The sequence below is a fragment of the Petaurus breviceps genome, unplaced genomic scaffold, assembly GCF_028583685.1.
Source record: "Petaurus breviceps papuanus isolate PSGF00001 unplaced genomic scaffold, PetGlider_PUasm1.0 90683, whole genome shotgun sequence".
NCBI lineage: Eukaryota > Metazoa > Chordata > Mammalia > Diprotodontia > Petauridae > Petaurus > Petaurus breviceps.
In genome coordinates, this window is record NW_027187308.1 from 883,426 (window position 1) to 955,514 (window position 72,089).

Consider the following 72,089-nt stretch of genomic DNA (forward strand, 5'->3'; position numbering starts at 1 on the left):
TCAGCTGAGGATGAACATAACATTTTGTACCCTAAACAACAGCGATAGCAACAAAATAAGAAATACAAGTACAAAATGGTGGAGACTTTGCTAGATTGTTACTGTAATCATGACTTTCAGCTAGAAGGGACCTTTGTGGCTACTGAGCCCAAGCCCTTTGTTTGACAGATGAGGAAACTGAGGCTGAGAAATGTTGAATGACTTTCTTAGGTCAACACAGCTAGGAAGTGTTGGAAGCATGATTTGAACTCAGTGGTTCTTGACTCTTATGCTCAGAGGCCTGCCCATTGTACCACTTCATTACAATTAATAATTCATGTAAAGAACCCTGAGGGTTGTAGTGAACTACGGGCTCAAAATGCATCCATTGTATCATGGAGAAGACAGAAAAGATCATTTGATCTTTGGCCATGGTAATAGTCCGGACAAGGGAAGCAATCGTGCTATTTTACCCTGCTCTTGGCAGATGATGTGTGCAATGTCATATTTATTTCTGGGCACCATATTTTAGGAGGGGTATTGACAAACTAAAATGTTTCCAAAGGAGGGCAAGAAGTATTCCAGTTTGGGAACTGGAAGCCGTGCCATATAAGCATGAGTCAAAGGAACTGAATGTGTTTAGTCTGTTGATGATATGTAGGTGGGGTATAAAAGCTATTTTCAAGTATTTGATGGGTTGTAAGAGGAATCAGGTTTTTTAAACTTGTTCCCTGAGGGGTAGAACTAGGAATAATGGGTGGAAATTTGCAGAGACAACAATTTCAGCTACATAGAAGGAAATAAAAAAAAAAACCTTCCTAAAAATCTGAGCTGTCCAAATGTGGAATGGGTTGCCCCATGAAGAGTTAATTCTCCATTAGTGGAGATATCCCAGCAGAGGTTTGATGACCACTTGTCAGGTATGTTGTAGGGGGGATTATACTCAGGAATGAGTTGGACTGAATGTCCTCTGAGGCTCCTTCCAACATTGTGATTCTTTGATTTTATGGCTGTAATTTAACCTTTTCTTGATGGCTCAGAATCATCATAATGAATCTCAATTATTGTACTGTGTAGTAATAAGGCTATGCCCTAGAATTATTGAAATGAAGGATTTAGCTTGTCTTTTCACTGAATGCCAATCACTCCCTAGTACCCACCCACAGTACTGAGCTTCCAGGTGTTCTGAGGCTGAGTGATGGCCCAGAGACTTCAATCCACTTCAATTCCCCCCCCCCCAACATTGCAGACCTGTTATAGTTTTCTTTTTCATTCCTCTACCTGACTATCTTCTACACTGTCAGTTGTAAACACAATTAGAGCAACTGCTGCTAAATGTCCCTTCCTCTTTCACTGCTTCTGTGATACATCTCTGCTATATGCTGTTCTAATTCATCTTTTCTTAAGTATTTCTTTTTTTTTTTGCCTCTTCTCTGTTACTTCTATAGTGCTCCTGGTTTCTGTTCACACATACTGCATGTGTAGGTCATTAATTTCAGGTGTTCTACACGACCCTCTTACTATAAGTTTTAGAGAGGGTTTTGATGTGCCTCACTAGAAGGAGCTCCCTATATCAGTGAAATCACAGGGATAGCTCCTATTCCTAAATACAAGACAATTTGAAGAAGAAGAGAGCATTACCAAGGTGAGTGGAGCATGGATGTTTGTGAAGACTTCCCTTAGGAGGTGGTACCAGAACTGAGCCTTGAATGAATACAAAAATTCTGAAAGTTAGTGTTGATAAAGAAGTGCATTCTAGCATGGGGAAAGCCTATGAAAAAGCACAGAGTTGGGAGATAGAACAATGAGTTTGGAGAACACCTACCTATTGGTTCAATTGGCTCAAACAAAGCAAGACATTGTACTGGAGAAAAATTCCTTTTGGATTTGGAACTCAAAGGGAGTTCATCATCTAAATGTAATTTCATCATGTTCAAATGGGAAAACTGAGACTCGCAGAGGTTAAGTGATTTTCCCAAGGTCATACACCTAGTAAAAAGACAAAGCCCAAATTCAGGTTACCTGATTTCAAATCTAGTTTCTCTTCTCAGAGGTTCTTAAAACAAGGATGGAAAAGCAGACAAAATAGCTCTGTATTCACAACCATTTGAGAAGGTTACGGTAACAAAAGTCTGATGCTAGATTAGTAAATTGCTCCTTTATTACAATTAGGAATTTTATATGGTACAAGAACACTCCATTTGGTAAAAGGGAGGTGGAGAAGATTTGCCTTGTCTAAGATCATAAATAAATATCAGTACTCAGAAACTCTTACTTCTAAAGAGAGGCTTCCTCTAGGAAACCACAAGTCTCAGTATTTCTCTTTTGATTTCATACCTTTGAGATATTTTGAAAATTTTCTCTTAAAATCTGAGTACATGGTTCTGAATAGATTAGAATGGCCTGTTGTAGCAATAGACCTGGAAAGAATATGTGTATATATATTTTCTTTTCTTTTGCTTCTATTTGAGTGTAGGGACTCCCAGTGAAAATTCCGTTCTCCTGGAGTTACAGAAGAGTTTATCAGGTATTTTTAGAAGACTTTTGAAATCCTTAAAGTTATTTTGATTAGATGTCAATGGATGATCTGCTTTATGTTATTATTTAGTTTTGGGAGATAACTAGATTGGACAGTAATGGGCAACAAATGTCACCTTCAAAGGAAGAGACATTACAATACTAATTAAATACTCTAACATCAGGGTGGCTAGGTGACACAGTGAATATAGCACCACCCTGAAGTCAGGAGGACCTGAGTTCAAATCCAGTCTCAGACACTTAACACTTACTAACCATGTGACCTTGGGCAAGTCACTTAACCTCAATTGCCCTGCCCTCCAAAAACAAAACAAAATAAGATACTCTAACATTATTGAGAACTGATTCCCAATGAACTTTTCCCCAAAGGACTGGAGAAAATACATAGTTGTACTTTATGAGAATTGCAAAGAAGTTTACCATGGAGTTAATCATGTAGGATTTATATGACTAATTCAGGGTGAACCTTTCTTTTCCTTTCCTTGTCTTTCCTTTCCCTTTTATTCCTTCTTCACTTCCTTTCCTTCCTCTTTCTGTCCCTTCTCTTTCCCCATCCCTTCTTCTTTTCTCCTTTCCACTTCCCCTTCCACTGTATGCATTTCCTATCTCTTTTCCTGTTTTCTTTCCTTCCTTCCTTCCTTTCTCTTGATGGCCAAAAATATTAAGGTACATGTTAACAATACAGTGTGGTTATCTCACAACACATATTTGTAAATGAAGTGGAACTGCTGCCCTTTTCAGCTGGCATATACATTTGGACTTCGGGCCTGAATTACAATGTCAAGACCTTCATGGAGAACAAAGCTGCTGTCTCTTTGTACTTGACAGGATAAATTTCTAGGGAAAAGAACAGAGAAGCAGCTATTTGACTAAAGACAACTGTGACCTAATGGAAATATTAAAACTCAATTCTTTATTGCATTTCAACAGGTCTTTGGTAAATATCTGGAATCTTCTATGGTTCATATTGGCTACAAAGCCCTAACTTTCTAAGTCCTTGAAACAGAGCAGAAGAATATAGCTTTAAGATGTTCTCTACACCCCCTCTCATTCCCCCTCTCCTTCTTGGCTGTAGGAGTGATAAAATGAATAGATAAAAACCTATAATCTTCACTTTCTCTAGCTCTTTTATGTCTTACCTCTGGGGCATGGGTTTGGAGAAGGGGAGAAAGAAAATAGGTGGCAGTGTATTAGTGAAAGGAGGGTGAGAAAAATGGAAGTTCCTGAAATGTTTAAGGAAGATGAAAATCAGCTACTTTTGGGAACTGCCTGATCGAATTTAGCTAGGGCATTAGTTATCCAAATCACCTCTTGCTTTTATCTCACAGACAATATACTGTCGAATTGTTAAATGATGTGCACTTTTTTTTTCTCTGAGAGCAGGATTGGACACTTAATCAGGTCAATAATTATTCACGCATTAGCACAGTCTTCTTCTTAAAGTGTAACGGTGACTCATTGAGTATATAGTCATTATTACTGATTAGCAGGAAATTATTTTTGCGCATCAGTGGTTCATGTGAAAACAGCTAAATTTATTATGCTGAGATATTTAACAGTTGGACCATGTGAGAACTCTCTCTGGCATTACTACTGTGGTTAGATCTTCCCATATGCTAGCTGATCACTATTTAAAAACTAGACTGCTGAGATACTTTTGTAGTTGGATTGTGTTCACTATATGGCCAACTTTTTGATGCTTAATCATTATCATAACACCAGGGAAATTCGTAGCCTATTCATTATATTTTATAGCATCAAAAATTAAGGTCTTTTAGAGGCAAACTTATCTAAGTGAGTGTGTGAGCACTGATTGGTCTTTTCTTTGGAATATTGAATCAGTAATATTTTGATCATACAGATAAATCTTAGATTTCACATTGAGATTACATTTTTTGAATTAAAAAAATAAAGTCTACTTTTTATTTTAAAATATCCTCTGTGGAAAAATATTCCAGAGGAGAAACTTGAAAATAAGTGGCTTAGTGCTTATGGATGGTATATAGAAAAAAAATGTTTTGACGATCATCCATTAATTTATGAATATATTGAGGGTGCTTTATATATATATATGCTGTACTGCTATTAATGCCATTAATTTCAGTGGGAATTCCCATGTCCCTATATTATTCTAGTTCTCATGGACTGTGTGATAAACAATGTAAATCCTGAGAAATTTACAATTGTAACAGAATCCCATAGTTTCTCCCAGTGTTGTGTGTACACAAATCCCATTAATAGTCTCTGAAAGAATAAATCTTGTCCTCTACTACAGATGTTATTATTTTAAAGCTGAAAACCAAAATAGGTTTATTCTTCATACTTCATTAACTGCTTTTAGAAAGTAGAATTTAGTTTAATTAAAAAAAATACTGGTAAGGGGTGCTTTCATCAATAGATTGACATACTCTAGTCTGCTGGGAATGGATCATAGATTTAGAGTAGGAAGGGACCTTGGAGACCATTAAGTTTAACCTCCTCAAATTCTTTAATCTAGGATCTTTGCCTGCATTGTTTTTATGTCATATATGTTGCATAATTATAGACTAATCAACTCTAGTATTGTGTTTCTTTATGTTTTCTTTTTCTTGTTCCATTAACATTGCCCCTTTCCCTGAATTCTTCATGACTACTTCTCCCTATTATAAAATCTAAAAGTAAATAGTTTCCAAACTTAAATCCTAATATTCTATTTTCTAACTCAACACAGGCTGTGAATTAGATCCATGATCCCGAGTTTTCTATTTCTTCTGCTATTATAACCAAGTTCCTAAATACCTTTGTTTCACTGTTAACTCTGGCACATTGGCAATTTAATTTCCTTTTAAATAAGATGATTTTCCTGGGAGGTGATAAACTGGAGGAATATTTTTGTGAAGCTGTTATGCCTTATGAGGTATACACAATACCTAATTCTAAGCTGACAATAAATTATAAATATTTCAAAGCATTTAATATAATAAAAAAATGGGAAAACATGAATGTGAAAAAAATATGGGAAATACTGTTCCACACATTGAAGGATGAGAAGCAAAGAAAAAAAAAGATGAATGAATGAAGATAATCTAGTCTAATGATCTTATTTTATAGAAGAGGAAACCAAAGCTAAAAGAGCTAAAGTGATTTGACCCAGATCACACAGCAGTCATTATTTAAATCTAAGGCTTCTGATTCAGAATACAATATTCTTCCTAATAAAAACAAGAAAGTGGATCTGGATCCTATGTGATTATAAAGGAATTTTCCCCATCTGTCTTTGTATAGGCTTACAAAAGCTGTTTTCTCTTTAAAGATAATTTTATAGAAAATTGCTTCCAATAGATATAAACATTAAAAAATAAAATCTTATGAAGGTGTCATATCATATCGTGAATTTCATATAGCGATCTGGATTTATCTCAAAAGAACTTACCTTCTTAGGGTTGATATTTTTATGAGATCTAAGATCAGATTGTACTGTTGTTGTTGTTATTTTTTCTTGAGATGGTGTCCATAGGATTTATTTATTTTTGGTGTGTTGCCAAACTCAGTGCAATTTTAAGCTTTAATAGCTTAAGGCTACACTAAAATATCTTTTGAAACATTTTGAATATGTCCAATCTAATGCAAAGAATTATCAAAGGGCACCCTGATAAGAGAACAGGGGATCTCTTTCTCCTACATGTTTTTAAAATCACTTTCTAGGTATCCTTTTGCATAAAATAGATTTTGATGAAGCCTGCCTACGGACAAGAGCTTGGTCTGAATGACACTCTTTCTAGATTGGTATGTTTCTGGTTAGTAGAGTTTCATTGTCTAACTGCTTTTGGAGTAGCACCCAGAGAAATGCAATCTGTTCTGATATATGTGTGTGTCATAATGCACATATGTACTTATACATTATATAAACACATACATACACATATATAGTATATACATTATATGTGTGTGATATATTTGCTGTGTGTATATATACATATACACATGTGTGTCTGTTATGTATTTACATAAATATATGGGTGTGTGTACATTAAATGTGTGGTTTTATAGATACAGAGTTTCCAGGAAAGGAAACTCCTTCTACCAATGAAGGTTAGCCCCTTCTCTGCAGCTTACTATTTTAGAGAGTTGCATAGATCCCTGGGAAGTTAAGTAATTTGATCAGAATTACACAGCAGCCTTACATCAGAGGTGACACTTCATGCCAGCTCTCCCTGGCACCTGACCAGCTCTTGACCTAGCATGCAAGGAGTACCTCTGTATTTTTAATATATAAATTATTTAAACAAATTGGAAAGAGGAAATCTATCTATCTATCTATCTATCTATCTATCTATCTATCTATCTATCTATCTATCTAATCTAATCTATGAATTCTCCAGTTCTCTTTCTCACCTCACTCCTCTATCACCAAACATGGAAAAAATCAGAAGTTTTCTCATGGAGAAATGGCTTTTTAAAAGTATTTTGTTTTTGCTATTCATGCTGGGTTATCAACAGGCTTCTGTTAAACCATCAGGTTAGAGAATCTCTCTTTTCTCAGATAAGATGGGTTAATTCAGCTTTAAAGCTGTCATTTATGAATTTCCAAATTTAGAAACTGTTACTGTGGCTTTTTTTTCTGACCTTTTATGTTGAGACTGGCAGTTTATTCTTTCTCCTCCATACATTTTTGAAAGTGAGATCTAATTTTTCTAGACTTTTAAAGAATAGGGGTTAAGTAAGCACATCTGGACTAGAATTTGTTTGTTTTCAATGTCTTATTTTCCTGTCAAAATTCCTTACTCTACTATACAAAGTTTTGCTCCCATTTCACCTATTGATCTTTGGTCACTAGATTGTTTACTTTGCATTCTTGCTCCTTGAGATGACTTTTTTTTTGTTTTTTTTGTTTTTTTGGAAGGGGGAAGGTAGGGAAGTTGGGGTTAAGTGATTTGCCCAAGGTCACATGAATAGTTTTGTGTTAAGCATCTGAGGTCGGATTTGAACTCGGGTACTTCTAACTCCAGAGCTGGTACTGTATTCACTAGCCGACCCAGATTTTTTTTTCTTGTATGCATATAAATTTTCATAGTAGGTACTCATCATTTATATCTTTCTCATTCAACTTTCATCAGGGCTTTATTTCTTTGTTCCTCTCCTATCCGCTCATTGCTCTTCCCTTCCTCCCTCACTTCCCTCCTCCCTTCTCCCATCCTCTCTGTAATGTAATGCCAAGGAAAGGCAACTTCCCAAGGTTCAGAATACCAGCATAGGTGCTCTCCATTTTATTCAGTGACCAACCAAGAACAGAGAAGATCAAAACATGACATCATTCAAAATACAGCATTTTCTAAGGGTGATTAAATAATCTCCAAGTACTACCCCACCCCAGGACCTTCCATTCATTCAATCAATTACAAAGTCTCTGTTCTAAATACTTCTCCACCCCTAGGCTATACCTTAATTTAGTCCACCACAAAGCCCCTCTTCTCAAATGGAGATTAGTTTCCAAACATAAGGTCAAAAGTTCCCCACCCCTGGATCACAATTGAATCTACCCCAGAGTTACATCAAGTTTAAACACAGCACTTAATACCCAAATGGAGGTCTTTTCTTCATCTTGACACGAGGCAAGTTCTCAGCAATCTTAGTTCCTGGGGAGACAAGGCTTAGCAAGGCCATAAGATACATTGCCAGTCCCTTCATGAATTCATCCTCTGTCTGTAGAACAGTCCTAGAACCCCTGAACACATTAGCAAAGCCCTCTCCCAGGATTTCTGTAAACATACAACAAGAAAATCCTTCTTCAGGGCTTCTGAACCAACAGAAAGGCTCCCAGACCCCTGCAACAACAGCACTGTCCTTCACCAGTGGACAGTATTCACTCTGTCTGCAGGACAGTCTCCAGACCCCTGCAACAACAGCACTGTCCCTCACCAGTGGACAGTATTCACTCTCTGTCTGCAGGACAGTCTCAGGGCTTCTTAGCGAACAGCCAGGTTCCAGGACTTCTTCAACAAAAGGACTGTCTTTCACCAGTGGACAAATCTGGCAAAACAACATCAAAACAGACAGACAAAGTACCAGCAAAACAGCCATGTCTCCTCAGTCCTTGGCAGCTCAGGGGGCAGGTCTCAAAAGTCCAGGGCAATTCAAAGCGGCCACCAGCAATTCTCTTAGTCTCTCTCTCTCCAGGAGGTGCTGCTTCCAAAAAGATCTTCTGCCTCTCTCTTGTCTCTCCAAATCTATGTCACCAGCTCCTCCCAGTTCAGGACTTTATTTTCACATCAAAAAGTCCATCCCACAGGTGGGATTAACAAGCTCTGGGTTTTAACACAATCAATTTGAAAACCAAGCCAATACAGGGGAATCTTTAATTGCCATTACTATCACACTCTCCTCCTCTCCTCCCTCTCCTCTTCTTTTTGTTCCTCACCTTGCTACACTTCCCCTCTTTTCCCCTCACCTGCCCTTCTCTGCTTTCCTTCTTTCTGTACCAAAAAACACTTGGGCTAAAGTTCTGCCTCACATAAACTACATGGCCATGGGCAAATCATTTAACTTCTTAGTGACCCCAGGTAACTAATTCATTAATAAATTAACTTATAGAGAACTCACTTAATGTACTAGGTACCTAAGAATTTCTTATCAGTAGATTTCCAAAACTAATAAAATCACAGGATTATCTTTTAAAAATAAAGGTCATTGTCTCTACCCTCAAAGAATTCATTATCTAGTACCAGATATTTTTAAAAAGCCTTTTGTGTAAGCTGAGAGCATAGCTGAAGTGTAAAATTGAGAATTTTGATTAAGTTAAAATTTTCTTGCATAAATAAAACCAATGGAGCCAAGAATAGAAGGAATGCAGACAATTGGGGGGGAAACCTTTTATAGTCTCTCAGATAGGATATGATTGTGCTGGAATATTGCTGTGGTGTAGGAAAATGATGAGGTGGTTGATTTTGAAAAATATGCAAAGATTTGAACCTATGAAGGAAGATGCTATCACTTTCAGAGAAAGAGATCACAAGTGGAAATATATATGTATAGTACGGTCTTATATATATATGTGTGTGTGTGTATGAGTATATATGTGTATGGTTATAGATATTTATGTGTATATATACATATATGTATTTGTATGTATGTGTATATGTATATATCTGTTTAATTGTAGCCTTCTTTGAGGTGTAGTGGGAGGAAGGAGGGAGGAAAAGTAAAAAGTACACAGCAATGAACAAAAGAAAACCTACAAGAAAGCAAAAAAAAAAGAAGGGTAGCTTGGAAAACAATGTGTAATAGTTATCATATAGGTTTTTTGAAATGAAAAGTTAATTGTTTTATACTGAATCCTCTCATACTCTTCTGTGTCCATAGCAATTTTTTTCATGTGTTGTATTTAAGTTTTAAATTAATTAAAAAATTAAGAAAAAAAGCCTTTTGTGATGGATTAAAAGATCTTGAGCCAAAGGATCCAATTTCAAATCCTCACTCAGTCACTTATAATGAAGGTAATCTTCGGTGATTAATTTTACTTCTCTGATCCTTAGTTGTTAGGCAGCTGGGTAGTGGAGTGGATATAGTCCTGAAACTGTCGTCAGGAAGCCCTGAATTTGAATTTGGCCTTACAAATTTAGTAGTTGTGTCACCCTTGGCCAGTTACTTAACTTCTCTCTGCCTCAGTTTCTTCACCTATAAAATGGGGAAAATAATAGCACCCACCTAATGGGGCCAGTCAGAAGTAATTTCCAGGAATCTTAGAAACCATCCATATTCCTTATTTTATGGGTGTTTAGGGAGATTAAGTGATTTACCTGAAGTCATACATGTAGTAAAACTCTGAGGTCATTGGATTTGTAGCCAATTCTCTTTTCAGTCTAGCATGTTGCCTCCGGAATCATAGCATCTTAGGTCTTGTTAAAAGATTGTGGCTCTGTAGATTCAGAATTTAAAGAATTGTCAGAAGGCATCAAATCCCTCTCCTTCCCTAGCATTTTGCAAATGAGCAAACAGAAGTGCAGAGAAAGTGACTGGCTAGGTTCACACAAAATTAAGATCTCAGGTGAGATTTGAACACACATCTACCTAACTCTAAGTCTAGTTTTCTGTTTGCTAAGGTATGCACAGCACACCTTATCCTGTTTTATGCTGTGTTATGTGTTTTACTGATGAGAAAACTGAGATTTAGATATGTAAAATGACTTTCCTAAGATTATAGAGCTAGTTGAAGGCCTAGACCCCCTATTTCTTGAGCCTTAATCTAATATTCTCTACTTATTACCCACCTTGCCTCTCTCTCACCCTTACATTTTTCTTTCTTATCTAAAAAGATCTAACCCAGGGGTGGGGAACCTGTGGCCTTGAGGCCACATATGGCCTTCTAGGTCCTTAGGTGTGACTTTTAGACTGAAACCAAGTTTTACAGGACGAATCCTTTTATTAGGGGGATTTGTTCTGTGATGTTTGGATTCAGTTAGAGGGATGCACTTGAGGACCTAGAGGGCCACATGTGGCCTTGAGGCTACAGGTTCCCCACCCCTGAAATAAATGTCAATAAAGCAAATACTTTTTACTGTTGAATGATAGATAGAAATTTATTAAAGCTTAATATGTGTCAGGCACTGTGTTATGTACTTGGAATTAAAATATAAATTTAAAAAACACAATTCCTTCCTGTAAGGAACTTACATTCAAATAGGGGACAACAATACATAAAAGGGAGCTAGAAAACTGGAAGGAGTAAAGAGGGTAGCAGGGAATGGAGGTGAGAGTATATACACAGTAGAACTGAAAAAGAGGGTCATGGACAAAACTTTAAATCTTTATTGTACACAGCTTTTCTTTGAAGTATGTAATACATTAAATATGCTACTTTCAAAATAATCCTGCTAGGGAGCAGCTGGGGGCACAGTGAGTAAAGCACCAGCCCCAGAGTCAGGAGTTTGGTTCCAGCCTCAAACACTTAACACCCACACACACACAAAAACTAGCCATGTAACCTTGGGCAAGTTAAACCCAATTGCCCTCCAAAAGGCAATAATAATAATAATCCTGCTAGGTTATGATTTTTTTCTGGCCTTTCTGCCCTTTTCTATAAATTTCAAAAACACATTTCAATGACTTTCTTCCTTCTTCCTTCCATTAATCCATCTTCCCTTTGTTCCTTCCTTCTCTTTTGCCTCCCTACTCAAATGAGACAAAAGAAAAACATAATCTTTGAAAAATATACCTAACCAAATAAAATAAATCATCATATTGTCTCTTCCAAAAATATGCGCTTCATTCTGCAGATTGATTCCACTAAACTCCATCAGGTGGGTTGCATGTTTCATCTTTAGTCTCCTGTGCCTAGAATGCTCTCCCTCCTCACCTCTGCCTCCTGGCTTCCCTGGCTTCTTTCAAGTCTCAGTTAAAATCTCACTTTCTACAGGAAGTCCTTCCCAATCTTTAGTCTAGCACTTTCCCTCTACGGATTACCTCCAGTTTACCTTTGTGTAGTTTGTTATACACAATTATTTGCATGTTGTCTCCTCCATTAGATTGTGAACTATTTGAGGGCAGGAATTCTTTTACATTTTTTTGTATCCCCAGGGCTTAAGACTCTACCTGACACATACTAATTGCTTAACAAATGTTTATTGATTGATTGAATGACTCTGGAACTTTGGATGATTATTACATTGATCAGAATTCTTAAATCTTTCAGAGGTTTCACAGATTTTTTTTAAATGTTTTTATTGCATAGATTATTTTCTTGCTTCTGTTCACAGTCAGTTTATATATTTCTGAGTTTCTCTGAAAGCATCTCTTTTGCCATTTCTTACAATGCAATAATATTTTATTACAGTCATATACCTTAATTTGTTCAGACATTCCATAATTGATGGGCACTCTCTTAATTTCCAATCCTTAGCTATAACAAAGAGAGCTGCTATAAATATTTTTGTACATATGGGTCCCTTTACTCTTACTTTGATCTCTTTAGAGTATGGGTGTGTAATGTTCAAGGGGTATGCACAGTTTAGTGATTTGGGGGAATAATTCAAAATCATTATCAGAATGGCCTAATTCCAATATTTCATGTATGACTATTTTTCTGCAGCCCTTCCAACAGTAGTCATTTTTTTGGTCATCTTTGCCAGTCTGATGAGTATAAGGTATTAACTCAGAGTTGTAAGTTGCATTTCTCTAGTCAAATCATTTAATAAGTATTATGAGCAGCTACTATGTGCAGAGACTATGTTAGGCATGGATAAAAGAAAGATAAAAAGACAGTCTCTGCTCTCAATGACATTACAGTCCAATGAGGGAGACAAAATCCAAACAAAAATATAGAAACAAAATATTTATAGGATGAATTGGGGATAATCAACAGCAGAAAGGCACCAGTATTAAAGAGGATTGGACAAGGATTCTTGTAGAATGTGGGATATTCACTGACATTTGAAGGAAACCAGAGAAGCCAAGAAGAAGATAAAGGTCAGAGAGAATTCCAGGCATAGATAAAGCTCAATAAAACTCTCAGGGATAGGAGAATCAATGCTATGTGGACATTGGCAAGGAGGACAGTGTCACTAGGTGGAAGAATACATGGCAGAAAGATGTACAAAGACTAGAAAAGTAGGAAAAGGGTGTGTTGTAAACAGCTTTGAATGCCCAGCAGAAGATCTTAAATTTGATCCTAGAGGTGATAGTCATCCACTGGAGTTTATTGAATAGGAGAAGGCAGTGATATTGTCAGACCTTCTCTTTAGGAACATGTTGGTTTTTCTTGGCTGTGTGGAAGGTGAATTGGAGTAGGGAGTCTTGTGGAAGAGCAGTCAGCAGATTGTTACAGTAGTTTAGGCATGAGGTGATAGAGATCTGTATTTGGGGTGGTTGCAGTGTCACAGAAGAGAAGGAGGCATGGATGAGAAATATTATGAAGCCAAACTTCAGAGGCCTTGGGGATGTACCAGATGTGGGTATGAAATAATGAGGAGTCAAGTAAGACACCTAGGTTTCAAAACGAAGTAGGAGAATGGCCTTACTCTAGGTAATAATGGGATGAAGGGAGGATTTTTGGAGAAAATGAGTTCTGTTTGGGACATGCTGAGTTTAAGATGTCGGCTTGACATTCGGTTCAAAATGTCTAATAGGTACTTGGGGATATGAAACTAGAAGACAGGAGAGAAATTAATGTTGGATAAGTAGATTTGAGAATCATCAGCATAGAGGTGATAATTGAATCCTTGGGAAATGAAGGGATCAAAAAGTGAAATAGTATAGAGCAAGACGAGATGAGATAGGACAGAGCTTTTGGTAAAAAACAAATTTTGGAGGTGAGACCTAGATGAAGAGCCAACAAAGGAGACTAAGAAGGAATTGTCAAGATAGTTAGGGGGAGAACCAGGATATTGATTATTTATTTAGAGCATGTTTTCATATGGTCATAGGTAGTTTGGATTTTTTCCTTTGAACATTTTTATTGGGTAATGGCTCTTGTTATTATGTATATGAACCAGTTTCTATTATATCTTGGAAATGAAACCTTTATTAGAGAAAATATTTGCAAAGATGTTCCTCCTGATTGCCTATGTCTCTTTTGAATTTAGATCCATTGATTTTGTTTGTGTGAAGACTTAAATTTTATATAATCAAACAATTCATTTTATATTTTATTATCCTATCTATTCCTTATTTTGTCATAAATTATTCCCCTCAAACTTCTCATTTTACAGATGAGAAAACATAAGCCAAAGGAGACATTGTAGGTTGTAGACCTTGCCCAAAATCAGGCAAGTATTTAATAGGCAAGCTAGGAATAGAATCAGTTATCTCCTGATTCTCAGCTCAGTGTATCTTTCACTATAGCATCCTACTTCTACCCCTAAAAAAAGATTTCTTTATAAGCCTCTACTCCCTGACTCTTACTTCTTCACTACTGATGAGTGCTCCTATCTGGGGCACTGATTTCTTAAGAAACCGTGAAAACCTTGCCAGGAGCAATTGAAGTATCATTGATTCTTAAAGAAATGTTGAGTAAAATAAAATAAAAACAACAGCCCTCCAACTGAACATTTTTATACATAAAATCTGCTTTGAATAAAAGGCTAATTGTGAGACTTTAGCTGTTAGATATGCAATTATGAAGGCTTCTACCTTCATTGCCTTAGCTCTAAAGAAGATAAGTGGATTTTACACGCTGATGCTAAACATATTTGCTAATTTCATTTTATTTAATTCACCTATCTCTGCCCATCATGATATAATATTATGACTGGAAGGTCAGGCATGCAGCTTGAGGAATAGTTCTATGCCCTCAATTGCCCTTGTTTTCTCATCTATGAAATATAGGTGTGTGTGTATATATATAATATATATATATGAAAGTGTGTGTGTGTAGATATATGTACATGTGTGTATAAAGGAGAGAGGGAAGAGAGTATTTTCCGTATATTTATGTTTAAATCCAGCCACACTTCTAGATAATTTTTTTACTTGTTTGTCCCTCATTTCCCTCTTCACCCTCAAAGCACACAGTTACATAATTCTGAGATAGCTCCAGGTAGAAGCCATGGCTGAAATCCCAGTAAATCAGCAGTTTTAACAATGTGAGTAGCAATTCATGCTGTAGCAGTAACACACTTATGGTAGTAACAGGGGCTCTTGGTGTTCTATTTAAGGGGAATTGGGATGGTATTGAACTAAAGGAAAAAACTGATAGAAGTTATTCTTACCTTCAGGTTTTTCTTTTTTTTAAGTAGGATGAACTTAATTCAATTCAATGAATTTTTTTAAACTACGTACAATGTGTTAAACATTGTGTTAGGCACTAGGAATACAAAATAGTCCTTGACCTCAATGTACAATCTTACATTCTACTGAGGAGAAATTATACATATAAAGAAATTGATACAGATATATATCCACAGTAAATTTAAAAATATTTTGAGGGAATGGAGAGGGAGGCCACTCTATATTGAGGAGATAAAGAAAGATGTTGTGTAAAAGTGATAACTAAGTTCTACTTAAGAGGAAATTGGGGGTTTTGTGAGGTGAAACTAAGACAGGAGAACCTTCTAATACTGAAGGGATAGTATGTGGAAAGGTAATGGGACGGGAGGGGAAATAACCTGTATATGTAACAGCAGAAGGGCTGATGTGTCTGGAACATAGATTACATGTGGGAGAATACTGTGCAGAAAATTTTGGAGCCAAATTATGCAGGGCTTAAATTGTTAAAGAAACTAGTTTGTATCTTATTATAATGGGAGTAATACAGAGCCATCGAGGCTTCCTGAGTAGGGGATTGGCATGATCAAACCTATGCTTTAGCTCTGCCAAATTGGGAAACCATATGGAGGACATGTTGCAGAGGGAGACAAATTAGGAAGCTACTACAACAATCCACATGAAAAGTGATTAAGGTGTGGAGTAGAGTAGAGGTGTTGTGTGTGAAGAGAAGAAAACGTGAGAGATAACTAAAAGGTAGAATTCACAGGCTTTTGTGACTAGATATGAAGGGTAAGGCTTAGAGCGAAGGTTCAGGATGAAGATGTCAATTAATAATAGCTAGAATTTATGCATTCCTTTTAAGTTTGCTGAGGATTTTTACAAATATTATTTCATTTTATCCTTATAACAACTCCGGGGAGTGAGTGCTATTGTTATTTCCATTTTACAGATGACAGAACTGAGGCATACAGAGTTTGTGACTTGCTGAGGGTCAAATAACTAGCAAGAATGTGAGACTAGATGTGAACTCAGCTCCTCCTGTGTCCAATTGCCACACTTTGTTCACTGAGCTACCTAACTTCCTAAAGTTACCTTTTGTCCATTTTCATCTTCTCTAATGGCACTGTGATCTGTGAATGGCTCTGTTCTAACATTCTTAAATGATTTGAGAAAAAATTACATATTATCAAATTAAAGGTAGGAAGCATGGGGGGTTTAATTCTGATAAAAATTGCAGTCTGTCTTCCCTAAACCACTTTCTCTATTCCCCTACCATCAGTGTCCATGCCCTTGGTTAAAATTCATATAATCTGTTTCCTTGTGAGTTGTCTGTCCTGTTATAAAGTTGAAAAGCATATGTGGTGTTGGGAAAACATCTTCAACCTTGATATACTTGCTTATTAGAGATGACAGATTGAAGATGCAAAAAAGATATTGACAAACTAAAATATTGTACATAACCTAATAAGATGAAATTAAATAGAGATTAATTTGAATGCACAGAATCACAAAATTCCAGAACTGGAAGGAACTATATCAAAGGCCATTTAGTTCATTCCACACCTAAGAAAGAAAATCTCCCCAAAATGTATTTGACAAGTGGTCATTTTTTGCTTGAAGAACTGCAATCCAGGGGAATTCTTCTCTTCATAACCCTCTCCATTTCTGGATACTTCTAATTATTAAGAAATCTTTTCTTAGATTAAGCTTAATCTCTCTGCAATTTCTGCCCTTTACTCCTAGTTCTCACATCTGGTCATAAACAGAACAAGTCTAAACCCTCATTCATATATATACTATACATAGTATAGTAGCTTCTTTAAGAGAGACATCATGACATTCTTGAGTGTTCTTTTTTTGAGGTTACCCTTTCTTAGTCCTCACAATCAGTCTCCATGAGGCATGAATTTGAAACTTTTATCATTCTGGATCATGAAGACTTATATATAAACTGAAAAAAAATCAACTTTGTAAAGAGGAGATATGGTTAAATAGAAATTTGTCTGAAAAAGACCTAGAGATTTTGGTGGACTGAAAGTTCAATACAAATCAATTATATGATAAGGCAGCAACCCCACCCCCACCTCCTATCCCCCAGTGCTAATGGGATCTTACACTGTATTGAAAGAAAGATAGATAGTGTCCAGAACAAGGTATTTAGTAGATGTGTTGTACTCTGCCTTGGTCAAAACACAGGTGGAGTAGGAATGAAGAAAGGAAAACTGTAGGCATTTAAGAGCCTACTATATGCAAAGAAAGTACTGTGCTAAATGCTTTTACAAATATTATCTCATTTGATTCTCACAAAAATCCTGTGGAATAGGTACTATTGTTATCTACATATTATAGCTGAGGAAGCTGAAGTAGACAGAGATTAAGTGATTTGCCCAGAGCAACAGAGCTAGTAAGTATCTGAGACTGGATTTGAACTCAGGTCTTCCTGACTTTAGACAACGTAACTGCTGGGTACTTTAACTGTGCCAGTGCTCTCATATTTTAGGAAGCTAATGATAAGTGGAAAAATGTTCAAAGCAGAATAATTAGGATGGTAGTCAACCTTCAGATTATGCTAGTACCTTTTGAAGAAACTGGGGATGTTCTGCTTAGTGAAGAGAAAATTCAGTGAGGGCAGCTAGGTGGCACAGCAGATAGAATACTGGGCCTAGAGTCAGAAAGACTCTTCCTGAGTTCAAATCTGGCCTCAGACATTTACTAGCTGAATGATCCTCGACAAGTCACCTCAGTTCCTCATTTGCAAAATGAGCTGGAGAAGGAAATGGCAAACAACTTCAATCTCTTTGCTAAGAAAACCCCAAATGGGGTCATAAAGAGTTGGACATGACTAAAAAAATGACAAGAACAATAGCATATAGAGTTATTATACTTGGCCACCGAGAGAAGCACTAAGAATAATGGGGAGAGGTTACAGAATCAGAGTGAGGCTTAATAAAGTGAAAACTCTCCCAACAATTAGAGCCAGTCCCAAGTGGAATGGGGAAATGTGGCACTATTGAAGGTTGTGGGCCTCCCCTCATGAGAGGTCCTTGAGAAGGGGCTGGATTACTTCTTGTTGGATTGGTGGTAGAGACAGTTGTTGTTTAAGATGACATTAGACCTCATGATCTCTACCTGAGGTTATTTCTAACTCTGAGATTCTGGGATTCAGAAAGGTTGGAGAAGCAGGCAAGACTTGAAGTCTGATTAAAGAGGATGATCCTGGAGTATGGAACAGTTTTTGTTGGGTTGGAAATAGCAGCTTCCTCCAAAGAAATGAATTTTAATGGTTTTCTTCTATATGAAGGAACTTGAGTTGCTTAAGTCTGGCAAAATTTTTCATCTCTCTTCCCTAACTCATCTCTTCATACTGCTAACACCCCCCCCCTTATTTCTGCCCTTGGTTTGATTTTATCTCTTTTTTGTAGTGTATTTTGTCATATTTTAAAGTCTATTGGGGTATGTATAAGGAGTTGGGAAGACATCTCCAACCTTGATGTCCTATTTATTTGAGTACGGCCTATGATTTTGTTTCTTCCAACCTTCAGCTCTTTACTGGCAACAAGTTAGATTGGTAACTTTTATAAAACACTCACAATACATTCAGATTGTATGGGGATGTAAGGAGGATTAATACCTATAGTGTGAGGACTTTCTGAGACCTTTTTAGGGCTACTTATCCACCTTCAGTATCCACCTGCCACCCATTTCTTACCTGTGGCACCAAAAAGTGGTAGCACATGAAGTGGCCACACCCTGGCAAAAGCATTTAGGCAAATGGGTTAAACCAGGTTAAGGGTAAATGATGGGCTTCAGACCCATTTGTGAATTAGGGGAATGTCTACCTAAAGCATGTGAGGATTTCCCCATGTGGGATGAGGCAGATGAGAAAAATTTATTCCAGTGGCTATGAGGGCAGTTAAAGCAGATGCTGTGGAAAATCTTAAAGCTTGGTCAGACAATTGAAAATGCTGAGATCATCCACTACATACAAGACCATTGCTGGGGTGGCTAGGTGTTGTGGTGAATAGAGCATCAGCCCTGGAGTCAAGAGGACCTGAGTTCAAATGTGACCTCAGACACTTAACACAAAACTAGCTGTGTGACCTTGGGCAAGTCACTTAATCCCAATTGCCCTACCTTCCCTCCTCCAAAAAGCAAAAAAAAAAAAAAAGGCCATCATTGGTCACCTTGACTTTTGTCAAGATGCCTCACTTAAATCCAATTCACTCACAAGTCAGGACATTGCCCCATGATGTCGTTGGTCCTCTATGGAAACAAAGGATGAACAATGACAACGCAATACTTTCCTACGTAGCAATAATAGGGAAAGCCTCAGAGAGTGTTTTCATGGATAGAGCTCTCAGTGACCAGGTGACCCAGAGTCATCATTGCCTTAAAACTTTTGTCTTCATTGTGCTTCTGACCTTTAGTCTTTAGTTCATTGCCTAGTAAGCAGAGAAGTTCACAGAGACATGTATAACACAGGGAAATAAAGGCGAATGGAGGAAGGAGAAAGCCGCCCATCAACATTAGATACCCAATGACTAACTGTATTACCACAGATCTCTATTAGGCCTCTTCTGTCATTCTCTTGCCTCCCTCAAGGCTAGGCAACTTGGAAATTATAGTATAGAAGGGTGATCCTAGAGACTTCATTATTGTCCCTTGCTACATAAGTCAAGGTATGGGCATGTGTTCGGCTACATTAGGAAAAAATATCTCTTTTGTCATCCTAATAAATGTGGGTTTCTGATTTTCTACTAAATTACCCTCACTATCATAGAGATACAGAGATAATCAACTTAGCTTCATTTTAAAAGTTCAGTTTCTAACAGTGAACATAAAATTATCTATATTTTCATTTTTCTCCTTACAACATCATTATCTTTGTTTTGTATAATAGCAGGAAGGAATTTTGCTTGCTTAGAGAAAAAGGACAGTTATTTTAAATTGTGAAATAGTAATGTTGGTAGGGCCTAAGTGATCTTTTAGTCTAATAGGGGTGGGGAACCTGTGGCCTCAAGGCCTCATGTGATCTTCTATGTCCTCAAGTGTGGCCCTTTAACTGAATCCAAACTTCACAGAACAAATCCTTTTATTAAGAGGATTTATTCTGTGATGTATGGATTCATTCCAAGGACTTCACTTGAGACCTAGAGGGTCACCTTGAGAGGTGACCTTGAGACCATAGGCTAACCCCTTAAAGATGAGGTAGCTAAGGCCCATAGAAGGGAAGGCATTGGTATATAGTACTAGAGAACTATCTCTAGAGTCAGAGGGCATGGGTTCAAATCTCACTTTTAATGTTTCCTGAATGGTAATCTTGGACCTTATACTATTTGGACCTTGGGCTCCATATGTCTACCATTAGAAATTGGTCTAGATGGCATCTGAGCCCTCAAGCTTTATGATCTTATGACTCATTCAAGGTCATGCAATTAGATAGCGATGCTTTGTTTCAGTGATATCTTCTACACAGCATACGTATACTTAAATGATAAACACATAGTGCCTTCATAAGATGAAATGCCAACAGGACAGCCTTCTCTTACCTTCAAAATGTTAGATATTTGATTTTCTTCTCTGCACACTATTCATCATCTATCCTAAGAGTTAGAGCTATTTGTCCAACACTACAATGTGGTACTGTGGAAAATGGGATTAGATTTGGAACCAGAGATTGTGGTTCAAATCCTGGCTGTTAATTTCTGCCTTTATGACTTTGGGCACAGATTCTTCACTCATGAAATGAAGTAACTGCATTAGATGACCTAATGCCTCCATCTATATTTATTATTGTTAAATTTTCTGATTTTTCATTTTTGCCCTAGGTTGTACAATACTATTTCTCATAGGGAGGACTTAATAATATAAAAAGAATATTGTAAGTTCAATAGACTTTAAGTTCCTGGAAGGCAGATATTATTTTATTTTTCACCTTTTTCTTCTTCGCAAACCTCTGTCTATACTCATTACCTCTACTTCCTCTTCTTTCATTCATTTCTCAGCCATTTACAGTCATCCATATTATCCATCTTCTCCCTCCCAAATCACTCCTTTTCTGAACTTCCTTATTTCTCTTGAGGGCATCATCATCTTTCTAGTCTCCTAGGTTTACAACTCTGGCAATATCTTTTATTCCTCATTCCACATATCCAGTGTTGCTAAGTCTCACCCTCTCCTTGTCTTCCCCTCTCCATCTTTCACATTTGATCTGTTCTCAGTACTCAGTCACAACTTTAGTGAAGGCTCTCATCACCTTTTAACTAGACTATTGCAACAACTTCCTTATTATTCTCCCTTCCTTGAGTCATTCCTCATTCCAATCCAGACGGAATAGAGGTTCCAAGGTGATTTTTCCCAAGTACAAGTTTGACCATGTCACTTCTCTACTTAAATAATTGAAGTATCTCCCAGTTTCCTCTAATGTAAACTCTTCTCTTTGTCTTATAAAGCCCTTCACAACTAGGCCCCAATTTCAATTTTCCAACCTCATTATCAGTTACTCAACTTCTTGAACTCTTAAGTTTCTACCAAACTGACCTTCTTGCTATTCCTTACATGTAGCACTGCGTCTATAATCTATGAACCTTTGCAATGGCTACCCCTTTTGCTTGGAATCTATGCTCCACTAAAATCTTGCATAACATAATCCCCTTTAAGATTCAGTTTAAGTATTAATTTCTAAATGAAGTTCCTGTTCACTCCAAATGCTAGTGTTTTCTCTTCCTAAACTATCTCCCATTTACTTTCACATTTTTCCTGTGTGTGAGTGTGTGTGTGTGTGTGTGTGTGTGTATGTATACAGAGAGGATCATTGCTTTAGAATTGAAAGGGACCTCATTTTACACAAAGGGAAACTGAAATCTAAAGAGATTAAGTGATTTGTCTAAGGTCGCACCTGCGTGCTTCATAGAATCTGAACGAGGGTTCTTTTTGCTCCAAATCTATTGGTCTTTCTACTCTACCACTCAGCCTTTTGAGACATGTCTTCCCTGATAGAAGGGAAGTTCATTGAGAGCAAAGACTATTTGATTTTTGCCATTATATACTTAGTGCCTAGCACAGTTCTCTCAAATTAGAGAAATTTAATAAATGCTTATTGATTGATTGATTTTATGCTACTAGTGCTCATAGGCACTAAATAAATGCATATTGAATTGAATATTCATTATGAAGTTGTGATACGGCCCCAAAATAGTTTTAAAAAAGAAACAAATTAGTACTTTCCTCACCTTTTGCAAATTCTTACCTTTTGTTATCACGGTATTTTTTTTTCCTTTCCTTTCAGAAATTACAATAGGTGTTATTTTAAAAATTGAATTAAAATTAATTTTGGTTTGAGAGTTGGGTTTGTTTTTTTGAGATGTTAACAGAGCACCAAGAATATTTAGAATCAGTTTAGTGTGTTAAAATCTTAAGGTCACCATCACTGGTATGGCAAAACCAGTTGATTGACTTAAAATTTAACTTTTCAATCAATGACTTTCACATCTAAAATTCAGTATTGGGAACTGGTTAACAGGTATTAGTTGTGCTAGAGGAAATGTTGTTGATTGCATTTTAAAATACAGATACTTAACCTAGGGTGCAATCACCTTCAGTGCATCTTTTTGTTTGTTTGTTTGTTTATTCCTTCAGTGAAAGGATTTGGGATGACAGCACAGATGTTATATCTTTTAAATCAGTGTTAATGTTTAGCTGACATTACCCCCTCGTTCTTCTTTATTCTAATGGGGCAAAAATCATCCATAGTAAGATTTCAGCAATATCTTGAAACTGCTTTTATATTTCAATCAAATTGCATTTGAATTTTAAACAATTTAAATGGGATTGGAGGGTGTAATTATATTGTCACCCTAAGTTACAGCATTATTCAAATTCTTTTCTATCCCCCCAAACTTACCCCTAACTATTATGGATAAAGCATACATCAGAAAGTTTCAATAACTCTTAAATTGAATTTTGCACTTTTTATAGACTCCCTAACAGTTTTGACAGAAGATTATTTGGGTGATAAAATTTCTTTTTCTTATGTAACATTAATTAGCAGATATGCAAACTAAAAGAGATCAGTAATTAAATGTCTCTTTTTATCCCCTTTCTGATCATTTTGCAATAAAATTAAAAGTTAAGAAGAAAAGGGAAGCCCGCTGAGCTTTATCTTATGGTTCTAGCTTTATCTATTAGTTTTGAATCTTCAGTTTAGCCCAATTTGTAGGGTGCTATGAGAATTAATTACTTATCTAGCATCATCATCTTGTCTCAAGTATGTAGTAGCTATGTGACCTTACATTTCATCGGTTATTTAAATGCTATAGCATTCCAGAGACCTTTCTCATGACCCCGATTATTAGTGTCGCTTCTCCTCTATTAAAATATACATATATATATATATATACACATATATATATATATATATACACACACACACACATATATAATCTTCTGTATATGCCTTTAGACAAAGCTTTTCTGGGAATTAGGAAACTAGACTTCAAACTCTGTTTCTGACCCACACTCTGTGTGGCCAATGGAGAAGTCACTTAACTTCTCAGTGCCCCAGAAAACTCTCACATTTGTAAGTTACAGAACAGATGTAGACCAACATTGGCAGAGGAAGTTTCTTAACCAGGAGTAAAATTCATTAATGAAATCAGACTCAGTGAAACAAAAATCCTGCATTTACTTATATCTGAATAGGTTGTACAGTAAAAGGGCTGGAGTAATTTCATAATTTTCCCCTCAGCGTCCAGTACAATTCCTAGTACATGGCATGTGTTAAATAAATGTTGATTGATTATCTAATATTCCTACAGAGGACATATTGAGCCAGTAGGAAAACTAGAGTGTGGAGAAAATTATCTGCTTGGAGAAAGCAGTTGATCTGACTTCTTGCCTGTTACATGTATTAGTAGGGAGTGTGTGTTCTTCTTACACGATGACTGGCCTGGGGGGATCATGTAGGAAGTCAGAGAAACCTGCCTTACAGCATTGTTTCTTTTAATGAAGAATAGGGAGCACAGCTGAAACTTGTTCTACTGCCAGAGCGTGATGAATGACCATTGATGGCAACCATAACAATAACAGGCTGAAACCAAAGGCGGTTGTATGAATAATGTATGAGGTAATCGACCATTGCTCCTATAAAAGTAAATCAATACCATATTTTGATCTTAATGCACTGAGAAGTCTTCTTTAATTTTTTTCTTCAATTAACCCCCCCCCCCATTTTTTTTTAAACATTAGGTATACGGCAACTAAATCAGGTCTTAAAATTGTTAATATGTCAGGCTTACTGTAAATGCCCAATCAGGATAAGATAACTGTTAAGTGTAACATTGCTCAAAAATATTTAAGGTACCATAAAAGTTAAATTCTTTCCTAGACTGCAAATTCTGTCACGATGAAAATCTATTGCCAGTCTTGAGGTTAGCTTTCCAGGTTCTCTTTTGGAATTGGCTAGGGGTAATCAGGTGAAGTATTCTCGATGACTGCCTTATTGTTGCCTCATTTATTAATGGTGTTTGCTGACAGTAATTGGAATGATTCAACAGAGGTTAGTGAGTCATTTGAGGGCATTTACTATGGTATTTTTAAAGTAACACACATTTCAAAAAAGATCCATAACTGGTAGTTAGATGTGAAAAGTTAGGATATGAGATGGTGATCATTCCCAACTGTTTTTGACCTCTGACTTCACAGACAGATATATGACTTCTACAGGGAACACTAACTGGAATGTTAATATGACTGTTCCCATGATGAGAGATGTAAAGGTTTTCATGAAAACAGTAAACTTGTTTTATTGGAAAGTACTCTATAGAATAAAAATGTCAGTCACTCAATAACTATTGGAGTTCCTTGACTCCTGCTGAGTATTTGATGTGGAAGATTACCCAATTGTATAGATGTGGGAATTGATACCTCATTCAGAGTGGTGAGCAGATCATTCCTACCATAATTTCAGGCTACATTTTTGTACATAATTATTTTGAGACTGATGAAATAGAGGAGCCGTAAAGAGATATGGATGGAGGGGTCTATTTGAAAAACAAGGAAGGCTACATTTTAAAAATAGAACTTGAGGCTTTGCTAGGAAAACTTGGTCATAAATACAAAGTGAACATCCTTTGTAGACTTTTTTTTTCTCTATGTTTCCTTGTTCCTTTTTCTTTACCATATTTGTTCTTTGCTGGCTAAGCTGAATTTATTTATCTATTCATTTATTTGTTCATGCATTCATTCATTCATTCATTCATTTCATTCATTTATTTATTTATATTAGAAGATTTCATCTTGGGGAATGAATCATCCCTTTGTGGATATGAATCCTAATTTCTATGGGAAAAGGTCATTTTAAAAAAGGTATTCCATCTATGTCTAATTATATACTTCAGTTGGTCAAACAAAACAAAAAAATAAATTAAATTTCCACTTTCCACTGCTTCTAATCAAACTATACATAATAAAATCCTAGGGCTGGAAGGGACCTGAGAGATTATATACTGCAATGCTGCCATTTTCTATATAAGAATAGAGTTCCAGTAGCTTGCCCAAGGTCATAATGGCAGGGCAGAAGAATTTCTGTCTCCTCTCTCCTAATCCAGTGGGCCTAGTATTCCATCCATGGTGGGAGAAAATTAAAAAAGGGTGTGGCCAGGTGGCTCAGTGAGTAAGAGCACCGACTCCAGTGTCGGGATGACCTGGAGATCAAATCCAGGCTCAGATACTTAGCACCACACCCAGAAATAACCGGCCCTGTAACCTTGAGCAAGTTACTTAACCTCAATTGCTTTAAAAAAAGAGAGAGATGTTATTTGCTGCTACTGTTCATCTTTATATGTATATGTGTTTCTGATTCTTATCCAAGCAAAAACTTAGGAGCATTTTTTTTTTTTGTTGTTGTTAGGGAAGCAGCTTGGTACAGTGGAAGTTAAAGAAACAAATTGGTCCTGGAATTTGAAAACCTGAGTTTGAATTCTGACACTGCTACTTTCTCTATGATTGCAAACAAGTCACTTAAACAGCCTAGGCCTTTATTTTCCCAGAATGAGGACTTTGGATTTAGATGGTCCCTGAGGTTCCTTCTCTAAATCTATTGTATGAATATGCAAGACACTGTCATTCATTCACATTTTCTTTCTCTAGGTTCTAACTAATTCAGAATAGAGTCAATTTAAAAAATTGATAGTATTTCTAAAATTATCTTTTTTAAGTGTCAAAATTTACAAAGAACATAAGGTTGCAGATCCTTTACTTACTTAAATAGAAAAAAAATGAAGTCATGGAAACCCTCTGGAGTCCAGGAGCCAACACTATTACCCAATGATTACAGTAACAAAACTGGGACTTAGATGAGCTGGCATGTCCTATTCTTAACACCACTTGAAATTCCATAAATGATTTTGAGCAAGTTTCCTAGCCCCCTTATCATGTAAGTGGCATTATATGTGAAATGGTGATAATAGCTATCCCTGATCATTACCTTTTAACTCTATGGCCTTTACATATTATAATGTGATTCATCAAGCTATTCACTTCTTGACTGGCAAGTTTGTCTAATTCATGGCCAGCCTTTAACAATCCTGAATCCCCTCATAGCATTTTGCAGTAAAAGGAAACAAGAAAAAAATAAAATGATAAAATATACGAAAAGAACCAAAATTTGGCTTTTGCAGTTATTTTCCTGGCTGTCACTTCATTTTTAATAATTAGCCATGGAGACCTCTTTGACCGAGATTCCGGGTAGGTTTGATGCAGATTAAGGTACAAAAGTACCTATTTCAATGAAGTCATCCCAAGCCTGACAACTTTTTTTTTTTAGCTTTTTTAGACATTTTCTTTGACATTCTCTCAGGGACATGAAACTATGTGTCAAGCTGGCATGGTTTGCTTATCCTAAGTTGGATAAATCACAGTGTTTGAGAAGTGGTTGGAAAGGTTTGACAGCTTCCAGAAGATGGGCAAGCCTAAAGCTATTGCAGAGGTATAGGGAGGTTATGAAGTGAAAAAGAGGCTGTTATTGACATGATGGAAACAACAAACCAATTATTTGTTCTATGGTTAACTGAAAAATGGAAGTGGGGGTGGGAGTGAAAGGAATTTTGAAAAATCAAAAACAAGTTGGGAATTATGTGAGTTGCCACCTTTGCATGGGATTTGTGGTCAAGCACTACTTTATAAAGATGTAAGACTGGTTGGGCATTTGTGGGTTTTGAACTTTCCAGTAGGAAAAAACAAAGACAGGCAGTATGAAGTAATGGATAGTAGGATAAGCTTAGAGTCAGGAAGTTCTGGGTTCAAGGGCTACTTCTGACACAATGCTTGTGTGACTAGAGGCAAGTCATTTGATCTCTCAGGGCTTGAGCAAATTCTTTAATAGTATAAGTTACAGAGGAGTTGTGGATTCACATCAATGGTTATAATTTCTACACTGGGAGTTCCCCATATTAATGAAGTCACAAGTCCAGATGAACAAAACAATAATTATAATAAAATTGTACAGGGAGTGTAATAAGAATTCAAATTTCTACTCCTGAGTACACTTTAGTGTCGCTTTGGCAATGTGGAGGGTTTTGTCTTATTGCCAAATAACTCCTCTTTAGGGCACTTTTCAACTCAAGTGATGACTTCACAGTGTCATGAAAAAATTCTCAGTTGGAAGTACTTATCACTGTATTTTAGTCTTTATTGAAAAGTACCACTGAAGTCCCAAAATATAGTTGTCACCATTTTCTTTGCAAATGATTGGGTTTTGAACCTTTTTTTCCTATGAAGAATCTGTGGACTGTTTTGCATGCATTTTTTTTTGGCCTTCAGTTGTCAGAAATGTGAAAGTAGCACTGATGTTTTTGAAGAGTTCATATGATTTGTATGCTTTTTAAAAAATAAAGAGTTGTCACCATATCAAGTGCACATTCCATAGTCAATTTCATTGGGTTCAACTCCTCACAGTAAAAATCAAATGACACTTTGCTGTTCAGCTGCTCTGTGAGAGTAGAATCACTACTTTGGAAAATGTCAGAGACAACACTGCCAGCTGTATGTGGGAATTATGACTACTACATATTCAGACATGCAGTGATAAGGGTCTCAGGGTCTCAGCATCATGAGGACAAGAACTGTTTCAATTTTGTCTTTGTATCTATGGCAGAACCAACAAAACTAACAATTGCAATGTTTTCCATAATGTTAAGTCTCTATAATTCCATAATCCCACCTTCTTATGTGTAAAAGGATTTAGTTTTGCTTCTTAAAATTTTATATAGAAAATTCAATCCTTCCTTACTCTAGGGATGTGTGTAAATGAATAAATATTGCTTTTATAGAATATACATGCATATATGCATTTAGACAGACATTAAAGTCATGAGTTTCTCCTTATAAGATACTTTGTATACTGGAAGGACCACCCCGCCCTGAATTTATGATCTATTTTGAAATTTCACATGTAGAATACCAAGATGGGGGGGGGGGAAGAAAAAAAAAACCAAGGACATCTGTAAGGCCTTTGATCCTTCATTTGAAAGAATGGATCAAGGCTATTCTGGCACTTGTCATTTAAATGACACAAAACCTATAAGAGTTAATTGACCCTTGTATTTTGCTTCCACCCCTAAAGGCCAGCCAAGAAATTCTTCCACTCTTTAACCAATAATAATCCCAGAGATAATGTACCTGTCTGGACTTAGACAACTCCATAGCACCTGCTAGCATCATAGAGAAGACCTTCCATGTCTTGTTTTTCAACTAACCTTTACCAAGTCAGAGAAGATTCCAATCTCATATTCTCATCTCTCTTAAGCAATTGAATCACTTTACTCAGTGATTGAAAAGTATAGATTTAGGGATGGGAAAACTGTGACCTTAATCATCCACATAAAAAAAGGATTTTTTCTGTTAAGTTTGGATTCAGTCAAAGGGCCACACTTGAGGACCTAGAGGATTGATCACATTTAACTTTGAGGCCAAAGGTTCCCAACCACTGGTATAGATTCAGAAACTGACATAGCAAATTATACATTGCTCCTCAATAATCATCATCCTGAAACTTCTTTTTTTCCTATTAAAAAAGGGACATCTGGAAAGCCATCTTTGAAGTTGCTATAGGACTTCAGTCTGGGTAGCTGCCAAACCATCATCTCAATTTTGATACAGTTTTGGAAGCCCAGGATCCCATTCTGTATTGTGTGTGGGCTTCCCTTTTTGCCTCAGGTCCCATATAAGCATTTATCTGGAGAGGCATTTGCTACAAAATAAAGGGATGGAAGTGCAGAGGTAAAAAAGATCAAGTCACATTTTCAAAGTCTTAGAATTTCATTTACTTTACAATGAATGCTCTAATTTAGTGCCTACCATAGTACCTAGCATAATGCATGAAACATAAGTGATATTTAATAAATGCTTGTGGAATGAATTAATCAATGTATTCATATGTAAAAAAGGTAGAGTAGTGTTCTTAAACCTAGGTTATAGTGTTTTAAGAAAAACACCTTGAAATCTTTAAAACCCTATATGAATGTCTGTTGTTTTGGTATTGTGATAATGATGATAGAGAAAAAGAACTAGATAAATAAATAATAGAGTTACAGGTATATACAATTTGTATTAATCTCTTACTATTTTACAGTTACTATGCTAAGCACATTTGGAGGAAACAAGATAATCCCTGACCACAAGGAATTTATATTTTAATTGGGGAAGACCACACATAAAGGGGAGCTTGAAGGTGGGAGATGGATTACATGATTTGGACATGATCCTGAAGGGAGGTAGAGGCCTTGACCTAGGCAAGACAAGGTGAAATCTCACCTATCCCAACTCAGTGTAGTGTCAGAGGTGGAGCCCAAGTTTCCAGTGGAGGGAGGGATGTGGGAATGATATCAGGAGTGCAGGGAGCAAAGTGTTGAGATAGATGGTTTATCTGTCTATCTTGGTTACATCACATGGGATAAACAAGAGGCAGGGATCACAATTAATTGAACTACATCATTTGGCCCTAAACATTATTATCATTCAATTGAACTATGTCAAGCATGAGACATCTTTAAAGATAATGTGGGTCAGAAACCTAGTTCACTGAATTCTAATCAGGAAACCTATATCTAGAAAAAAAATACACTGAAGAAATGAAATAAAATGAAAAGATGGACTTTGTTTCCCACCAAGTTACTGCTGTGTAAGCTTTATCAAAGTATTGGTTCAGTTAAAACAAGGCCTGCTGTCATAGATTCTTTGTACCATGCTGTGGCAAACTTCAATTATCGTGATATTTAAATGTGAACATCATAGTTTTTTGGCATGTGAGTACTATCTTGGTGTATGTCACCATTGATGGGCCTGGACCCTAAATGGCTCATTATTTTTGCCTATGTGGCTGCCTTCCATAAGGTTTGAATTAGAAATCATATTTGCTAAAAGAGAGAGAGAGACCTTTTTAAAGAGCTTGGTAAAGGTGTTTCAAGTTTTAATAGTGTTTTGAATATATTTTCAATATTTTCAAATTGAAGGGAAGAGAAAAGGGACTGGGACACTTAGCAAATGTTTTGTGACAGCAGACTTTTAGTTATGTCCTTTTGTTGGCTGTTTAGCAGCCATAAGTGTCCAGATTTGTGCCCTGTGTGTTCTTTATAAAAAAAAGATTCCTTCACTATTTCTCTTATTTTTTTTCTGAACTATACCTAAGATGAGGCTCAGACAACATTCTCTTTTCCTGGGGGTCTCCCTAGACCAATGGACAAAGTTTTACAGTGTCTGGTGAGATGAAAAGCACATACCAGACTAAGATTAGGTTTTGTGGGAGGGGGACAGAGGCAAGCTTTTATGTCTGCCCCTCTTTCCAGCCTTCCCAATTCATGAAGTTTGGGGGTGCTTGCACAGACAGGAGACTTAGTACTCCACTGACCACATATTTTGTGGACATTAGTCACTATTGCAGGAGCTCATGGGTAATGGGTGGAAGTAAGAGTCTTCACAAGTCTTCTAGAAATATGAATGGTGAATTCACATGGTATCTGGAAATTTCAGTTCCAAGAACACCAGACTCAATACTTGCACTATTGAGAGGCAACAAAATATTCTACCAAAACACAGTTAACTGGTTCTCTCCAACTGGCTATTGGTCTGGAGATGTTACCAGGTACAATTATGGTATTGTCTTAAAGTGCAAAGAAAGGAAGTGACCAGAAATGGGAATTGATACATTAGTAATTGAGAATAATTCCCAAGAGATCAGTTGTGCTACCTGTTTGATAATAGTGGAGTGAGCACAAAAGAGAAAATGGGACACTTTGGTCAGTGTATATAACCAACGTGGTGGTGAAGAGAGGTAAATATACTTTAAATTCAAGGATATGAAATCCAAATTAGTAGTTAGGAGTGTAGACAAAGGCTCTGTGTGTATGTGTGTGTATGTATGTATATATGTATGACTGCATCAATGAGTACATGACCTTATCACATTGTTATTCTCTCAGTATAGATCCCAGTCCATCCATGATTTCTCAGCCAGTGCCATGTTTTCCCATAGATGCTACTCAAAGCATACACTCAAAATACGTACTCTATCTCTCTGTCTATCTATCAACTGTTTAGGCCTCTCAGTTAAATCCTAATTCAGAATAACAGTTTGAAGGCTCATGGATCTTTCTACCTTTCCCAGGAGACATATACATGCAGGAATATCTGTGGAAGTTTTCATCATCAATGGATTCCCCTAACATAGGAGGACCTCGGTTCTCTCACTGTACAGTATTTGAACCTAGTTACAGTTATATTATGATCACTCTTACTTTATGATCTCTTTTATCTTTGTACAGCAGCATACCCACAAATTTAAGAACTTAGGTGCTGTGGGTTTGAATCTACCTTAGTACTCTTGAATCTGAATTTGTGGGATAACCCAACAATTCTATTGCTGTGAGACATAATACACCCATAAGTCAAATCTCGACATTGCTTCTTGACCAGTAGTGTCACCTGGATCTGTTTCTTAATGAGTTTTTTAACTAATTGTAGGTATTCAAGATGATGCTTATCGGTTAGGGCCATAGTGAAATACTGAGTTCCTTTAAGATAATATTGCCTCGTATCAAAGACACTTTTTTGTGAAAATCACCTCCTTTTGCCATATCATATAGGTTCTTTTAAAAAGTGATGATTTTCACTTCAAATTCTAATAAATACCAAACAAAATTTTTTTTTTCATATGCAACATAGAAGTCTTAGTATAATTTAATTAATTTAATTTAGTTTCTGGGATAAAGCAATTTTGAGTAAAGTATGACAAACTGTAGTTAACTGTGAGAAAGTGTAGCTTGTAAAGATATGTTCAAACTGCCTGTTTCCACCAGGACTTCGAATAAACTAAGAGGAGGGCAATGTTGAATTAACTCTTGAAACAATTCCTCATTCATGACTAGAATTTCTCAGGAAATTTTCAGGTAATCAATGAAGCATTCTTACAGTAATTTATATAGTTGTGAATCTTGGAACACTACCAGCTCCAAAGAATTAGGTATGGGCAACTCAAAATACAGGGAAACTAGGTGATACAGCAGATAGAGTGCTGGACCCAGAGTAAGGTCTCCTCCTGAGTTCCAATCTGGCCTCTGACAGTTACTAGCTATGTGAGCTGGTCAATTCACTTACCCTGTTTGGCCTCAGTTTCCTCATCTGTAAAATGAGCTAGAAAAGGGAATGTCTTATCATACCAGTATTTTCCAAGAAAACTCTAAAAGGGGCCACTAAGATTTGGATATAACTGAAAAATTACTAAACAACAAAAAATCCAAAATGCAATGGAGAACATAAATAGTATATTTTTAGTAATGAACTGGATGCAAGAAGTACATGTAAGAGATATCATCTAGGAAAAGTATGATTAGAAAAGGAAGTGAGTCAGTCACTTAGCAAGAGGAAAGGATCATAGCTGGATAACCTAAATGGTGACCTGGTATATAAAAAATAGAAAAATACTTAAGAAATTTTCAGATATATTGAATGTATTCTCTGAATTCTGTCTATGGGAAAGCATGACACAGATTGATAAGTCATGGATCAGTTATGATCTGTATTGAGTAAAAAACTATGACATTAAAGTCATGTACCCATTTACATAGTAAAATATAACAAGTGAGCATCTAGAGATAAGATGTCCATGTCATAAAATAATGAATATGTAGGAAACTTCAGTAAAAGAGGGAGGTCCTTGTACTCATAATGATTGGCCTTGATATGAAATATTCTCCCTTCTGGGATTTGACCCTCAGTCCTTGGTGTCCAAACAAGCACTTTTGTAGTTTTGTTACTCATGTTTATATTGGCACAGTTTGTATCATAGAACATCATCTGGGGAGTATATAGGGTTATCATTCAGATATACAATTACCTTCTGTTTTGTCTGGTCTTGGAAAATTGCTTTCTTCAATTTCTGAAAGGTAGCAAACATTACAGAGCCCAAATGAATAGTCTGTTCATACCGGGTAAGTCTTGTAAATTATAGTTTTCTATTTATCCCTGGGATAAGTGCAAAATAGGCTACATGATCTCTAGTCCATCATATTAAAACTGAGAGGTGGCCCAACTGATCCAAAAGTTCTGAGATCAATAGGAGGTATTATGGATAATGATCCCATTACAGTCATAGTTCAGGGTTAGCCTTTCACTCTTCTTTTACCAAAAGCACCAGTCCACCTGTGGGTAATATGGATGAATAGATGAACTTTTTTTAGAGACTTGAAAATTCCTAAGGGTATAGGTGTTCAGATCAGTCAGTGAATATGAACGTGTTCCTGAGATTAATCTAAGATTTAAGACAAAAAACCCTAGTCGTTTGGTGTTTGTCATTGTTAGGTGGGCCACAGAAAAGTTGGAAATTAATATAGTAGATTTGTCTTGGTCATTGGGAATTATCTTAAAGTGGAATTACAGTTAAAAATTGGTCTGAGTCAAGAATCAGGTCACCTTTCTACCTAAATTAATTTATGTATTCAGGGCCATACCATTCAAACTATCAAAAAAAATTTTGATAGCTAGAAAAAAATTATCATCAGAATTAATTGGGAAGAACAAAAGGTCCAGAATATCAAGGGAATTAATGAAAAGAAATGCTGGGGAAGGTGGCCTAGCCAACCAGATCTTAATTTGAATTATAAAGCAGCAATCATCAAAACCATTTGGTGCTGGCTAAGAAATAGAGGGGTAGATCACTGGAATAACTTAGGTATACAAGACACAGTAGTCAATGATTATAGCAATCTACTATTAGATAAACCTAAAGACCCCTGGTTCTGGGATAAGAACTCACTGTTTGACAAAAAATGCTGGGAAAACTGGAAAAATAGTATGGCAGAAACTGGGCGTAGACCAACATTTGACACCATATACTAAAGTCCAAATGGGTACACAATCTAGGTATAAAGCTCAAAAGATAGGAGCAAGGAATGGTTTATCTGTCAGATTTATGGAGATTGGAGGAATTTATGACCAAACAAGAGATAGAGAACATTATGAAATGCAAAATGGATAATTTTGATTACATTAAATTGAAAAGTTTTTCCACAAACAAAGCCAATACAACCAAGATTAGGAGGGAAACAGAAAACTGGAAAGAATTTTTACCAGCAGTATCTCAGATAAAGGCCTCATTTCTAAAATATGTAGACAACTGAGTCAAATTTACAAGAATACAAGTCATTCCCCAATTGATAAATGGTCAAAGGATATGAACAGGCAGTTTTCAGAGGAAGAAATTAAAGCTATCTATAGTCATGTGAAAAAATGCTCTAAATAAGTATTGATTGGAGAGGTGCAAATCAACAACTCTTAGGTACCACATTATACCTATCATATTGACTAACATGACAAAACAGGAAAATTATAAATGTTGGAGAAGATGTGGGAATGTTGGAACACTAATACATTGTTGGTGGAATTATTGGCCTTATCCAACCATTCTGGAGAGCAATTTGGAACTGTGCCTAAAGGGCTTTAAAAATGTGCATGCCCTTTGACCCAGGAATACCTAGGGCTGTATCCCTAAGATATCATAAAAATGGGAATAGGGTTCATGTGTACAAAAATATTTATAGCAGCTTTTTTAATGGTGACCAAGAGCTGAAAATAAAGGGGATGCTCATCAATTGGGGAATGACTGAACAAGTTGTGGTATATGAATGTAATGGAATTCTATTGTGGTATAAGAAATGATGGCAGACTTCAGAGAAACCTGGAAAGACATATGAACTGATGCTGAGTGAGGGGAGCAGAACCAGGAGAATATTATACACAGTAACAGCCAAGATTTTTGAGAACTGATTTTGAAAGACTTAGCCCTTTTCAGCAATACAAAGACCTAAAACAATTCTAAAACAGCATATGATGGAAAATTCCAGCCACATCCAGAGAAAAAAACTATGGAGTTGGAATGCAAAACGAAGTAGACTATTTTCTTTTTTGTTTGTTTTGTTTTTCTTTCTCATTGTTTTTCACATTTGTTATAATTCTTCTATGCAACATGACTAATGTGAAAATGTGTTTAAAAGGTATGTATGTGTAGAGTCTGTATCAGATTGCAAGTGGTCTTGGAGAGGGAGAAGGAAGGGAAAGGGAAAATGTAAAATTTAGGGAAGTGAATATTAAAAACTAAAAATAAATAATTTAACTAAAAAAAGATCTATAGAAAAAAATACCCCAGAACTGTCAGAAAATTGGATATAGTAATATATAGTAATTGGATATAGTAATTTACTATAAAATTGGATATAGTAATATACCATAAAGAGAAAAGAGAAGTAAATCTGCAGCTCTCAAATGACCTGGATTTGAATCCTGAGTCTAGCATTTGCTACCTATGTGATTTTGGCAGACTGTACAATGCTAGATCAAAATGTTAATTATTATTAGATCTAGAGATGGGAGAAACCTCAAAGGCTGTCTTGTTCATGTGTCTAAGGTCATCGAAAAACTAAATATCAAAGGAAAGATTGAAAGAAAGGCTTTCAGGTTTAAAAAAAAGAGACAGAATCTAGTCCATTTATCTAATTTTCACGAGGAACTTTTTGGTGACTAAAGTTAACTCATCTGTTCTTAGTCAACTCAAGAAGCATTTATTAAGGACCTACTATGTGCCAGGCACTGGTCTAAGTGCTGGGGATATAAAGAAAAGAAAAATCGTCCTTTCTCTCAGGGAGCTCACAGTCTAATAGTGAAGACAGCATGAAAACAATTACTTACAAACAAGATACGGACAGGATAAACTGGAGAGAATCTCTAATGAAATGGACTCCAACTGCCACCCAAATCAATCTGTTTATCCCTATGCTAGTAACAACTGTTTTTTGAGACTTATCTCTCTATCTTGACCAGGCTTGAAGTACAGGGGGTACTCATGGACCTAAATCTATGGCTGATCAGCACTATAGCTTGATGCTGGACTTTGTGTAGAGATGTATCTATCTACCTAGTCCGCTGAAGCTCAAGAGATGCATAGTGACAGATATCACAGGTGTGAACTACCATGTGTTTTAACAGCTCTTAAGAGATACTATAGCTGGGAATGAAGCTTCATGGAAACCTGTTTCAGGGAGAGCTTCTATGATCACCGATTTCTTGTTCAGTCCTTTCTTTTCTTGGCAAAGATACTGAAGGGATTTGCCATTTCCTTCTCTAGTTAATTTTTTAAATAAAAAAAAAACTGAGGTAAACAGGCTTAAGTGACTTGCCAAGGGTCATACAGGTCTAAGGTCAGATTTAAACTCAGAAAGATGAGTCTTTCTGACTTCAAGCTTGGCACTCTATAACCCCATAGTCACCAATAGGAAATATCTAATTTGATAGCCTATAATTTTGGACTAGCATGAGTGGAAATTTGGAACTGGATTATAGGATCTTATATTTGGAGCCAGAATGAATTTTAAAGGCCACCAAATACAACTCATCTCTACCATTTTTCGGATGAGGAGATTAAGGCACAGAAACTAGTCCAGTGTCATACAGCTAGTAAATATCTGATTCAGCATTCACAAGCAGAACTTACTTACTCTACTTCCCAATCTATGGCAACTATACCACAGTACCTCTAAGGCAAGGGTTGTTTGTTTGTTTTACAGGTATTTCATACTAGAAAACCATTCAAAAGAGTTAATGGGGTATTAACATCAAATGTTTAGAGCTTGGAAATCAAGTCCAACCTTCTTTTTTTGCCCTGATATATGGTCAGTGTTGTAAAGGTGCCATGCACAGCTGATAAACATGTATGTTTCTTTCTGTTCCCATTCAATAATTTCCAGAAATCTACCATATCTTGGTTGTTGATTGTTCAGTCATTTTAGTCATGTCTGATTCTTTGTGACCCCATTTAAGGTTTTCTTGGCAAAGATACTGGAGTGGTTTGCCATTTCCTTCTCCAGCTCATTTTACACATGAGGCTTAAGGAACTACAGAGGGTCACACAGCTAGTAAGTTTCTGAGACTGGATTTGAATTCAGGTCTTCCTGACTCCAAGTCTGTCATTCTATCTAACTATACCACCAGCTGCCCCTAGCTACTATATATAACTTCTTCAAAATTCTAGTCAGGGTCTTAAATTAATTATTGTTTATTTTAAGTTAGATTTTTCGCACTCTGAAAAGGGTCCATTGAACTTCCCATTCTACTATTATAGTTTTACTGATGTCTCCCTGTAACTCATTTATACTTTCCTTTAAGTACTTAAATGCTGTTATTTAGCATTTACATGTTATCTACTGTTATAAATTCATTGACTCAAAGTCCTTTCAGCAAAATGTAGTTTGTCAATTTATCTCTTTTATCCAAGTCTATTTTTGCTGTTGCCTTTTCTGAAACCAGGATTGCTACCCTCTGCCTTTTTGAATTCAGCTAAAGCATAATAGATTTTTATCTATTCCCCTCATTTTAACTGTTTGAGTTTTTCCCTTTCAAGTTTATTTCTTGTAAACAAATATTTTTGCATTCTGCTTTCTAAACCATTCTTCCATTTTATTCTGGTTTTTTTTTTTTTTGGTGATTTCATCAAATTTTGTTTGCAGTGATGATAATTAATTGTGTATTTTTTCCATCCTATCTTGTGTACTTTTTCCTCTCCTTGCTCTTCTACTCTATTTTAAAAAGAAGAGGGTCAAGGAACAGGAATGTGCCCAGCACCAATGTTCAATACTGTGCTTGTTGCAAAGAGTTTGACCACTTCAAATTCCCTGTCTCTCTTATCTTCCCCTATAGAGATTCAAAACACATAGTCTTACCTTATCTTTCTTTTTTGTTTGGTTGTGAGCCTGACTGTCCTATGTCACCTAGGCTGGAAGCAGAGTGACTATTCACAGACTAGATTCCACTACTAACCAGCAAGTGAGCTTGGACTTATTTTGTTTCTGACCTGGCCTCATTTGCACCTCCTTAGGCATCCTCATAGCTACTCATTCCTAAAGGATCATTATACTTGTGTCACTCTTCTTTGATGAGTTGAGATAAAATAAAGGTTCAAGTGATACCTACTCTCAGATATACATTATTAATTTGTATAGAATTCTATTTATATCCTGCAATTATATGAGATAAGTGCCCTCTTTCTACCCTTATACAACTATTTCTCCTTCTTTTAACAAAATCAGAACAGATTTTCACTTCCAGGCACCAAGATGGCAGAGTAAGCAGTAAGTAGCTGTTGCCCTTTCATATTCACCTCCAAACAACTGTAAAATAGTGCCCTAGAACAAATCCTGGAACAGCAGAGCCAGCAGAAAAATAAGGTACAGTCTTTTAGCTTGGGATACATGGAACATCAGCAAGAAAGAGCTATCTCACTCAGAGCAGCAGCAAGCACCCTGGCATCCCCAGGGTGGCTGCCAACACAGGTTCTTAGATCTGCTTTTCTAAAGAAAGCAACTCAAAATGGGTTAACAAGCTTACTTTAATCAATCAAACCTATATCATTTACTTAGTTCAGGGGGAAAAGGTCAGCAACTTCAGAGTATACAGACAGAAGTTACAAAACAAAGAAACAGATCAAGCAGACAGGCTTCCAAACTGTCCAAACATTACATCCATACCAAATTACAGTTACCAGAGAAGGAAGCATCAACAACTGGGTTTTTCAAAGCTGCGGGTCACTCAACAGCTGCCCAGAGTCTCATCCTGTCAAATCACATAACACTTCTCAAAGTAAGCCCCAAAGCAAAACCTCCCATCAGGGCTTATATAGGCTTCTCCTGACTCAGAGAATGTATAACAACCCTCTTGACCCACTGCCCAATCACAAAGCACCAAGGTGTGGGCATACCTGAAAAACAAGCCTCCCTCCACAGGCTCCAAGTTCACTTAACCTAGGGGCAAGGAAGATCTTAAAATTTGCATTTCCATTACACTCAGATAAAAGAGAGCACATTCTAATAGGAAGTATCCCAGCAAGCCCCACCTCAGCAAACTAGTGGGAGATCCTGTGCCTCAGTGAGGTGGAGTAGGCAAATGCCAACACCAAGACCCCTCACATGCCTTAGCATAGCCAGGGAAATTGGCAGACTCCAACTCTGAGAACCACTATGTGCTTCAGCATAGCCAGGGCAAGCAGGCACTCTTCAGTGGCCAGACCTCCAAGTGCTTTAGTGTAGCCCCAAGGAAATGCAGAAAAACCCTCCTGGACAGCCACAGTGTGCAATGACTGACTTTGATAGACTTAGATCTTCTCAGCAGTGCAAGAACCTAAAACAATTACAAAGGACTCATGATGGAAAGTGCCATCTATATCTAGAGAAAGAACTATGGAGTCTGAATGCAGAACATTGCAGACTATTTCTTTTTGTTTGGTTATGCTTTTTTTTTTTCTCATGGTTCCTCCTATTCATTTTAGTTCTTCTATAGAGCATGACTAATGTGAAAGTATGTTTAATGGGAATATATGTGTAGAGCCTAAATTGGATTACATGCCATCTTGGGGAGGGAAGAGAGAAGGGAGTGGGAAAAATATTTAAAACTTATGGAAGTGAATGTTGAAAACTAAAAAGAAATAAATTAAAAAGAATAATAAAAACCCCACCAGGCCTCAGCACATTCCAGATACCACCACTAGGACCATAGCTCAACACCAAACTGCTAGACCCCCTCCAGCAGTGCCAGACACCCACCACCCCACTCCTCAACATAGCACCAGATACAAGGGTGCCCCTTGGGCCTCAGGACATTAGAGCCTCAGGACAAGTAGCCAGAAACAGCAGCCATTACCACAAGAAACCCAAGACAGAGCCCTTCTAACCTGGGAGCAGAGATCGATTTTATATTTATTTTTAAAAATTTTTTAGCTCTTCATTTTTCAAATGTTTTATTAAATTCTGATTTTCATCATTGATTTCCATAAGATTTTGAGTTACAAATTTTCTCCCTGTTTTTCCCCAACCCACTGCCCCAAAATAGCAGTCCCACAGGATATCCTTTCCTCCAATCTGCTCTCTCCCATATTTTCTCCCTTTTGACTTTTCCAGTGGATCTCTATGCCCCAGTACCTGTATATCTTATTTCCCAATCACATGTAAAATAGTATTAATAATAATAATATATATATATATATATATATATATATATATATATGTGTGTGTGTGTGTGTGTGTGTGTGTGTGTGTATTTAAACATTGATTTTAAAATTTTGAATTCCAGATTCATTCCCTTCCTCCCTTGTCACCCACACTTACTGGGAAGATAAGCAGTTCACTATAGGTTGTGCATGTGTGGCTAATGCAAAACAATAAAATAGTAGATATATTGTAAAAGACTGACTATATTTCCCACCCTCCTATCCCACCTCTCACTTATTCTATTCTCTGCTTTGATCCTGTCCCTTTTCAAAAGTGGGTGCTTCCAACTTCCCTCCCCCCCAGCCTCCTCTCCCTTCCATCATCCCCCCTCACATTCCCTTCCCCCCTACTCTCCTGTGTAGGGTGAGATACCCTATTTAGTGTGTATTTCATTCCCTCCTCAAGCCAAATTCAATGGGAATAAGGTTGACCCATTCCCTTTTGCCTTCCTATTCTTCCCCTCCATTGTAACCATTTTCTCTTGCCTGTTCTATATGAGATAGTTTACCCCATTCTGTCTCTCCCCATCTCCTCTCATTATATTCCTCTCTCACCTCTTAATTTCACCTTTAAAGTATCATCCCTTCCTGTTAAGTTGGTCCTGTGCCCTCTATCTATGTATACCTGTAAACATATATACACAGATTCACATATCTATTCATATGTCCACATACCCTCATATATATATATTTCCATTCCCTTCAACTACTGAGAAAGGTTCCATAAGTTACAATTATTGTTTTTTTTTTTGTGTAGGAATGTTAATAGTTCAACTTTGATAAGTTCCTTATGATTTCTTTTCCCTGTTTACCTTCTCATGCTTCTCTTGCTTCTTGTATCTGAATGTCAAATTTTCTATTCAACTCTGGTTTTTTCATCAAGAATGCTTGAAAGTCCTCTATTCCACTGAATGACCATATTTTCCCCTGAAACATGATACTCAGTTTTGCTGGGTAGATGACTCTTGGTTTTAATCCCAGCTCCTTTGACCTCCGGAATATCATATTCCAACCCCTTCTATCCCTCAGTGTAGAAGCTGCCAGATCCTGGCTTATCCTGATTGTCTTTCCACAATATTCAAATTATTTCTTCCTGGCTGCTTGTAATATTCTCTCCTTAATCTGGGAATTGTGGAACCTGGCTATAATATTCCTAAGAAGTTTCTTTTTGGGATCTTTTTCAGGAGGTGATCGGTGTATTCTTTCAACCTCTATTTTGCCCTCTGGTACTAAAACACCAGGGCAGTTTTCTTTGAGAACTTCCTGGAGGATGATTTCTAGTTTCTTTCTTTGATCATGGCTTTCAGGTAGTCCAATAATTTTTAAATTATCTCTCCTGGATCTATTTTCCAGGTCAGTGGTTTTCCCATGAGATATTTCACATTGCCTTCTATTCTTTCATTTGTTTGGATCTGTTTAACAGCATCTTGATTTCTCATAAAGTCATTAGCTTCCATGTGCTCCAATATAATTATGAAGCAATGATTCTCCTCATTGAGCTTTTAAGATTCTTTTTTCCATCTGGCAAATTTGGCTTTTTAAGGCATTCTTCTCCTCCTTGCCTTTTTGAGCCCCTTTTGCTATTTGAGTTAAGCTGTTTTTTTAAGGTGTTATTTTCCTCAGTCAGGCTGTTGACTCTCATTTCATAATTTTCTTGCATCGTTCTCATTTCTCTTCCCAATTTTTCCTCCACTTCTCTTATGTGCTTCTTAAGGTGCTCTATGCCCTGTAACCAGCTCTTATTTTCCTTTGAAGCTTTTGGTCCAGGAATTCTGACTTCACTGTCTTCTTCCTGTTCCATGCTTTGTTCCTTTTTGTCCCCAAAATAAGAGTCTGATGTTGGAATCTTCTGTCTGCTTTGTTTCCTTTGCCTGGTCATGTCACCCCTCAGTCATTTGACCCCTGGGCTTTTTGCCACAGTAGGACTCTGCCACCAGACAGGGGAACTTTCATCCCAAACACTGGGGTTTTCTCAGCTGCCAGAGGTATTAGATGGGTGCCCTCTCAGAGGTCTCCACATGCTCTGGCAAACTAGACACACACCCCGGGACCTCTACCATAGACTGCAATCCAGATCCAAGAAGGTTAAAGCAAAAGCATTACCCCTCAGACTGGTGCTTGGTCCCCCTACACTCTTCAGGCCAGGAGCTGAAGCTGCCACATGGTGCTGGCTGGCTGTGCTGGCGTCTCAGTGGCTTCTTGCCCCCGGGGGCAAAAGCCACTCACTCCTCTTACTTGGTCCCAAAGCCCAGACTGCACTGACCTCTCATTTTGTTCTTCACAATTATGTGTTGATAAATCTGGAAACGGCCACAGCTGCTGCTGATCTGGAGTCCCTCTGACTTGGGGCTGGTCAGGCTCCCTGAGTGCTGTGCTGGCTGATTCCTAGGGGCCTGCTGGGCTGCCCTCAGTGGGAGGTTAGCTTCTCTGTGTCATTTTGTGGGTTCTGCAACTCCAAAATTTGTTTAGAGTCCCCTTTTTGCATGGATTGGGGAAGGTCAAACCTGGAGCTGCAGGGAGGTCCTGCTTCTATTCCGCCATCTTGTAGAGATCGATTTTAAAATAAAGGAAAAAGGCCAAAAAGCAAAGATGAGCACAAAACCACAAAAAAGAGTCTGATCATAGAAAGTTATTATGGCAATGGGGAAGACCAAGATATACCCTCAGAAGAGGACATTAGTGTCAAAATGCCTATGGGTCAAACCCCAAAGAAAAATGGGAAGTGGTCTCAAATCCAGAAAGAACTTATTGAAGAACTCAAATAGGTGCTTAAAATTCATATAAAGGAGGTAGAAGAAAAATTGGGAAAATAAATGAGAATGATAAAAAAGAATTATGAAAAAATAGTCAACAGCTTGGAAAACTGCTTACAAAATAGAATTGGTCAAATAGAAAAGGAGATACAAAAATCCACTGAGGAAAACAACTCCTTAAGGAATACAACTGGCCAAATGGAAAGAAAGTATAAAGCTAATTGAGGAAAACAATACTTTAAAAGTTAGAAGAGGGAAAGTGGAAGCTACTGGTTCTGTAAGATACCAAGACTCATACAAATTGAAAAGAGTGAAAAAAATAGAAGAAAATGTAAAATATTTCATGGGAAAATCAATAAAGGGGAGTCAATATCAGGATCACTGAACCACCTAAAAGCCATAATCAAAAAGGAGGACCTGGATAGCATTTTTCAAGAAATTATCAAGGAGAACTGTCCTGATGTCTGGGAACAAGAGGGCAAAATAGGTATTGGAAGAATCCATTGATCACCTCAGGCAAGAGACCTCAAAATAAAAACTAGGAACATTATAACCAAATTTCTGAACTATCAGATTGAAGGAAGAGCACCACAAGTAGCCAGACAGAAGGAAATGCCTCAGATATCGGATAGTCACAATCAGGATTACACGGAGTTGGCAGCTGCACCATTAAAGGATCAGATGTCATGGAACACAATGTTCTGGAAGGCAAATGAAGTAGGACTACAACCAAGAATCACTTACCTGGCAAAATTAAGCATAATGCATCAAGGGAAAAAATGGTAATTCAACAAAATGAAAGTATTTCAAGCTTTCATAAGTAGATGACCAGAACTAAACCAAAAATATAACCTCTACTATAAACAGCTAAAAAGGAAAAAGAAAATCAAAGCATAAGAAAATCACTTCCAGATCCTTTATCTTATTTGTTTCCCTCTATGACTGCTGATTGCATTAAGGTTCTTAGGGGAAGTGCAAGTGTTATATCCCCTTTCCCACTAATGAGAATATAAGCACTTCATCTTTATAATATTCCTTCCAATTGCTTAGTTATAATCACCTTTTTATATTTATCATTACTCCCATATTTGTATTTCAAAGTTTCTATTCAATTCTCCATTTGTTTTTAAAATTGGGGTAATTTGAAGGTCCATTTTACCTTGTAAGTTTTTTCTGGGTCTTTTGCTTCTGGATTGGTATATTATACATTCTTTTTTCTTTTATACTGACAGCTGCTGAATCTTGTATGATTTGACATAAATCTGACTGTTCTCAGTATTTGAACTCTTTATTTCCAATTGTTCATTATTTTTCCTTTGACCTTGGAGCTCTGGATTTTGGCTATAGCATTGCTTGCCTTTAAAAAATATATTAGGAAATATCTCAAGAGGCAATTAGTGGATTTTTTTTTCCTATTTTTACTTTGTTGTCTGTTTCTGAAAATGCTGGGCAGTTTTCTTTTATGATTTCTTTATGATATCCAGGGTATTTTTTTTTTTGGTCATGACTTTCAGGGAATCCAGTTTTTCTTAAATAATCTCTCCTTAATTTCTTTTCTAGGATAGTTAGTTTCAATGTGATGCCTTATATTTTCTTCTATTCTTTTTCAGTCTTTTGACTTTGTTTAATATTTTTTTGCCATTTAATGGAACCATTAACTTTGACTTAGCACATTATAATTTTCAAGAAGTCTGTTATTTGGATTGAATTTTGTGCCTCTTCAGCTGAGCTATCCTATTTTCATATCTTTCCTCTTAAGTTCTCATTTCTTTTCTAATTTTTCCATCAAAAGAACTTATATAATTTAGAAAATAATTTTAATTCCTTTTAAAAAGTCTGTCAGGGATGGCTAGGTAGCACAGTGAATAGAGCATAGGTCCTGGAGTCAGGAGGACCTGAGTTCAAATCTGGCCACAGACACTTTACAATTACTAGCCATGTGACCTTGGGCAAGTCACTTAACCACAATTGCCCTACCCTTCCCCCCTCCAAAAAGCAAAAAATAAAAAAAAAGTCTTTTGTCATTACTTTTAGGGATTCTTACTGTTCTTGTGGCCAAGTTTTTTTTTTTTTTTTGAGTATTTGCTTGTATACATTTTGGAGTTATTCTCCTGTTTGGGGTTTTTGGTCTTGCCATCTCTGCCTTCATAAAATCTCTCTTTTGTTGCTGTTTGTTTATTTACTTATTCTTCTAATCTCACTTCCTGGCTTGTCTTATCTGGTTATGACCACCATATTCTTCTTATATTAGGTGTTGTCTTCTTTAAGGATCATAGGGGTGGCTTGAACAAGTTAGCTGTAAACAGATCCCATGTAGTCATATCAGAAGCACCATCTGATTACTATCCTTTTGAGCATTAGGGATTACAAAACCTAGTTTGGATCTAGTTCCTGACTTGCCCCTGGATGATACTCTACTAGATAGCAGTTGGCTCCAGCCCTATCAATAGGCTGGAAGACTCAGCTGGTTCAAAGTGACCACATTGCTGGCCTAACCCTATTCTAGGACCACACCTGAATTGTGTACTGCTAGACTAGCTTTGTCCAGGTACCAGGGCTGAGCCCATAATCTGCTCTGAGTGTTCCTTACTGTTGACTTAGTATTATTTGGAGCCTTTGAATCTGTGTCTGTGATCACAGACCACTCCTATTCTACAGATCCTGCCCTGATCACTTGATTATGGGTTGAATTTGTAATCTTAGATTGGAAATATGATGTACTGTGATTTTTCTTTGCATTTCTCAATCATTATTTATTCTGACATACCTCTTAATCTTTGCTGGAATAGTTGTGGATGCATTTGGTCTTAACTTGTTCCTCTTATTCCACCATTTTGTCTGGTCTCCCTGCCAACCTTCTCATTTTAGAACCAAGGAAACTGAAAAGGAAAGAAGTGAACTCTGGAGGGTCACACAGCTACTTAGTATAGGAGATAGCATTTGAACCCATATCTTTTTGACTCCAAACTCATAACTCTATCCACTATTACATTATCGATTCAGAATATAAGTCATGGAATAATCACGGAGTAAAGTCTAGGAATTCTTACATTGATAAATTAGGATGTAGGGTATAATACCACTGTTGTTTTTTTTTTTTTTTTACCAGTGGTTCAGTTTGCTTGCCAAATCTCCTGTGGGCTGAGGGCCATTTTTATCTTTAGCATATATGTCAGCAGTGGGCCTTGGTAAGAGAATATATTCTGTAGGGAAATAAGAACTGTTGGGCTCCCATTTAATTCCAGGCTGCAAAAACTGTAGTTGCCAGGCAGGAGAGAACTTTGGTGGATTCTTAATGATAGAGGATCATGACAAAATGCATTTTCAGAAAGATTAATTTATTTTCCCCTTCAAAACCTCTAAATGTTCAAAACACTTCATGTATGACTAGACCTGACCCATTTTGTAGAAAGGACTTTAAAAATATTTTTTATGGTTCTTGTATTTTAACTGTTTACATAACACCTCAAAAGCCTGCACAAAACAATTCTTTTTAAATGAGATAATTATGCAAATTTCAGTATGTTAAATTCCATAGTGTTCTTGGCTTGCCTACCTTAAATGAAATAGTAGGTGCTTTTAAAAATGTGAAAGCATATATACTAAAATTGGAAGGATGCATAGAAGATTAGCATGGTCCCCGAACAAGAATAAGATACAAATTTGTAAAGCATTTCATATTTTTTTCTTTCTCAATTAGTGGGTACCAGGGGAGGATGTAAGAGGGAAAGAATGAGTATATGAAAATGAAATTTAATTTAATTAAAAATGTTTTATTAGCATTTCTTTCTATATTCATAATAACTTAAGCTTGGTAAAAGCAAGAATGGGAGAGAGTTTTCAAAACCTTTAAAGGTACCATATAGTTTTGAGGTATTTCTAAAGGATATGCTATTTTCAAAATAAATCATTGAAAAACAAATCTGAAAGGGTAGTATGGTGCATTGGTTCTCAGACTTTTTGGTCTTAGGACTCTTTTTCATTTTTCAGTTTCATTCAACTCAATAAATATTAATAAATAATAATAATAATAATAAAATTATAAAGCTTCCAAGAACTCTAAGTACTGGGGATACAAATAAGAAACCCCTGCCCTGAAGGAGTTTAAAACATAATGCAGGAAGATAATACACAAAAGGAAACTGAAAAGCAGGAGTGGGGTGGGGAACAAGGTGTACCTGGAATTGGGGCATGATGGTTTATGGAGTCAAAACCAGTAGGAAACTTGATTGAAAGAGAGGTTATGGGGAAAGTCCATATAGTAACCTGCTGTAAAAGAGAATTTAAAAATTATTGAGGACCCACCCACAAAGTTTTTGTTTATATTGCATATATTTGTCAATATTTACCATGTTAGAAACTGATATGTTTTAGTATTATTATGTAAAGAATTTTGGCCTTGTGGACCCCCCGAAGTGTCCTGGGGGCCCTCCAGTATCTCTCAATGACTGCTATACTCCTCTAATGAAAAGAGCCCAGAATCTGGAGATAGGAACCTGGATTCCCATCCTCTGTATTATACTTAATAGGTATGTGACCTTGGGCAAGTCAGTAAGTCTTTCTGTAAGTCAGTTTCCTAATCAATATTTTAAGTACCTGGATATACTTCTAGTCATTAATCTGTTCCCATTTGATAAGAAAGATAAGAAACTTGTTGGTTCCAAGCTCATATTAGCTTTTGGGGTATTCTACCACTAGCCATTGGAAAAAAATTTTTTTAAATATTTTTTCGGGGAGTTAGTAATCATTCCCTCAGGATTATCTGTTTCTAGGTCACCATAGGAACACGTTATAGATGAAACATATGGATTATTGTGGATTTATGCAATCAAAGACAGGTTTTGAGTCCCTACCACTGGCAATCTTTTTGCCTGGTTTTGCTGAATTGGCAAAAGTACTTTAGCTATACATGAGATGTATTTTTGGAAAAGAAATGATAAGCATAACAAACAATACAGACCACTTGGTTATATCCTCATAGCATCTCCCAGACTGAGAAAATAGTTATCCTGCCTTTGTCTGCCTGGAAAGAAGGAAAATGTCATTCCATTAGTCTCCCTTCACTAGTCACTTGCCTGAGTCTTCCCCCATGAGGATATTGCTCAATGAGGCCAAATCCCTAGCGTCATTGATAACTGACAAACTTATTCCTTTGTTGATTAACAGATTCCTGCTTTATGATATCTTCATTGTTTTCAATGATTCTGAGCCCTGGCTGTCATTCAAATCAATTCTCCATTCCTCACTCTCTGTTCCCTTATTCCCATCCTCATCAACCCAATCCTTTGAGGTACCTCTTCCACTGCTCTCTTTGGAATACCTGTTCTGTGGACAGCAAACTTGTTTTCATCTTAAAACTTTTCATTCTTCTTTTACATTTTTGTTCTCACTGAAATCTGAGCTCTTCTTCATGATGGTTTTTCCCTGGCCATCTTTTCCAGTACTGGCTGCATATACATTCAAATGTACTGACTTTCTAGTTGAGGTAGAGAATTTGGAATATTCCTTCTTCCCTGTTGTCACTTTCAAGCTCTCTTTCTCCCTCTATTACTCAAAACCTCTCCTTTATTTTAAAGCCTCAATCAATCTAAATTTCATTGATAATGAATGAGTTCAGTTTGACTGACACATAAACTATATACAGGGAAGCAGGAAAGAGGAATCATGATTGCAGAAAAACTTGAATGCTAGATTATAGTGTTTGGATTTTATTTACAGTACTGAGCATCAGGAAACCTTTGAAGAGTTTTGAGCAAAAGGGTAACCAGAAGCTCAACAATAAAGGTAAAACAAGAATAAGTCCTTCCCCATTATTATTTGAACTAATTCTGGAAATGCTAGCTATAGCAGTTAGATAAAAGAAAAAAAAACAAAGATGCAAACATCAATAAGACAACTAGGCAGTGCAGTAGAGAGTGCCAGGCCTGGAGTCAGGAAAGCCTAAGTTCAAATCTAGCCTTATATACTTACTAATTGTGTGATGATAGGCAAGTTACTTAAACTATTTGCCTCAATATCCTTAGCTATAAAATGAAGATAATAATAGCACCTACCTTCCAGAGTTGCTGTAAGGATCAAAAGAAATATTTTTAAAGTTCTTAGTACATGCCTGGCACATAAAAGACTCTATATAAATGTTACTGCTACTACTACTACTACTACTGAAATAAAATCAAGTCTATTTGCAGATGACAAGAGAGTGTTTTAGAGAAAAACTTAGAGGGTGAAAAAAGACACTAATTGAGATTAATAGTTTCAGCAAAGGAGCAAGATACAAAGTAAATGCACAAAATCATTAACATTCCTATGAAGTACTAAAAAAAATAGGAAGACATGATAATAATATAAATTCCCATTAGTAGTGACTATAAAATGAATAAAATATATGTGAGTTAATCTACCATGACACATGAAAGATTTACATAAAAACAATAATGCGACCTTCTTTACAGAAATAAAGGAAGAGTTAAATAATTATGTGATTATTCATGGCTAATGATGACATTATGGTAATATGATATAATATAGATATTAATATGTATAATATGTGAATAAGGTGAGTTGAATATTAAATATAATATACACATGATATAATAAAATTATTACATTTACTTTAATTAATTTGTTAATTGAATTACCAATATCATTATCAAGGGAGAACTAAAAAAATATTGTAAACTAAAGGGATATCTTAAAGAACTAGACAAAATAATAATTCAGTTTTTTTGGAGAAACAAAAGTTCTAGTGTCTCAAGGAAATAATTAAAAAGTTAGATTAAAGGGGGGATAGCTTTATTCTAAAGCTCACTTTATAGTACAAGTAGTAAACATGAAAAATGGCTTAAAATAGAAAAGTAAATAAGTGGAACAGACTCAGTAAGCAAGAGCCAGAAGTGGTAAAAAGTATTCTCATAGTTGATAAACCATAAAACATGAATTGAGGGAGGATTTTCAATTTGATACAATGACTTTGAAAACTGGAAAGCATTTTGACTGAAATTAAGAGGTTTCTGTTGGTTTTTTACTTCTTCCATAGCCTGTGATTGTAAAGAAGGGTAGTTAGTAGATCACTGGACTTGCACTCAGAAAGACATGATTATGAATCTTGCTTCAGACCATGGGCAAATCACTTCAACTCTGTGATTCAGTTTCCCCATTGATAAAATGAGGAAGTTGGACTTATCTCTTCTACCTCTGTCTATGATCCTATAGATAAAAGATTTTTAAAATTATGACCAAAAAGGTTACATTGCTACCAAATAAATGGAGAAGAGTGAGAGGAAGAATCTTTAGAAACAATTAAGGATTTTTTTATTTTGCTTTTTTTTGGAGGGGGGGAGGCAGGGCAATTGGGGTTAAGTGACTTGCTCAAGGTCATATGGCTAGTAAGTATTAAGTGTCTGGGGCCGATTTGAACTCCTCTGGTGCTCTATTCACTATGCCACCTAGCTGCCCCAACAATTAAGAATTCTTAACAAAATCAGAGAAAGAAGAAATCATAAAAGACAAACAGATAATTTCATTTACATAAATTTTAACAGGTTTTCAAGGAACAGAATTAATGAAGATGGAATAAGAAGAGAAATTGTCACATCAAACTATTTGCATAAAATACTGGTGAAAGTCTGATATTAAAAATAAATATAGCATCAACATAAATATACTAGACCAAAAGCCATACCCAAATACAAAGTTGTCAAATGATATGAAGAATTTTCAGAAGAAGAATTAAAAATATAAATAACCATATGAGACATTTTTACTTCACAGCCATCCAATGACAACTATGGCAAAAAGGTGGGAAAGGTCAGAGTTGGAAGGCCTATGGGAAGACAAGAATATCAATGTACTGAATACAGAGCTCTGAATTAATACAGCTGATCTGAATATCAATTTATAATATGGGAACAAGTCACTAAGGTATTTATTTACTTTTGCCTAAGGATTCCATTGTGGTGTATATACGCAAAGGAGTTCAGTGACAGATACAAAAATCCAGTAGATACCTAAATATAAATAAAGGACTTTGTACAACAACTTTGCTATTCTCAACAGTACCAATATCCAAGATATAATTCCAAAGGACTCATGATGAAAAAAATACTATCTACCTCCAGAGAAAGAACTGATGACATCTGAATGAAGACTGAAGCATACTATTTTTCAGTGTCTTTAAAAAAATATTTTAGTATTAATTTCTGGAATAAAAGAAGCTTTTCCATAACATAGAATAATAAAAAGATGACTTTACATTAAACTGCAAATCATGTATGTACAGCTTGCTAATCCTAATGTAAATGTCCTTTTCTTCTTTTTTTTCCTTCCCTTCCCTCTTCCCAGCTCTGGCTACCATTAGAAAAAAATAGAAACAAATAGATGTGTGTGTGTGTGTGTGTGTGAAATTATTCTATACATACTTATATTTATCTGTTCTTTCTCTGGATGTAGATAGCATCTTTCTTCATATGTACTTTATAGTTAATTTGTTATATATATATATATATATATATATATATATATATATATATAATTAATAAAAAACATAATAGTTAAAATAACCAGTTCATTCAAAGCCATTATTAAAACAATATTGCTGTTACTGTATACAGTGTTCTCTTGGTTCTTCTCATTTTGCTTTACATTATTTCATACAACTCTTTCCATGTTTTTCTAAGGTCATTGAGCTCACCATTTCTTGTAACAGAGTAGTATTTGGTCAAAATCATATGCCACAACTTATTCAATCATTCCCCACTTGCTGGGCATCCCTGCTAATTATAGTTCTTTGCCACCCCAAAGATGACTGCTATCAACATTTTAGAACATACAGATTATTTTCCTTTTTCCCCTAATCATCTTTGGTAATTGACCTAGTAGTGATATTGCTGTATCAAACATAATTTAGTAACTCTTTGATCATAATTCCAGATTGCTTTCCAAAGTGGTTGGATCAGTTCACAATTCTACCAATAATGCATTAGCGTCCCAATTTTTCCATATCCCCTCCGACACTTGTTGTTTTCCCCTTCAATCATTTTAGCCTATCTGATAGGTGTCAAATGATGTCTCAAGGTTATTATCATTTGCATTTCTCTAATCAATAATGATTTAGAGCACCTTTTATATGACTAAAAATTGTTTTCATTTCTTCATTGGAAAGCTGCCAATTGAGGAATGACTCATATTCTTGATGATTTGACAAATTTCTTTATATATCTGAGCTATGAGACCTTTATCTGAGAAACTGTCTATAAAAATTTCCCTAAATGTTCTGCTTTCCTTCTGATCTTGACTACATTTGTTTTATTTGTATAAAACCTTTTTTTAATTTAATGTAATCAAAATTATCCATTTTACACCTAACTTTGCTCTCTGTCTCTTCTTTATTCATAAATTGTTTGCCTATCCATAAGTCTGATAAGAAATGTGTTCCATGTTCTCTAATTTTCTTTTAACCTCTCTCTTTATATCTAGGTCATGTATCCATTTTGACTTTATCTTGGTAAATTGTATTAGATATTGCTCTATGCCTAGTTTCTTCCATACTGCTTATGACTTTTCCCAACAATTTTTACCAAATAATGAATTCTCCTCAAAATCTTAACTCTTAACACTTTTCTTTTTTGTGTTTATTTTTCATGTCTGTGTTTTCTTTCACAATATGACTATGGAAATGTTTTGCATGGATGCATAGATAAAACTTATATCAAATTGCTGCTGTCTCAGGAAGGAGCTAGGGGAGAAGGGAGGGTGAGTGAATTTGGAACTCAAGATTTTTTAAAAGAATATTAAAGATTGTTTACAAGATGTCCCAAAAATCTTGGTGCAGTGTTCAGCTTTATTAGTTTAACACTACAAAAACTTAAGGATGCACTAAAACTTTTGGGACTCCCTATATGTGGGGCAGGACTCATGCCCAGGTTTCCTTGGCTCCCAAATAAGTATTCTTTTCTTCTCAACATACAGCCTATCCTGGTCAAATACAGGAGGAAAAAAAGAAAAGCCAAGGAACACTAAGTATTTTAGAAATGCCACTTGCCCATGCCCAGTATAGAATTTCAATTGTGCTTACAGACCTTGAATGCTTTTCATGGCACTGGAGTTTCATAAAAAAGGTCTTTCTTTTCTATAAACAATTTCATAGCTGCCGTTTTTACATTAAATACAGCTGCTGTGTTGCCAAGGAGCTAGATGACTGTGTGTATAAACTTGTGCCTTTTTTATTCTTCTCCATTTTATTTTTTTTTTGTAAAAATAATCTGAGAAAATTTATTATATTCATGGACTTTTCTGCACTTATCGTTCAAATGAAAACATGTCAAGAAATGCAGCAGTTAAAATTCTTCAAGTCAATTTAGCTTCCCCAGGTGTAGTGTTTTTTTTTTTAAGGATTGTACATTCATTGAAGGTGAATTGATTCTGCTGCATTAGTAATTTATATTAGGATTTATATTGGGACAGTCAGTGATGTTTCTATGAGGACTTTAACTTCTTTTTATTTACAGACTTCAATGTTTGATACAATAATATTTTAATAGATCTTTAGATTTAATGAAATATACAGCAACTTTCATCATTAGTTTGACAAAAGTAGACCTTAGAGTCTTTTGTTTTCTTTTTCTTTTTTTATAGTAAGGTTTGCCCTTTAACCAACATGTAATTGTTTTTAGTCCTTCGTGAATCATGGCAAAATTATTGACATACCCCTGCCAGGTTGCTATTGTAGATTTGGTACTTGAATGGGGAGTTCTGAATTGAAATTACTTTGGTTAGGAAGTTCACCCTCAATAGTGATGGAGAGGGGAACATGAGTGAAAGTCACAAAGAAGATGCCAGAATTGAGGTGATTGGGAGGGAGGGAGAAGTGTCCAGTAGAGAACGGGGGGAAAAAGATGCTATGTTCCAAGAGCATCATATCAGAATCGTTAATCAGTTTGCCAGACTGGGGTCAAGAAGTAATTCAATAAACTTAAAAGGTAGCCTGTGGCATGGCAACAGGGAGGGAAAAGCTTAGTTGCATTAAGGAGTCTGGGACACCATTCTTTTCAAGTCTACCTTTTCTACATTCTGCTGATAAGCCTTAACTATCATTGACAGATGTGTGATTTTCTTTTTAACTAGTTTGAACTCTAAAATTGAATTGAATTGATTAAAAAATAATACATGACTACATTATACCGAGTAGAGAAGCAATGTGATAAAATAGATGGGGTGTTGGACTTGTCAGGAAAATCTAGGTTCAAATCTCACCTCTGACACTCAATTGTTTTGTGACCTTGAACATGTCACTTAACCTCTGAGATTTATTTATTAGGCTATTGATAGATTATAACCTATATCAAAAGAGGTTTTGATACAGACAAATCCTTGATATATTTATTATATAGGATCATACATTTCAGACAGGAGCTTAGAGACCACTGAGTCCAACAACTTCATTTTACAGATTGCTAAAATATAGTCAAGAAATGTTCAATGGCTTGCCTAGGATCACACAGTAATTTTACAAAGTGGGATTTGTATATATCTTCCTCACATCAAGTCCACTGTTCTTTCCACTCTACCACGTAGGTGCTTACTAGTATGTAGAAGATCGTGTCATGTCCTGGGAGATATACAAAGAAAAATGTGATGTGGTTCCCGACTTCATGGATCTTCAAGGGACACAGATGTAAGGATCACAACAAACAAAACATGAGTACATAAGTGATATAGAGAATGTTGTATGATATTCACAAAGGGGAAGAGCATTTTTTGACTGGGCAAATCAGGAAAAGCTTCATGCAGAAGATGTTATTGAAGTGGATCCTGTAGGCTGACAAGTGAATAGATGCAGGAAAGAAGGGTATTTCCGTATATAACAAATGTCCTAAGGACTGACATAGAGTTGGAAAAATGGAAAATAAATAAATTCAATTTGACTGAAGGATAAACTATGTGGAGGAAGTTATTATCACCAGAGACTGGAAATGCACAGTGGAAGAATTAGAATTCTGGGCTAAAGGGTTTAAATTTTACATGTAATAGTAAGAAATACACAAACACTAATGATTTTTGAGAGAAAAAGAATGGCATGATCAGACATACACTCAAAAAACTGTATTATAAAGGAGCAATCATCAAAATTACTTGGTACTGGCTAAGAAATACAGTGGTAGATTAGTGGAATAAGTTAGGTACATAAGACATAGTAATAAATGACTATAGTAACTTACTGTTTGATAAACCCAAAGCTTCTGGGATAAGAACTCATCAATTAACAAAAACTGTTGAGACAACCGGAAAAGAGCATGGTAGAAACTAGGCATAAACCAACATCTTACACAATACACATGGGTACATAATTTAGACATAAAGGGCGAGACTATAAGCAAATTACAAGAGCAAGGAATAGTTTACCTGCAAGATCTATGGAGAATGGAAGAATTTATGACCAAACAAGAGAAAGAGAACATTATAAAATACAAAATGCATAATTTTGATTGCATTAAATTAAAATTTTTTTTGTACAAAGCCAGTACAACCAAGACTAGAAGGGAAACAAAAGCTGGAAAACATTTTTTTATAGCCAGTGTCTCTGATAAAGGCCTCATTTCTAAAATACAGAGAGAACTGAGTCAAATTTATAAGAATGCACGTCATTCCCCAATTGATAAATGGTCAAAGGATATGAACAGGCATGTTCTCTATAGTCATATAAAAAAAATGATCCAAATCATTATTGATTAAAGAAATGCAAATTAAAACAACTCTAAAGTACCACATCACTCCTATCAGATTGTCTTACATGACAAAACAGGAAAATGATAAATGTAGGAGAAGATGTGGGAATGTTGGAACACTAATACATTGTTAGTGGAATTGTTGGCCTGATCCAAACATTCTGGAGAGGAATTTGGAACTATACCCAAAGGGCTATAAAAGTGTACATACCCTTTGACCCAGAAATTCTGCACATTTAGAACTCAAAATATTATGCAAGTGAATGTTGAAAACTAAAAACAAATAAATAAAATTTAAAAAAGAAAGGTGAGTGTGGTCAACAGTGTTAAATACTAGAGAGAAGTCAAGAAAAAGGATAGCCAGATTATAACTTCTGAATTAAGTATGTTTTGTTACTACAAAGAGTTTTCCAAAAACTCCTTTTATTGTTTACATTCTATCCTTTCTCAAAAATTTCCATCTAGACTCACTCTAGATCACTAATTCTTGACTCCCATAAATCATTTGCATTTCTTCAATTTGAGGCATCATTTTTAAGTCGTTTGGAGGGAAATGTTAGGAGAGATTTACTGTAGTCTTTACTCTGCCTTGGTCCTCTCCCTCTCCCTCTGTCTCTCTCTTCCCCTTTCTCTCTGTCTGTCTAACTCTCTCTGTCTGTCTCTCTGGGTATATGACATCGAATGAGGAAAAAAAAGTACATCTTTATTTCAGTGTAATTGATTTCCTGTGAAATACTAGGTATTTTATTTTATGCGTTTAAACATTGTGGGATGGGATTCATAGACTTCACTAGACTATCAAAAGTTATCCTATTATATATATAACATTTATAATATAATTATATATACATAATATAATATATAATATAATTTTATATATATATATATATGTGTGCGCATATATATATATATATATATATATATATATATATATATATATATATATGATAGTTATCCTGTTACATGAAAAAGTTTATGAAATCCTGTTCTTGATCTCAAGATGGCAGACCCTGTCTTAACCTTCATAGAAACTTTTCTCACAAATAGCTAAATAACATATATATTTCACACTGATCAATCAATTAATCAATGAGCATTTATTAAATGCCTACTATGTGTGAGGAATTGTGGAGGCATGGGCAATATAAGGACAAAAAATATGAATCAATCTCTGCTCTTAAGGAGTTTCCATCTTTTTTTTTTTGAGGGCAGGCAGTATCTCCATATATAAGTAAAGGATTCTGTGAAGGGGAAGTGAGGACAAAGTACATTCTAGGAATAGGGAAAAGACACTGACACAGGAAATGGAGCGCTTTTTGAGGAGCAAAGGAAAGGCCAGTTTGATTGTATCCTAGCATACAGGAAGAGGAAGGATGAGAAATAAAATCAGAAATAAAGGTTGGGGTCAATGTATAAAGGGTTTAAAAAAAACTATACAGAATTTATATTATCTTAGGGGCGATAGGGAGACACTGGAGTTTATTGAGTAAATTAGTTTCATGGCCAGGTCAATGTTTAATTCAAATGCTTTGTCAGCTGTGTTGAGAGGGTAGATTGCAGTAGAGAGAAACTTCGGGCTGGAAGACCAATAAGGAATCAGTTCTTTTAGTCTTCTTAAGAAATGGTGGGGACCAAAATAAGGTAGAGGCTGTGTGAGTTAGCCTTAACTAAAGGGTTAATTAAAGTATAATCTCTATGCCTTTCACATTCCATGCAGCTTCCTATTCTGGCCATCTTCTTGCCATATTATATTCTATTTTACCCTCTAGAGTACTGAGTCTTCATACTTTATGTCTTGTGGGCTAGGGGCTGGTTTAATCCACTCAAATTTAGAAGTGATCTTTACTTACTCTTTTGTATTCTTTACTTATTAGAATATATATTCCTTGAGGGTAAAGACTCTCTTGCATCCCCAAAATATAGAGCTTGAGAGAAGGCCAGTGTATTTAATAAATGCTATTGATTTAATCATCCCCTTATGCCATCCTTGAAAAAAGATGTTTACAGACTTGTTGGTCAAGAGTTCTTGAATCCCAAATTCAGGTAGCAGTCAATAGGAGAGAGTAGCATGCTTCACAAGAAGAGTCCTAATTCTTGGTTCACCTTATAGTTGACTAAATAAATAAACAACGGATAACTAAAAGCCCTTCCTTTTCCAGTTAGCAGAGCTTGGACCTCGTGAGCTTCTTAGAGAATGTAGATTCAAGGTGAATATAAAATAACTATTAAACATTCTCATAAATTTGTCTTTAATTTGATAGGTGTTCAGTGAGAAGGAAGTGGACAGGCAAGAAAGTAAATGCATATAATGAACTATTTGAGATTTTTTTATACTTTATTTATATGTACCTGTGTAGCAGCAAGCACCCCAAGCGTGTCCTCAGGGTTTGCTGCCCATACAGGTTCTTGGATCTGCTTAGTTAAAGGAAAGCAACTCAAAATGGGTTAACACGCTTACTTTAATCAGTCAGACATATATCGTTTACCTTGTTCAGGGGAAAAAGGTCAGCACCCCAAACTTCAAAATATACAGACAGAATTATCAAGACATTAACAGATCAAGTAGACAGCTTTCCAAACTGTCCAACCATTACATCCATACCCAGTCAACATCTGGGTTTCCACATCTGGGTTTTTCAAAGCCAGGGGACTCTCAACAATGGCTTCCCAGAATTCAGATCAAATCACAGAACACTTCTCAAAGTGAGTCCCAAAACAAAGCTACACATCAGGGCTTATATAGCCTTCTCCTGGCTCAGAGAATGTAACAACCTTATTGACTCACTGGCCAATCAAGAAGTATCTACTGAAAAACAAGCCTCCCACCCCAGGCTTCAGGTGCACTTTAGCCTAGGGGCAGGGAAGATCTTCTAAATTTGCATTCCCATTACAACCTGTTATTTTCTTTGCTTGATGAACAGTTTCTGCCAGAGGAGATAACCAGAAATTCTATCTATCAAACCCATATTGCAAATTGAATACCTTTTCTTTGGGTGACCTTGTGACTCACATCTTGGGGAGACTGTAATCCTGTATAGAGCATGATGTACTGGTACACATTGGGAGAAGCATTTCCAGGGACTCTTTTTTAATGCACCACTATGAAGGATAACCTAGAGCTAAGCCACAAGGATGTTTTTCATGTGAGGATTTCCCAGAGTTACTCTGAGGTCAGAGCAGAGGCCTGGCCCCTCCCTTTTCTTTGGGGTGTGAATGTCCCCCTCCCTTTCCTTTAGGGTCTGACTGTCCAGCAGGAATCTAGTCAGTGTGAGGTTAAAGAGATTTTGTGTTGGGCTCCATTGGGTTACAGAGACAAACTTTGCTTAGTTTAGAAAGGCTAACTAACAAGGCAAGGTTGTAGAGATCACTAAAAGTAAACTGAGAGAACTTGGGAATCTGGGCAGGAAAAAGCATTTCAGGCATTTGGGGAAATCTGGGAGAAGGGTCAGAGGGAAGACTTGGCTTGGGTAGACAGACAGAAATATAAAGCACATTCAGCCTAAAAGGAAGTGATTCAGATCATGTTTCCAAATTGTTCCATTGATTCAATATGTGAAATTGTGCTGCTGAGTTTTGATGGGTGGGGTTTTTCTACATTCTGCCCATACATTCCTACAGGCTCTCAAATACCTTTGCTCCAAAAAGAGACAGGTTTCATAGATCCAAGAGAAAGCCTATGCAATTAAAAAACAAAGCAAAACAAACTTTTTGCTATGACATAAATCTTTTTTTTTTCAAATACCATATTCAAAATTAGACTTTAGGAGGTTGAATGTGTGATGCAGTTCTGGTGGCTTATGAAATTTAGAATTAACTGTGGATAGAATTTATTAAATGTTTGCACTAGGAAAATGTATGTCAATAGGAATAAGGTAAATATATGAATTAAATATACTTATTACAGTCTTATAATCTAAGAGTGACATGCAACTGGCAACTATCTTTAATACTTTTACCTGGTACAGATTTTGCACACTAAACATTCTCAAGCTTCTGAATGCAGAAGTAGTATGTGTCATCATGTGAAAATGTACCTCCCTTGTGCTTTTGATGCTACTACCTTTCCCTTGGGTTAATGTAATAAAAAAGCAAAGCAATATCTCCTGCTTTGTAGATAGCCTTAGAGAGTCAACAATATTGATCAACAAGTACATTTGAAAGAAAAACCTACTTAGGAGTAGCTAACTACAATGATACAACTTAAGTTTCTTGAGCTTTATATTTTCTTTTAAATCTCATTAAGTATGCTGGTTACAAAAGGCCTTCCAGGGAAATAAATACTATTCTTGCCATTTATCAGTTATAGCATGGTGAAGTGAATAGAATACTTTTCTTGTAGTCAGGAAGATCATATTTTAAATCTTCCCTCTGATATTTACTAGCTGTGAAACTCATTTACCACCATCTATTCTGCTTGGTTTCAGCTTCATAGTTATCTTCATCACACTCCTCCTAGGATAAACTCATCACCAAGAAACTCATCATCAAGGAAATTGCTTTAGCTTTACTGCTACTCACACCTCATCAGTACCTTCTGTTGTTTTTGCCTCTCGACTGGAAGATGGAGCAGGGAAAAAAAACCCAAAACTCTTCCCATGCCCTCCTATATCAACAATGCAATATTCACAATGCCTACAGTAACTATAAATATGCTGATATGATTATTAATCACAAAATATACCAGACTCTCTACATGGAGGACAAAGCTAGAACATTTATTCAGATATCAGAAAATTGGGTCCCAAAACCAGAAAGTCAAAGCCATGACAGTACTTGTGAAGTTGGCACACATAGTTAATGTAGTAAACACCCACATTTTCAAGCCTTCAAAACAGAACAGGCTACCTCAGGCAAAGATACTCCTCTCCTCACTCACCGCAACTGCTCAGTGTCCATGCAGCTTGCTCCCAGCAACTCTGGCCCCCTGCAGTTACCATACCTGGAAGTCCTCTGCAGGAGTCCTTAGCAGAAAATTCTGGCTGGCTCAAAAAAAGGAGTTTGCGCCACCGCTGCTGCTGCTGCTGCCACCACAGTCACCAGAGGAACTCTAGCTTGGTTCCTGCTTCCTTTTGCCCCACCCTTTCCTGCTATGTCAGCCAGTTCAAGTGGCATGGAAGATCTTCAAATCCCATAACCATCACACTTCCCTCTATAGAAAGCCCCAATCCCAGTCCTCAACTGTCCTGCTTGATTTTGACTCCACCATCATTTTCATCATGCTCACATGCCTCACCGATTTTAGCTTCTTTTGTACATTGTCTTCTCCCTTAGACTATAAGCTCCTTGAGAGCAGAGACTGTTTTTCTTGTATCCTCATCACTTAGTACAATGCCTAGCACATAGTAGGTACTTGATAAATGTTTACTGTTTAGTATCATACAGAGGCAAGTTATTGAACCTCTGTATATCCCAGGAATGTCCATAAGACTGAACTACTAAGTCATAGTCTCTAGTGGCAGGCAGGCAACAAGTATTTGTTAAGTGCTTACTATGTGCCAGAAACCACACTAAGCACTGAAAATATCAACTCAAATAAAAAGGAAATTCAGTCCTTGCCTTCAAGGAGCTTAGTTTCTAATGAGGAAGACAGGACCAAAAGGGTTGCTGAAAAGGGATGGGGGAGTTACTTTGGGAAGATAAGGTGACAAAGTCAAAGAAGTTGAAAGCATACACATGGCCAGCCTGGGTCCACCCCAAAATTGAGACCCTGAAAGGAACTTGGTGATAGGAGAAGGGGGCCAGCATGGCAAAGGGATAATCTTCCAGAATGAGAAGGCTTGTTTTCAGCCATTGAGGTTTTTTTTTTTAATATCAGGTAATTGTATATTCATCTTAACTGGACACTTAAACTATCAGTTAAATGAGCAAGCATTTATTAAGCACCTAAAATGTGTCAGAAGCTATAATAGGCCTTGGAACCACAAAAATATCAAACAGCCCCTCCCCTCAAGGATTTTACTTTTTACTGGGGGGTGAACATGCACACAATAAAAGTATATGCCAAATATATATCAAGTGAAGGCAAGGTAATTTTGGGAAAGGAAAAAATAGCAACAATAATAAACAACCTAACAGTTATATAGCTCTTTAAGTTTTGCAAAGTACCCTACTTTGACCTTCTCTCTTGACCTCCATAATAATCCTGTGAGTTAGTCACTATAGTTATCCCCATTTCACAGATGAGAAAATTGAGGCCAGAAGGTCAAGAAAGTCAAGGGCACACAATTAGTGAGCATCTGAGGCAGAATTTGAGCTTAGGGCTTCTTGACCCTCAATTCCAGTGCTCTCTCCATTATTGCAACTAGAAGTAGAAAGGCATATGGGGAGAATGAGGAATGTTCTCATATGGGAAGGTGGTGCTTGGGTTGATCTCTGAAGGAAGTTAGGAATTCCTGGAGGTGAAAAGATAATATGTCTTAGACATGGGGCAACCCTTTAAAACCCACAGAGATGGGGGGAGGAAGGGAAGAGAACCAGCATTTATTAAGTATCTACTATGGGCTGAGCCCTGCTAAGTACTTTACAAATATTAACTTATTTGATTTCTCATTTGACAAGACAGTCAATTTGCCTGAATCAAAAGGTATATGTGGAGGAGTAATGTGTAATAAGGTAGCTGGGAGCCAGAAATTCAAGGTTAGTGAAAGGTCTTAGAGAGTCTAAGAACATCATCCAATGCTCTCAGTGGATAGAACTCACATAAGAAGTTTTTACTGGCAGTGCTCTCATCGAAAATACAATTCACATGCTGGTGACAGGGTTCATTTCTTACACTGTCTGCTAGTGAGATAAAAGGTATTTCATTGTGTCAGTCAGTGAGTCTGCAAAGACTTGCTTTCAACCATTAATGTATTGCTTCAGAAGGAGAGCCTTTATTCACACTCCTATTTTTAGTAATTATTGTTTAATTTGAAGGTTAAAGAAGCCACATAGTCTAGTCATCATTCCCCAATAGAGGGTGAAAATACATTCCTATGAAAATTTTGCATATGTGAAATTCTTAAGTAATCCAATATGTTAATAATGAATAGAAGTTAGAAATAAAAATTCAAATTCTACAAACAACCCAAACTACTCCTAAGAGGTGGCATGGTATGGTGTAAAGAGTACTTGCTTTGGAGTTGGAGGATTTGAGTTCAAAGGTTCTGCAATTTATCTGTGTGACCTTGGGAGAAATCACTTCACTTTGAATCTCAGTTTCTTACTTAGTAAAATGAGACAGTTGGACTAGTCTCCTAAAGTCCATTATGCATTCAAACTATGATCTTATGTACAAAGCACTGAACCACACAAACATTAGTCTCAAAGAGTTTATAATATAAAGGGGATGAAATAATTAGTAATAATATTGTTTTGTTAATTACATTGTTCGATTATGTTAGTATTTATTATTGTCTTTCAAATTCCATAAAGTTATTGTCCGTGTTGGATAGGGGCATGGTGATGGTAGGGTGGGAATGGCAAAGAAGGATGCTAGTTAGGGTGATGTACTCACAGACATCGTGTGACCAGAGACTATGCTGGCCTGGGACAAATGTCGATGCACTAGTGAATTAGGCTCCATTGACAGCACTAATTGGGTTGTCAGGTAGGTCAGAGTGATGGATGCACTGCTCCTAATTGCTTGGGCAACTAGGAGGAACAGAATGAAGTTGCAGCCTGGTCCTACTCACAACCATTATAATGACCAGCTTGACACAGAGGATGATGAGTGAGTTGCACTTCTTTGTGTTCTGATCCTACAGGAAGAGAAGATTAACTAGAGCAAATAAAAAATGCCTACGTTTCACCTGCTGGAGAAGATTCAGAGCAGACGGCAAAACCAGTAGTGCTCCTAAAATGAAGACCAAAATATGGTCATTATATGCTAGTATTCTAGGGCAGCTAGGTGGCACAGTAGAAAGAGTGTCAGGCCTGGAGTCAGGAAGACCTGACTTCAAATTCAGCCTCACACACTTAATAACGGTGTTACCCTGGTTAAGTCATCTAACCCAGTTTGCCTCAGTTTCCTTATCTATAAAATGAGCTTGAGAGGGACATGGCAAAACACTCCAGTATCTTTGCCAAAATTAATCTCAAATGCAATCATGAAGAGCAGGACATGACTGAAATGACTCAACAATAACTATATCATAGCAAAATTAGAAACATATTGGAAATATTTCTGAGTCATATGCAAGGGCTTCATATTTTGTTGTTTTTGTTTGTTTGCTTCTTTGGTCAATAGTACCCATGGCTTCAAACCACATACAGTTCCAAAAACATGTAAATATTATAGAACAGTAGGGCAAACCCAGCCCTGGAGTCAGGAGGACCTGAGTTCAAATACGACCTCAGACACTTGACACACTTAAGAGCCATGTGACTTTCCTCAAGTCACTCAACCCCAATTGCCCTCCAAAAAAAAAATGAGCCTCTTGCTGGCTAGGTGGCACAGTGAGTAAAGTGCCAGCTCCAGAGTCAGGAGGACCCGAGTTCAGTTCCAGCCTCAGACACTTAACACCCACACAAAAAAATTAGCCGTGTAACCTTGGGCAAGTTACTTAACCCCAATTGACCTCCAAAAGGCAAAAAAAGAAAAAGAAAAAAAATGGCTCCTACCCAAAGCCAATTTAAATGAAGTAAGAGAAGAAATTTAGAAGTTATTAAAAATTGAAGAGGGAAAACAATGCATTTTTAGTTGATTTCATGTATTCCAGTGGTAGACTGTCTATGCTAAAACAGAATAATTTTTAAAAGGGGGCATTTGATATAACTATCATAAATAGAGACCTTCTCTCACAATATTAGACAGAAAATATAAAAATACTTCAGCATGTATTTATTAGAATAAATTAGACTGCCATAACCACAGTAAGAACCACTGAAAGAAAGGTGAACCACTGAAAGAAAGTTATAAAGAAATCTTTCTCAAGATATATGTCAAATGCCAACATATAATGGAAGAGGAAGGGAATAAGTATTTATACAATGCTTACTGTATGCCAGGAACTGTGCTAAGTCCTTAAGCTCATGGCCTAATGGACCTAATGAAAATCTGCAGAAAGACCCTGGAAGCTGGGACTCACAGAAAAAATGTGAATGTACATCATCCAGTTAAACAGTACAGGAAAAAAGGATCAAGTTTAATAAAATCTGGAAACAAATATTTAACAGAAATTCTAGTTTCCCTTAATTAACAAACTGCTCTGCTCCAATTCATTTCCAAGCATTGGTGGAGAAAGAGAGACAGAGACAGAGAGAAACATACACACATGCACATGCACATGCACACACATGGGAGTGAGAGAGAGAGAGAAAAAAAATAGAAATAGACAGACAAATTGCCTGAAGTAGGAAAATATGGAAAATAAACATCAGGCAGTCTATGTGGTCACAAGAAATACAACACAATGAAAATGCAAGTTACATTAAATGAGAAACAGAAAGCTGGCACCATTCACATACTGATTGACAAAATAGTTACATCAAAGGAAAAAGTGAATGAAGTTCTACTTTGAAATTTTGGAAAACTGGAAAGCAGTAGGTCCCAAGATGATCCATAATCATGGCAGCAAACACTTCCCAATGCCCCATGCATTATTAGCAAAGCATTTTTGAAGCTTCCTCTTGGAAGCAAGTCTGATCCTATCTGAAGGCATTACAAATTGGCTACTAAAAGAAAAAAAAATGAGTGACTCTTCCAAATAAAGGCTTTTAAATTATTTGTACTTTTTATAGAACATCCCTATCTTATATTACAAAAAAATCCATAAACATGCAAAAACAGTTAATCATTTGAAAAGTGAAAAAGATGTAAAAAAAAGTCCTAGTGGTATAAAAACAACTTATTATTTATTCAGTAAAATTATTGAACAAGCTACTTCAAAGTGTCATATCAGTTATACTGCCTTTCTTGATTATCAGGAAACCTTTGACTCAATTCCTCATTCATAGCTTGTTAATGTACTCTAAATATACAAATTGGACCCAAATAGAAGTGATAATGCTGGAGTATATTAAGTTCTCATAGAAAATTATTTTCTATTTAATATCTACAACCCACACAATATCAAGAATAATTCACATAAAATGTGGCATTTTCCAAAAAGATAGTTAAAAACCTTTAGGGGTCTGTGTAGCCTTAAATGCAGTATGTGTGCTATTAAATAGAATTAAACATGACATTCAGTTTACAGAGAGAGTGTTAAATCAAAACAGTTCTTTCATTTCATGAAATTTTTTATCAACATCAAAATGCCATTTGAACTGAATAAGTAGACAGTTCTTAATACAAACCAAGGAATGATAGAGGCTTTGAGCTAGAATCTAGAAAACAAATTTACCAAATATCGTGGTCTCTTCCAGGAAATATATTTCAAGCCTAAAACTGTCAGAACGGAGACTGTGGCTGAATATTTTAAGAGACTTACTGACTTCTGGAATGAAAGCTTAATGGAGAGAATGCATTTAAAATAATTAACACCTATACAACCTTAATGTCCCCTTTGGATTTATAAAATGAACCATAAGAGATTGGGAAAATACCCTAATAAAAATCTGGAAATTTTTAACAAAACACAAGTACCCTGAGGCAACAGTATAAAGACGAACACTTCCCCACTGAAAAAAGAGGGAAATGATTGGTAGACATTTGTAGGGTTCATGACAAACTGGCCCAAAACTTACAGAAATACTTTTGGAATAAGCTCGCATCACTTCACTGTGTCAACATAAAAGGCTGATAGCTAGTACATACTATTGGTTCTATAAAAATATAACCTAAATTAGCTTGTCTTCTAATGGAGTCTATGAAACAATCAAGATCAAAGATGAGAATCAAAAGGCCCTGAGAGGCAGGAGTGATGTCTACTTGAACTCAACCAATGATCTTTCCACAAAGAAACTAAACAAACAGCTGAATTGTGTGTGGATGGGCGGGGGGGGGGGGGGGGGCGGTTTATAATGGGATTTTAGGACCAGATCATTGTCACCAGAAGCTAACAAAGGTTTATCCTCCAGGAGCTCAGATTTAGTGATCAATGCAGATGATACAATGAAGTGGTGGTGATTGTGCAATCCATCATTGAAGGCTATAACAGATGAACACCTCCCAAATATTTAGGAAGATATGACCTGGTGGCTAGAATTATATACCAGAAGCTCACTATTTTTCATAGACTGATGTGACAATTCCACATACTCCTAATACTGACCTCAATATATCCTACGGAAATTAATCAATAAATTATGCTGAAACTAGAACTTTATCACAAACTGATCTGTTGCTTATAATTGTCTAGACATAGCAATGAAACACACACACACACAACCCATTGTAACAATGTTAAGAGATATTGCCATCCCATATTTTTTTCAAAGGAGAAAGACCTGGTTGAGAAGATCAAAAAGCAAGAATCATTTTTCCTGTTTTCCTGTTACTAGAGTTGTACCAAGGATGCATTCAATGTACCTGCAGCTTAATACTTTTACTTAACTACAAAAAGAACATATTTTATCTACCTGTGCAATTATGTGTGGAATTAAATAGAAAAGAATCACAGTCTTCCCAGAATTGTTTCTATCTGAAATGAAAAAAAAAATCAGTACACAATTCTCATGTTCCTACAGTGTGCCAAGTAGTGTACAAGGTGCTTGGGACACAAAGAAAAAATCAAAAGGTCTTGTCCTCAAAGAGTTTACCTTCAAATGGTAACAATAATAATAATAATAAAATATGAGAACATTCACATTGTGCTTTAAGATTTATAAAGTACTTTACATATATAATTTCATTTAGCCTTATAATAGTCCTATGAAATATATACTATTATGATTCTTACTGTGTAGTGAGGAAAATATGACTCAGATTAAGTAACTTGTGGAGGTCCATAAAATTAGTACTTTCTGGGAAAGCATTCACACACATACCTTCCTATTTTCAAGTCCACTGCTCTATCCACTATGACTTTCAAAATATGTATAGAAATAACCATGATACAGACAGAGGAGTTGGGAGTAAATGCAAAGAAGGAGTCCAGACAAAGCCATGTGAGTAGCTTGAGGAAGGAGGGATCACTATAATGGGTTATGAGGAGGAAAGAGGGGAAGGACAAGAAAAACTTTAGACAGATGACCTTGAGTTAGGTCATCACCCTTAAAAGAAGTGTGAGACTTCAAGAGGTGGAGATTGGTGCAATAGCTGGGTATTCATTCTAGTCCTAGGGATTCGTATGAACTAAGGCACAGAGATGGGAGTGGAGAGGGTGAGAAGGGAGCCTGGAGGGTAGTCCACCTTGACAAAAATGCAAAGTATATGAAAGGGAAACATAAAATAGAGCTATAAATTTATGTTTTAGCCAGGCTGTGGAGGACTTTGAATGCCAGACTGAATAGTTTGAATTTTATTTGGTAGGAAATGGAGAGTCACTCAATTAAAGTGAGATCACCATGAGGCTATCTAGAACAGTGTATTAGGATTGGGAAGTAGTGTGAAAAAGAGATGGAAAAAGAATAGATTGGAGGCAGAAAGAAAATCTAAGTAGTTATTATAATGACCAAAACAAGAAGAGTACTTAACTAGGGTGATTATAACTGGGAGAGAGGTGGGGATTCATGCAAGCAATATTGTGGGTATATAATTGACAAGACTTGGTGTCTGATTGTATATATGGGGAAAGTAAAAGGGAACAATCAAAGACTTTAAAGTTATGAGCGTGGAGATACATGTCTTATATGTGTGTGTGCTACAACATTTGTCTCTTAATTATGTGAGGTTCAAATGTGAAACTTAACCCATCTTATTGTACTCAAGAGTCTTAATAATTCCCTTTTTGCTTATAAAAAGTTCCTTTGGTAAACAAATTTGAAGCACTATAAGTGAAACTTACTAAAAATTGTTCTTAATAAGAATAAATTGAAAGTTGAATGCCAATTCTATTGACCCTAGAAGGAAAGTTATAAGCCCTTCTGTATGGATTTTTGTCCCATTCAACTAATTAGCAAGACTCGTGTATGGATCCATCTTTAACTGAAATGTCATTTGAACTTTTAATAATTCAAGTTATGGTATGTTTTTTTTAATATCACAGTCTCAAGGGCAATCTAAGCAGTTGAATCTCAGAGAGAAAGAGAATAACTTTTTCCCATTTCAAGTGTGAAATCATGAGTCTCATTCACAACTTGTTAAGACTTAAGATCTTATTTAAGGCATGTGCAGATGGAGGTCAGATAAGAAGGAAAAGCTCATTCATGTCAAAATAAAACAAATCAGTAATAGATACTGCCTTCAAAGCCATAGCCAAAGAAATTTTTTTATTAAGATATTTTAGGGGAAAAAAAAACCTCCTTTAATAAATATTATTTAAGACAATGCAAAGTGCTCTACTTCCCAAGTGATTAAATGTGAAGACAAAAAATGGATTATTTAATAGCCACAGAAACTATTTACTGAAAGTATAATCAATCACCATAAACATTATTCTTATCACAGAACAAGCAGAAGATACTATTGGGTATAACATAAAATATTTTGTAAGTAGAAAGAGTTGGCACCATAAATTTTTATGAACATTTCAGAGTGGTCAGTATGCAACTCTTTTCCCAAAATACTGCCTAACATTGTAAAACCTGATTTTGAAATCAGATACTGCCCAATTTGAACTCTGAAGACACAGTTAGTTTATAGGGCTAAATGACAGTAATAAAAGGTGTGCATTGCTGTCTGTGTAAATACGTGGAACAGTTAGATGGCTCTGTGGATAAAGTGCTGGGCCTGGAGTCAAGAAGATGTTCAAATATGGACTCAGACAATTATTAGCTGTGTGACCCTGGACAAATCATTTAACCTCTGTTTGCTTTAACCCACTTTGCCAAGGAAACTTCATGGGCATTATCATCCACAAGGTAATGAAGAGTTAGAAACAATTGAATAATACATTAATATGATTCTCTTTTTTTCACATCCTCTTTTTCTAGATTGAGTGTAGGTCTGATAACACACACATACACACATAATACACATATAGATATGTGTATATATATATACACACATATATATATATATCCATGAATATATGGATCCAAATATCCATAAATCCCCAAATCCAAATATCCACAAGCAAGATACAATCTACATATCTCAAACTAGATACACACATATAAGATATGCATATCATAAACTAGATACATATATGTATACTATGTCTATAAATAAACTCTATACTACTTGAATATATCCCATTCTATGGGAAAGCCTACAAAGAAATATAATTTCTATTAATACTAATCAAAATTATACTAATAACAATGTGAAATGTTACATTGGATTGGTAATTGTTCAAATCATTCTAGACAAAAATTAGAAATTAGGCTTAAAAAATAAGTGACCAAAATGTCCATACCCTGCAATTCAGAGATCTAAGAGAAATATATTTCAAGACTGTGAAAGACAAAAAGATTCCATATAAACCAAAATAGTCAAAGCAACATTTTTTTGTGATAGTAAAGAAATGGAAACAAAATAGGTGCTATAAATTGGAGAATAGTTATACAAATTATGGTACAGGAAAGTAATGGAATTTTATTGTATGTAGGAAATGATGACTATGAAGGTATTCAGAGAAGCAGAGGAAAACTTATAGGAACTGATACAGAGTAAAGTAAGCACAACCTAGAAAACAACATACACAATGAGTAAAATAATATAAATGGAAAGAACCCCCAAATGAAAATAAATGTTGTATAATTATAATGAGCAAAAGAATTGATCTTAGAAGAGTTGAAAAAAACACATCCTTACATCCTTGACAGAAGTGGGAGATTATAGATGTGAAATATTACATATACTGTCAGATACAAGTGATACATTGGTTGAACTGATTTCTTTTTCTCCTTTCTTTTTTTAATTGTTCATTTCAGTAAAATGAAGGGTAGAGGATGAGGAAATGAGATATTTGAAAGTGAAGGTGATGTAAAATTAATGGTTATTACTAAAAATTAAACTTGAAATTTCACATCAATATTATTTTATTTATTTTGCATAGCTTTACAGAACATTTACACACCACAGCCTGACTCTGAATTATATTTCCAGCACATTTTTCCTACACTGTGAGAAGCAGCTAAACTGGGCTTCTCACAGGTCCTCACAACATTCTATGCCCCCATCTCTGTGCCCATGCCTGGAGTACATTCTCTGCCTAGTAGAGTCCCTCTTTTCCTTTAAGATACAACTAAAGTACCATCTTTTTCATGGTCTTTTCTAATTCTCACAATTGCTACTATCCTACCATGTATTCAAATTCTCATTATAAGTTTGTATTTATTAATGTTATATTAACTGGACTTTTACTATTTTGTAAAGTTATATTAACTGGACTTACTATTTTGTAAGTACTTGTTATCTCCCTCATTAAAATGTAAATTTAGTGTGATTATTTCATTGTGCCTAGCACTATGCCTGGCATATGATAGGAGGTCATAAGTAGTTGTTCATTGGTTGATTGAGTTATCTATTTCAACCCATAGCTAAAAAAGTATAGCCTTGAGGGAAGCTAGGTGGTGCAGTAAATAGAGCACTGGCCCTGGAGTCAGGAGGACCTGGGTTCATATCTGGCCTCAGAAACTTAACATATACACACACAAAAAAATAGCCTTGTGATCTTGGGCAGGTCACTTAACCACAATTGCACTCCAAAATGCAAAAAAAAAAAGAGTCTTCCTCTAGAACAGGGGTGGGAAACCTGTGCCCTTGAGGCCATATGTGGCCTTTTAGGTCTTTGGGTGTGGCTTTTTGATTGAGTCCAACTTTTACAGAACAAATTCTTTTATTATGGGGATTGTTCTGTGAAATTTGGACTC

At 36.2% G+C, this 72,089-nt stretch overlaps 1 non-coding gene across 1 annotated transcript; it reads left to right on the forward strand.

Annotated features, from left to right (window-relative positions):
* Positions 1–47,100: 47,100 nt before the first annotated feature.
* LOC138144068 (U6 spliceosomal RNA) lies at positions 47,101–47,212 on the forward strand. Its single transcript, XR_011163853.1, has one exon. It is a non-coding gene; the product is annotated as a U6 spliceosomal RNA (small nuclear RNA).
* The last annotated feature ends 24,877 nt before the right edge of the window (positions 47,213–72,089 follow it).